This window comes from Oryza brachyantha, chromosome 7 (genome assembly GCF_000231095.2).
Source record: "Oryza brachyantha chromosome 7, ObraRS2, whole genome shotgun sequence".
Lineage (NCBI taxonomy): Eukaryota > Viridiplantae > Streptophyta > Magnoliopsida > Poales > Poaceae > Oryza > Oryza brachyantha.
In genome coordinates this window covers 10,630,753-10,683,527 of record NC_023169.2, presented here as the reverse complement: position 1 = coordinate 10,683,527, position 52,775 = coordinate 10,630,753, and the positions used below count along the sequence as shown (strand labels likewise).

The window sequence follows — 52,775 nt, the reverse complement described above, 5'->3', positions numbered from 1 at the left end:
GTACTACAATCTATGGAAGAAATTGATAAGTACAGGTAATGGATTAGGTTGGGATGAAGTTAGGAGGACCATTATTGCATCTGATGATTGGTGGGCCAAATCGAAGAAAGTATAGCGATGCTTGTTCTTCTAAAATATTTAACCACGCATTGTAAATATTTATCGTAATATTTTGTGTTCTACAGGATCTACCCATATCTCACAAGTTCAAGTTAAGAGACCTTCAAAATGCACATTTACTGCAATAAATTTTTGAAGACCTTCAAAACATAGAAAATGATCATTGGAATCCTACTAGGGGTGACCTAGCAGAAAGTTCTACCCAACCTCCTCCTACTACTAGTGTTGATGGCATAGGAGTGAATGGAGGTGATGATGATGATAATGGTGACAAAGATTTCACTCCTGCAAAGAGAGCTCGTGGTAAGGAGATGATGAAACCCAAAACTAGTGGTGAAAATTGGTTCTATGGACAAATGACCCGTTTTGTTGACAACTAGGAGAAAACAGCGGCAACTGTTGAGTCTCTTGTTAGGAGGGAGGACACTTCAGGGTGTGCAATTAAAGATATCATGGCTCTTGTTAAAGAATGTGGTGTTGTTTTTGGTACCAATGAGCATTTCATTGCTACTGAGATTTTCAAAAAAAAATCAGAGAGCGATGTTCATGACCTTGGATAATACAGAAGAAAGATTAGCATGGCTCATGATAAAACATAAAGCCAAGTTAGCGAAATAGTGTCCTAGCATGTTAGTGTGTATTAAACAAACATGTTTGGCCTATGTATGGGTGGACTAGTTTAGTTATTTTAGGAGTTTTGTAATAATGGTTTGAGTACCAACCATTCTAGTTTGCATTGACATATTTTTATAGTGAAGCATGGAAACTAATTATATTTTTATTATGTGCTGAAATACACTACTTCCATGTCACTTCTACTACGGTTGCTACGACTCTTCTATATTTCAATCTTATTAATAATATTTGATTCTGAACTAGTTGTTTTTATTATTTCAGATGTCTTCTAGGGAAACTGATGGAAGTGATGCTTCTTGTAAAATTGACTCCACTGATGTCGAGGAAGATGATAAAGTTTTCTATAGAGGTTTTACGTCACCATCAAGCTTTGCAAGCGACTGCATTCTCGGTTGCTTGCTTGCTTGGACAATACTTTATGACGTATTATGATAAAAATAAACCAAGGACATCACAGGAAATGACAGATAGTTTATGTAAAGCATGAATGGTGGCGTGACTGGGATGACCAAGGCAGGAATGCTATCATGAAGAGGAAGCACAAGGTAGCAATGAGAGGCGACGACCAGAGGAGGCATGCATGATGGACAACAAGGTGTAGATATTTGTCGACGAAGAATGATGTGTCAGGTATGGAGATCATTAATAGAGCAATCAAACTTGTCAAACCCAATACTGCATTTATTATCGTGACTAAATTGATAATCCAAAAGAAAATTGCGAACAAAGGATGGAGCAACAAGGACACGCTTAAGATTAGATTTAATAGTTCCTATGGGAATAAAGGAAGCGCGATGACAAACAATAAGATAGTATGACCGTTACCGACAATGATCAAGGTGTGGAGGGCATATGCGAAGTTGCGCCGGTGTTGCGGACCCACGGGTTAGGACTGTGAACTGTCATCTAGTTCAGAGCACCAACAAGGCTGGCCTGATCCTATCAGGCTAGGGCTGCGGTGGAGTCCACATGAAGTAGTATGGGACGAAGGATGCAGTATGGGCCCATGGAAAGGGTCCAACAAGCCCGCTGCTAGAAGTTGCTGGTTAGCCCACCCGTGCTGCTGACCGACCTAGGAGGAGAAGCAAAACCATAGCCCAAAAGGTCGTGGTGTGCTAAAGGGGGGCTAGGAGAAGTCGACACCAATACTATTGGGCTTCATGTTATCGTTCTTGTGCTTGGTGGTGGTGTTACTGTCATGGCCCTGGTTGGAGACACAACCAGTGTTGCCACTGGAGAACCAAGAGATATCAGCGCATGGCGATGCAGAAGAGGTTGCCACTAGCGTCGTTATCATCGCCACCTTGACCTCATTGGTGAGACAAAGTTCTTTGAGGATGAGGGCATTGCGTGCATCATCGAAGGAAGGGAGCACTAATGCACTTTTGCGATGTTATCCACGCCATGTAGCAGGTGGAGTACCAATTGGGACTCACAAGCTGGATAACCGACATCGCGAAGGGCATCAGTCGCCGTCTTCATCCGTTAATTGTCAGGAGTCATTGATGAACTGATCACCTTGCGTCATGTAGTGGAACTCGTGGTTGAGGAACATTGCACGAGGTTCCTTGTTCGCATCGATGGCGACCCAAAGAACAGGCGTTGTTTGCTCCGGTTCCACTGTGAGGTTGAAGATGTCGCTAGCGGTAGAGCCACAGCCGGCTGCGAACACAGCAATTGGCTTGCTCCTAGGGGGCTAGGAGTTGCAGGGTTGTGCAGAGCAGCAGCGTCGCAAGGTGGTCGAGGAGACAAAATTTCCCACACATGGAGTGGAATAACGACTTCCAATTGTTGTAGTTCGGATTTTTCAACTCTAGTGTGATGTGGATCTAATGCTCAACCGCGATCGTCGGTAACTGGTTGATGATGATGGCACCCGCAGCCTCACAGGTGGTGGTATTGAAGGCGGCGTCTACCTGAGTTGGCAACATCGTGGACATGGTGACACTGGTTGGAAGTGGGCGTGTGCGTGGGCAAGCATGGCTCATGTGAGTTTCAGAATTCGAGAGGGGAATTTTTTATTCTTTTAAATATTTTTAATAATTAATTTTATTACTAAATCTTAGAGAAAAATATTTTCACCATATGAATCTTTTAGCCACGTCAGTGTTGGTGGCATGGTAAGACAACGCTGCCACACAACTTGGTTGGCGTGACAGGGTTGTCACGCCAGTGTCAAGTGGCATGACAAGTTTGCTACGTTAAAAACTCTACATGGCAGCGTTATTTTGTCACGTTAATATTAGTGGCGTAGCCAAAAGGTTCATACGGTGAAAATAGTTTTCCTCTAAGATTTTATAATAAAATTATTTATTAGAAAGGTTTAAAAAAATAAAAAAATTCAAGCGAAGGAGGTGTGCATGGCAATCAAAGGGGTAGCGGTGGCACTATGGAAGAGGGGAGAGAGGTGTGGCCAAGGAGGGACGGTGCTATGAAGGGAGGGCAGCGGTAAGGAAACACGGGCTTTGATAAACACCTCACATCCTCGGGGTGACCATATACTCCCTCCGTTCCTAAGTGTTTGACGCTGTTGATTTTTTTTATACATGTTTGACTATTCTTCTTATTAAAAAATATAAAATAAAAATATAAAGTATGTAAAGCTATATATATGCATAAAGTATATTTAACAATAAATAAAATGATATAAAAATAATTAATAATTATGTAAATTTTTGAATAAGACGAATAGTCAAACATATATAAAAAAGCCAACGGTGTCAAACATTTAGTGACGGATGTAGTATTATATAGCTAAGTGGACATACACAAGATCCTCAATTAGAGGAATATAAAAGGAAATACATGATACAATCTTCCTATACATGTCTACTTATTATATATTCTTGATAAATTTGACTCTTGACATTATATATTCTTGATAAATTTGACTCTTGACTGTTTTATTTTGTTCAAACATGAATATGTCCTCCAAATATGTGGAACCAAATTTATCCCAGAGCAAAACTTGGAGGACCAGATTGTCTATTCAACCTTATTTTTGCAACAAATCAAGTATATAACAAATAAATATTTGTAGGCATCACACCGACCTATCATCTCTTTGAACAAGGCCAGGTAGAACACTATTTTAAACTTTTTTACACAGTGAATATACATACAGTGAATGCACAAAACCGTCAAAAACCAAACCATTATGGAGCTCATTGTAATTTCTCTATCTATCTGTCTGTTGGGTTGGCTAGTCTCATATTTCCATCTTCACTGGTCTCATTTCTCCATTTTTTATAGGAGAAAACCATCAGTCAAGAAATACAAGCAGAAGCAAGAACACAGTTGCAAAGAAGATGAAAAGGGTCTGAACGAGCCAGATTTCTCTAGTCGACCTATTCTGTAGATAGTAGGAAAGAACTTGCATAACAACCATAACCATGATAAGGTACGGAACAAGGTAGTGCCTTATTACCCGCCTCAGTGTGGATGTCCTCACAGGTACTCTAGGCACACCAATTTGAGAGGTCATCTCAACAGATTGACCAGGTGGAATGCTCGGGCCTTCGTGTGCAATTCCAGGTGCTAAAACAGCAGGTGGTTTGTTTATTTCTCCGATTCTTTGATCAACATGGAAATCAGCCGAGCTCTTTGTGTAAGTGAAGAATGGTGATTCATCAAGTAAGTTTGCATAAACTTTGTCGATGTGACGAATGATTTCCCAGTCTTCACCATTGGGAAGTAATCTATCAAGTAGCTCTGGTACGCCAACTATATTGAATGTCTGAAGCATTGACGCATGTATTGGCAACCAATCTGGTAGCTTCCTTAGCTTTTTATCTATGATGCGGACATGACTTAGATAATGAACACCAGTGACGTCCTCCAATCTGGGGCATCCACGGATTGTTAAAACTTCAAGTAATGGAAGATTAGAGATTTTCTTGAGTTCATTGCAGGATTGGAGATCCAATTCTTTGAGCACAGGTAAGTCCTGAATGACCTCAAGGCTATCGGCATGGCGTATTTGCATGCTTTTTAGGAGTCTTGAGTACTTGAGGCCATCTGGGAGGTGCTTCAACTTGGGACAACTTTCAAGACGAAATTTGACAAGGGAAGGCATATCACCAGATGCAAACCCTGCCCATGATTCTAGCTTTGGCATATCTTTGAGGTGCAATTGCTCTAATCTCAGAAATGACTGTGTAACACTTGTGCATTCCTGCTCCATGGTAAGCAACTTAGAGCACCCAGTTATGGTAAGGAACTTCAATTGATTTAGATGGCACAGGTCAGGCATATGCTCACAGAATTTGCAATCACTAAGAACAAGCCGCTGGAGATATATAAGGCGAGGAAGCCAACTGGGTAAGAGCTTTCCGTAATAGCTCACTATTTTGAGAGATTTCAGGCATTGTGGAGGAGAAAGAGAATCAAATATCTGTTTCAACATCCTAGAATCATCCTCTCGTACTTTGGCCAGTCTATCATCATTGCTACAACATATCTCAAGCTCCTTAAGTTGAGATTTCATCTCTAGCATGGCTTCTTTCACCCTTGAAAAATCTGATACCTTTTCCATCTTCAGTATCTGCAGGCTCCTCAATGCATTTAAATATTTTAGGTGTTCAAAAGGCCACCCACTAGGATCATTCTCAGGTACGGGTGTTCGATTTACTGTGAAACCATGTAGTGTAGACAGCTGTTTCAGATTTACCAAACTTGGCAGGACCTGATGCAAACTGGTTCCTCGAAGATCAAGAGTTTGTAATTTATGCAGGTTACCAATTCCCTTTGGAAGGGTGCGTAGCCAATTGCAGTACCGGAGACCCAAGAATTGTAGATTTCTGAGATACTTAATGGACTCTGGAAGTTCTGTAATTCGGGTCAATGAAAGATTTAGGAGCCTAAGGTGAATTAGAAATTCCAGTGTCCTTGGGATGTACCTAATGTCAGTACCGCCAAGGTCCAGCACATGCAAATATTTGAGTTCCTTAAGTAGCTTGTCTAAGCCTAGATTTCCCAAAGGGTTGTTGTAGAGAATAACTGTCTTCAAGCTGGTCACAGTTGCTATTTCTTCCAGGCTAGCTGTTAGACTGTTGCCACTAATCCACACATGTCTCAGTCCTTCGTTAGAAGTTCCATTGGTGCTAAGCTTCAGCTCACCAGAGCAAATTTTATCTTTAGCAAAAAACTGCAAAAAAGATCTGATTTGATCATGCATTATGCACCTAGTTATGTCGTGATTTCCAACTTCAAGCTGCAGAAGATTTCTTGATATCAACTCTTCATAATATTCCTCTGCGATCTTTTCAGAACTGCAGTTATCTCGTTGATCAATCAGACCCTCTGAAATCCACAGTTGACTAACAAACTGCTGCCTAATGGTAGAACCTTCAGGAAAGAGTGATAAATAAAGGAGACATTGTTTCAAATGTGATGGCAAATCATGGTAGCCTAAATATATGGCCCCGGTTAAGCCATGAACATCACCTGGAAGGTCATTGAAAGACCATCCTTCAGACTCATAAACTCTCAGCCAGGCCTCTTGGGTTTGCTCCTTTCTTCTTAGAATAGCTCCGATAATCTTAACAGCCATTGGAATCTTATTACACTTTTGGATAATCATTATTCCCATATTCCTTAAAGTGTTTGCATGAAGGTTTTCATTGAGGCACGCATTACAGCAAAGCAAGGACCAACAATTCTCAAAAGTCAATTCCTTTACCTGGTGGATGTAAGAAGCATTTAGTTTCGTTGCAACATTCTCATCTCGAGTGGTGATCAAAATTCTACTTCCATGGCCATAAACATGCCAATGAGCTTCTAGGGAATTTTCTTCAATTTGATGACTCCACACATTATCAAGCACCAGTAAGAATCTCTTCCCTTCAAGCATGGAAGCCAGCATTAACTCAAGCTGCATCCTATTTTTTGCTTCTTTAGGATTTCCGCCAGCAGCCGTTACAATTGCGGACAACAATCCAATATCATCAAAGCCATAGAAAAGACTAACCCATACAATCATACCAAAAGCATTTCTTGTGCGGTGATCACTATGTATCTTCCATGCCAATGTAGTCTTGCCTGTTCCACTACCCCCAACAATGGCGACAAGAGTCTTTCCACTTTTCCTGTCTGTCAATACGTCAATCAATTTGTTTGCTTCATTTTCAATGCTACCCACAGTATAATCATCAGTTAACACTTCCAAGGAAACTTCAAACCTTTCATTCAGGCTCTCCTGGTTGATTGGTACAAGACCTAGTTCAGAACCCTTCTGCAAAATACCATCCATTTTCACATTCAGACTGTTGATACTAGTTCTTAAAGCCTTGTATCGCATCCCATAGAGATTTGGTGGTATCAGAAGCCAGTGGAGAATCTGTTCACAGTAAGATTGCATTTAAAGTTAGTACAATCGAAAGAGAACTTTTTTGGGAAAGAAATCAAAAGAAAACTTGGAGACGCTAATGTTTCATATCTGTGCATTCTTGAAAGTGTTACAGTTGAAGGCTTGATGAGCACAGGAGACCAGGAGGGTGTCATCTGGAGGTATGATTTGAAAGTAACTGAAGACAAAACGTGCTAGGAGCACAAATTGGCTGGATTTTTTGATGCCACCACACTTGCATTAGTAGTTTAGTACTACCAACAAACCATTGGTACGAATTGTTTGACAAGTATTTATGCATCCAAGATATTAATTGTTCTTGCAGCAATGGTTATTTTGATTTGCACTTTTGGTATCAGCACTAACGAATTACCCCTAAAAGAATTGCATGCGTGGAGATGTGCCAATCGAGGGATATTTATTTCCCAAGACTTTCCATAGAAACATCAAGAAATTTCCAGCGTTTCAGAACCTAAAGGCTCGATCGACAGGCGTATGCGTCCACTGGATTTCGAGCAAGGAATTTCAGCCTGGGGATACAAGAGTCGAATTGGACCATACCGATCTCCGGTCGTCCTGCCGCCGCCGCCGCCTCCTCGCGGCGGCGTCCGCGGCGCGGCGGAGGTCGTCCTCGGCGTCCCCGAGCTCGTACAGCACGTCCAGCAGAGCCCGCAGCCACGCCCTGGCGCCGGCGTCGCGGGCCTCCCTCGCCTCGGCCCCCGCCGCGAGCGGCCCCGCGGCGTCGAGACTCCGAGCGAGCCGGCGCAGCTCGTCCGCCGCGGGGCCGCCGCCTCCTCCCGCCACGAGCGCCGCCACCGAGCGGGCCGCCGCGGGCAGCGCCGCCGTCGCGATCATGGCGATGGAGACGGCGTGGCGTGGGTTCCAACCAACGCCGCCGACGCCGAGCTGGTGGTCTCGGAGGCGAGCGGCGTCGGAGGAAACGAGAGAGTTTTTGGCGTCCACGTCGTTTTAAAGTCAACCGCTGACCGGAGCAAGCAAGCAAGAACTGGGTCGTGGCTGTCGTCGGCTTACGCCAGCAACTCTGTTTCGTACTAGTAGTACTTCCCATGTTCGTGGAATGTTGAGGGAAAATGATGAACTTATGATCTTTTCTTTCTTCGATCATAGTACGATCAAACATAACGATGCAGAGTGCACGAGAGAAACATAGCGGTATTTATGGGTCCTAAAGACCAATCGAAAGAGAAACATTTCGTTGTACAAGTGTCGTATAAAAATCACCATAAGTATAGCATTGTTGATCTGAATGTAAGTTATTATACTGATCTATAGATAAATATGAGGGATACAAGAAATACTTTATTTTTAGTTCAATTTAACATCGGTAAAATTTGGTATATAGTATTTAAAATTTGTGTAATTGACTATGAGACACCTTAAAGATTGTGACACTGCTGATTGACACCACAAAAATTGTGTAACCGGTTGTCGAACACCGAATTTATTGTTTAATAAGTTTTAGGAAAAAATAGAGAGGGAATTAAAAAATTATAAATTTGCCCTTGCCTACTAGGCAGTTGATGAGTATTTGAAGCCAACTGGAGGGAAGGCACGCGTTGCGCGTGGAACCTGTTGTGTTATTAGGCTCGATAAGACACATCTCTTGGCACCCTAGTTTTTTGAGAAGTAATTTATCTTTTTAACATATTGATCCTTCGCAATAGTAATTAAGACATATTTGCCTTCATGTTTTTATATGACGTTGTTGACTTTTGGATTTACGTTTGACTATTGGTGTTATTTTTTTTTCAAAAATGCAAAATTATGAGTCATACGTAAAGTTCCTTTCTGTGCATAAGTATACCTATTTTTATATGATACCATTAACTTTTATGCTTACATTTGGTTATTTGTTTTATTAAAAAATATATAATTATTAATTATTTTTTTATAATTTAATTTATTACGACATGAACTTTATGTATGATATACCTATTTGTATATCATACGTAAAGTTCATGTCGTAATAAATTAAATTATAAAAAAATAATTAATAATTATATATTTTTTAATAAAACAAATAACCAAATGTAAGCATAAAAGTTAACGGTATCATGTTCACAGAAAGGAAGGAAGAAAAACGGCGTATTCAGGCATGCATACAAAGGCATTGCATGCAGGCAAGGCACGCACCCTCTGTGGCTCTGTCCTTGCTCTGCTCATGGCAGGCAAGCAGCAGGTCGGCTGATCGTGCACGACGACGCGGCGTGCGGAGGCAAGCATAGTTCGCCCGGCTGATCACGCAGGATGACGCGGAGCGAAGGAGATGACGTGTCAACACGGGTGGATGGCCACGCCAGCGTAAAACACTGGAAGGGCTCCAATTCATGCAGGTTTTAATATAGTAGATAGATAGATAGATGTAGGTGGGAGGTGTGTAGGGACCTCGGACACAACGCAAAATCCGCCATCGTACAAGGGCAAATTTGTCTTCTTTTAATATTTCTCTTCATATTTTGCCTAAAAATTATCATATAATATTTTCAGTATCCTATAACCAATTACACAATTTCAGTGACGTCGATACGATCTTACATTGTCCCCTAGCCAATTACACAAATTTTAGGCATCCTATAGCAAATTTTGCCAATAAACTATTGCTTTGAACAAAACGACAGTAATATCAGGGAGCAATAATTTTCTTTTCACCATAAAGGCTCTTTCAAACACAAGACCATGAAAACCATTATGGTTATCATTAATCATTGTACCTGCAGTTCACTGCATAATTTGTTGCAGTTCGTTATATAGTTTACATTCAACTTACGAAGTTGTTAATTGGTATTTATAATTATTTTCACCTATTGCATTTCTTAAGAAATAATTATGTTTACGGATCTTCAAATCTATACAATTAGTTATTAAGGACGAAGTACGTACTATCCATTTAACTAAATGGGTGAGATATCTACCCTCATGTGCAACCTGTTATAGTAGCAATTAGGTTTAGAGCAAAGTGTGAATAAGAAGGCTAAGTGCCTATTTGGGGAGGTTTAGATTCTGAGAAGCAGCTGCTTGGTAGCTAGCTTCTGAGAATCTGGAGAAGCTCATAGACCCAGCTTCTCCAGATTCTAGATTCTTAGTTCATTTTTAAGAACGTGTAACTATAGATTCTCAGAAACTGTGGACCGTTTGGGACAGCTTCTGGCAGAAGCAGCTTTTGGGAAAAGCTGCAGCTGGAAGAAACTCCCCCAAACATGTCCTATATGTCTTGTTAATTTTGTGTTGTTGTATCTTATGATTAACAAAATTATCTAACATATATGTGGCCGTTTTACCTTTTATTTTAGAGCATAGTCTACACACTATACTTTACTAGGTGCAATTTGATCTTATTATTGCAGTTGCATGCGAATTGAGGCTTAGGTCAGTAGATTTTTGATAGAAGTAGATCCAAATGTCGTCTAGCTTATTTCCAGCTAGCGTGCTTGCTAATTGATTATTTATGATCCATTATGCCATTTGCTACCGTAGAATTTTTTTATTTTTTTAACTTTTTTAATAAATAATTTTATTACTAAACCTTGAAGATGAATATTTTCATCGTATGAACATTTTGGTCATGCCATCAACATTGACGTGGTAAGATAACACTGTCACACAGAGTATTGGCGTGGCAGGCCAGTGTCACCGGTGTGGTAAGGCAATGCTGCCACGCCGGTGTCTATGGCGTGGCAAGTTTGCCATGCCAAATACTTTGCGTGACAGTGTTATCTTGCCACACCATGAATATTGGCGTGGCCAAAAGTTTCATAGAGTGAAAATATTTTTCTCTGAGATTTAGTAATAAAATTATTTATTAAAAAGGTTAAAAAAATAAAAAAAAATCGCTACGGTATCACTTTGATTCTTACTTGTCTTGTACAGTTTATAGTGTCACCCTTGTTGGAATAATGCATATGGAGTTCTATCAAACTCCCGCCATATTATGTTTAATGCTCATATAATGATATTTAAGTTATTCTGCATCATTTACGTGACATGAGCTGTAGCTGACGCGAATTGTTTTCTGTTGTAACTCATAGCACTCAGTAAATTTATAAAATCTAATAAATTTAGTATGTTATTATATTATTTTTTGAAGGCAAATGTGTCCATATGTTTTCATTTTAAACTAAACATTCAAGAAACTACTAGTACTCCATCATTTCATATTATAAGTTACTTTTATTTTATCCAAAACCAAAAGTTTGACTAAGTTTACAAAATATAATAACAATTCCAAAAAAAATAAATATACTATATATATGGATTATGAAACCTGTTAGATGTTGCAGGTGTTAGTAATTTTTTATATAACCTCAATTAAATTTGAAGAGGGTTGACTTAGTATAAACTTGAAGTAACTTATAACTATAATATAAACGGAGGGAGTAATACTCAATGTTTTATAAGTTTAATAGAGTATGTTTTAAACGATAAATATTTATAATCATGTGGAGAGATATTTTTTAGCCATACTAGCCAAGGAATAGCCAGCTTAGTGATATTAGGATCGGGAGAACATAGTTTTCAATATTCATCTTGGTAGTAAGAAGTTTATATTTTTAGGTAGAAAATATACAAAACTATAGTTTTTATTTCGAACCATGAGAGATAAAATGCAACTTCTAGTAGAAGTTAGAAAAGAGAAAAAATAAACCCACCCTTAGTCTCCTTATCAGGGCACGTATAATGGGTTCTTTGTTAGTCTCCTTATAAGGGCACGTATAATGGGCTCTTTGTCATTTGTATTATTGCATGTCCACTGACGTGGAAAAAAGATGATAGAAGAGAGAAAATGGTTTGTTTTATATGTAGTTAGCAAAATATCGACTCTTGACACATAAAACACGAGGAGACAACCAGAAAAATTGTTTTATACGTGTGTTGACTTTAATTAGAAATTAATTAGTCCATAATTATGAAGAGTTAGTTTGAGAGACTGTACTTTATACGAGGAGTTTTTCTACTGATGTGGCTTGAGATAGAGCCTATAATGGGCTCTACCACTGAAAATGCCCTAAGGACACATGTATAACGTTGCTTATTAGCTAACTCTTTTAAATGTCACGTATGAAAATTTACTGATATGAACGAAAGAGAAAGAATGAAAGAAAAACAGTTGTTATGCATGGCGCCAACTTAGAGTCGAAGAGACCATACCGAACTCTACATTTGTACATACGCTTATAAATGCGTTAGTATTGCTGACGTGGATGAGGTAAAAGTCAATAGTAGACTCTACCTTTAAACATGGTCTAATAGGTTACATTTAAAACCAAATAGTGCTCCCTTTGTTACCAAATACATGTCATCCTAGCTTCTATATTAAGTATCTAGAATATGTGAGGTTAATGCTATCTTTATCAATTCTCACCTATATCCTTCCATTTTGCCATTTTCCCATATTATTTACAAGGCAAAATTTGCTACAGGGCATCGAAAAAACGTGTAATTAGCCGGTGGACACCGTAAGATCACAAATTTGCTGCAGGACACCACAAAAATGTGGTAATTAGCTATAGGGCACTCCGGCCAATTTTTTAGTATTTTTGGAGTCAAAAATTTTAAAAATGACGATATTGCCCTCGATAGCCAACCCTAGGGCTGGATAACGAGCTAGCTCGGCTCGGTTCGGTCCAGCTCGTTAAGATAACGAGCTGGCTCGGCTCGGTTCGTTATCGTAACGAGCTAAAAATCCAGCTCGGCTCGGCTCGGCTCGTTATAAAGCTCGAGCTGGCTTGTTAGGCTCGTGAGCCATACATAAAAAGTTAACCTAAATAATTTTTTAATAGGTTATACAAGCAAATTTTTATTTCAAACATGCAAATCATATGAAATTGTATTTAAATATTAAAGTTTAAACCAACAAATCACATAGTGAACATATAAAGTACTAAACACATGTATTTCAGGGTAAAATCAATGAACAAAGGTGAATCTTGTGTCTTTGATCTAGCTCGTTAGGCTCGCGAGCAGCTCACGAGCCAGCTTGAGCTGGCTCGTTATGTCTAACGAGCTAAAATACCAGCTCGGCTCGTTAGAAAAATGAAACGAGCCGAGCCGAGCCGAGTTTGTCACTAGTCGAGCAAGCTAACGAGCCACGAGCTTTCTGTCCACCCCTAGCCAACCCGTTATACGCCCTTGCCGCAGCTAGGTCGCCACCTACTCACTTGCAGGGTTCGGGTGTGGTGCGGCGCCAAGACCGATTGGATCTAGTTCGATCTAACCTAGTCAGTACCACTGAGGGCAATCTCGTCATTTTTAAATTTTTTTACTCTGAAAATAATAAAAAATTGACCGGAGTGCCCTATAGCTAATTACCATATTTTTATGATGCCCTACAGCAAATTTATGAACTTACAGTGTCCACTGGCTAATTACACATTTTTTTAATGCCCTGTAGCAAATTTTGCCTATTTACAACCGTGCAAGCCACGACCATAAGGGTTAATATGAGAAACAAACCACATAACTTACAAACGAAAATAATTTATAGATAAACTTTTTATATACATGTTTTTATAGTATGTTGAAAAAAAATCTCAAAATCAACTTCTAAGATTGAAAATTCAAATTTTTGGCTTATTAGCATAAAAGGAAGTGAAAAGATAACGGTGGGAGTGACAAGTAAAAAATCCTATAATAAAAAAGGTAATAAGAGACTTTTGGAGGTATGTCATGGAAGACCTGTACAATCCATGAGTGATGCGTTTATGACAGTTGATTACCGATCCACTGGATCCACTGGATGAATTGCCCTGTTACTGTGGTTGACAGCATCAGATTTCACATGATTGCTATACCAACAATTCCTATTTCCTTCCATCACCATTTCAAGGTTTCCAAAATAGACTTGAACAGGCAGGAAGATGAACTAACGCCAATAACTATCGGCTCAGATTATATTTGCCTGAATACCTTTTTTTTCCTAATTTAAAAGCATAATGTCATGTTCTACATCATTAATCATGTCCGTGGAATCATTTTGCCAGATTCATCCTTTTCAAATATCCTTGCAATCCACTCGTCCCAGACCATCCTTCGCCGTCCACTGTCTGGCAATATTGGAGAAGCCTCATCAGCCTCAGGAGTCAGATTTTCATTGAATGTACCATATGTCGATGGCACGTTAACATCCGCGACTCCTAGAGCAACCGCACGCCTCAGTGCTGCCTTCTGCTCCTCGTCGTGATCCCTCGTAATCGCAATTTCACTATCCATCCTTTGAAGCTCAGGTGCCTTCATGGTTCTCTCATTCTCCAGCATCAACTGAAATGACACGACTGTTAGTCTACATGTCATTTGTGCATTGTAAAGAAGGCTCATGACAAAGCCTATAGTTGAAACAAAACTGAAGAATATCTTTGTCTTAATGATTAAAAGAACTAATACTGAAAATGGTGTCACGGATGAATACGAACATTATTTGTTTCAAAGCCTTTTTAAGGTCGAACATCTGTGAAATAAATAACGACAGCCATTGTTGCAGGGTGGATGTAATAGAATTATAGTTAGTTACCATTCTTCCACGGACCAGAAGAAAATGTCCCTACTGGTTAGAATACTCGGTAAGAGACAATAAATTCAGACTTACATCTAGTCCCCTTTGGGCTTCTCTTTCTATCCAGATAATAGCATGATCAGAAATCATGTTGCAAGAGAGAACAATGTGCTCAAATCTCCCATCCACCGGAACAGCTGTTCTCACAATAGGGGGATATCTTCCACATCTGCAGTAATCAGCAAGTATTTCAATGAAATATTTATTCTATCTTGATTCTTGAGATAGATACCAAAAAAGGTAAAAATTATTTCCTCTCAGCATTAAATTGCATACTGCCGTTAGTATATTATATTATTTTATGAAGATAAATATAAGCATACAATGTGGAATGCTGTTTGTATGGTTACTCTTGTGTTAATAGACAATAAAATTACTTGTATGGTTAGGACTGACCTGCAATTTTTACATTTGGTCCTTTTGAAAAACTTATTTTACAAATAGACCCCTAAAAAAACTTATTGCATAAATAGACCTTTTTGACCGCGTCGACGTCATTGGCGCCGTCATTATATAGGAGTCCTTCAAATGACAATGTTATGTTCGTGTGTCATTGGCGCCGTCCTATACAACGACGGCGCCAATGACGTTGGCGCGGTCAAAAAAGTTCATTTATGCAATAAGTTTTTTTAGGGGTCTATTTGTAAAATAAGTTTTTCAAAAGGACCAAAATGTCAAAATTCCAGTAGGACTGACAGGAAGTTGTACCTGAATGGCTTCCTTTCCACAATATGGTAAAGGCGTCCTGGTGCATAGAGACGCCTTGGATCTCTCAACATCGCACTATCAGGTATACATGTGTCTATAAGACACCTTCCACATAAAAGGCATGGCAAGCTGTACACAAAGGACTACATCAGGTACCCTGAAAAGATAGACTAAAGAGATCATAAATCTCTACAAACATGAGTTTAGGTGTTCATTATACATAAGACAGTTCCATTACCAGACAAGTGACTTGAATACATCCTCCAAAGGAGTATCTGTGCGAGGCAGAAAATCATCCTGTTCTAATAAAATACGAATCAGAAAACAGATTTCAGTTGGACCTGTCGATCTAACAAATTATCAAAGTAGGTGTCAACAGTAGAGTGTTTCTGACAGTTTTACCTCCAAATGAAATTTAGCTAGGAAATTCCATGCATAAGCACATGCAAATAAGGTATATAATTTACAAAGGTTGGCAATATGTAATGGTGGAATTACTCTCACCTGGAGAATAACTGAGTTAATGACATCTGCATAACGGACCGCCAAATTGAGTGACATGCACCTGGCAGGTGCCATGGCAAAGCATCGTATCCTCTTCCTCTCAACACCACCCAGCCGATCCCTATTGTGCACGGCGACCAGCGCAAGCATCGCTACAACACCAGAACCAAGAGAATGGCCTGCAAAGGTGAGTGTGTAACTAGGATTCCTCTCCAGAAGATCCTTCAGCACATCACACTCAGCATCAAACAGCCATTCAGCAGCCTTGAGCAAGCCATTATGCACATAGCCGCCGTCAAACCTCCTCTGGCCGAGCGAATTGTCCAATAGCACAGCATAGTCACTCTCCTTCACCATGTTCATCCCACGAACAGCAAGCACGACATCCGAATGCTGGTGATCGACATACACCAAGTATGTTGGGGCATGTCCGCGGGTGTGCTCATATGTCCTCCGGTGCACCACCCACCGTGGCTCAATGCCATAGCCACCTGGGGGAGCCCACTGTGGGTGCTCAAGGTCCTCCTCATAGACCGCAAGAATTAACCGGCATAGCCGCGGCACCGGCTCAAACTCAATTGGTGAAGCAAGGCCCCAGGTCTCACTGTCATATCCTCCGGTGTGGAAGCAGTGCTGGCACGCCCACCGTGCGCACGCCAGGCAGTACACGCACTCGACAACCGGCAAGCAGCACGCGATTGACATCACATTAGTGGAGCTTCAGAGTTCACAAGTGAGACACTGCACAATTGAAGGCCTGCAAAAAAAAGAAAACGTTGGGTTATTCAGAGAGGTTGCAACAACAGTTAATTTTATTGAGATCAGTATCTAAGAACTAATTGAGACTGAAGTGAAACTCAATCACAAAACAAATTGGAAGAGTGAATCTTTCGGTGTTCCTATGAGAAATTCCAAGATAAGAATTGACGGTGGACAAACTCAAATACCAAGAACAGAAAGACTGAAATATATATCCCAAAAGAAAAAGATCGCAATGAAATTTCAGGGACAAAAGATCGAGTTCCTGCCCAGAAATCCAACGATTAGGCTAGGGATCCTCCAACCAACACAATCACAGCATCCAAGATCAAGAACCCCCCCAACTACCAAACCCCACCGATTTTACCGCAACTGCTCTACGCCTCTCGCAACAACCAACAACGAATTAGCCCCAACAAAAGCTTCTCTTCCAGTGAAAGATCGACACGGAGCAAGCCAAGAACCCGTAGCCTCCTTTGGGAACCAACCACCGACAGGAAGGGGGAGGAGGAAGACTGAAGAGGGAAGGCAAAAGATACGGCCTTTGTTACTAGTCCTAACTCCTACCTCCTCGGACTAGCAGTGGGGTGGAATGCATCGGAGATGACGACGACGGCGACAAGTAGGTAGGTCACCAGCCTCCGCGAAGCGAGCAGCTACTTTTCTTCGTGCCCAGGCAGCCGCGGCGCCGGCGGCAACCACAGGTCAAGGTGGAGAAAGGGCAAGGGAAAAGAAAAAAAAACACAATTTTGGAACGAAGAGAAGAGAAGAGTTCTCTAGAGTCCAGAAGAGGCGGCAGCAGATAGCCCCACGTGTAGTTGGAGATCTTTTTTCTTTTGTTTAATCTTTTCTTCCCTTTAATTTTTTTATTATTATAAAATATTTTGATCTTTTCTATATCTCAAATGTATAGATATATTGGTTAACAGATACATCAAAATATCTTATATAACTTAAAAGAGGGAGAGAGTATTGTTACATGTACTGTATATTTATATGTTGGGTAAAATAGGCAATGCCATCGAAGAAATACTTTTATCATGAAATTCTGCGACTAGTATCTATCACTCTTAAATAGGTGGCAGCGAGTTGAATAAATTTCAAAATTTTTATATGTTATCCAGTAGTGTAACGTGCCCATGATAGGTAAAACCTAATCTTACATGCCACATACTTTCTCTATCCCTAAATAAAATAAACTTTCGATTTTTTTTGTCTAGCACTTGATCATCCGTCTTATTTAAAAAAAATAAGAAATTAAAAAAAATTAATCACACGTAAAGTACTATTCATAATTTATCATCTAATAAAAATAAAAATATTAATCGTAAAACTTTTTTAATAAGACGTACGATCAAATATTATAGAAAAAAAAGTAAAAGATTGGTTTATTTTAGGACGGATGGACTACTTTAGTTTGGTAGTGATAATAAGAGAGTTGCTTAATATTTCGAGTATATAGCATGCAAAAAATACTTACATTTTTTGAGTTTTTTTCTCACAGTGAAAATTTTCACTTCTAAACTCACACATAAGTTGCAAATGAAACAGCATGTATGAGACTTTTTCATAATACTAAATGAAACAGTTCGGTCTTTATTTTTATAAAAAATATTAAGAAAGCAATCAACGAGAATCGGCGGAAAAAGGTTTACATTTCAATATTTAGTTTTCAAACATTGATTCGTTCATAGTTTGGACACCCTACATTTAGGTAGAACCGTATTGCTAAATATACTTATCACTACTCAACATGAACATGATGATATTTGCTAATTCAGATTTTAAGTAATTATATGTTTAATTTATCTATCTATAGTGCATAAACTTAATTTATTTACGGGACAAATCCAACGGCTAAAATCATTTGCATCAAACAAAGATGTCCACATTTCATCTACCCCTCCTATTTACCAACTCCTAAAATGATGCACACTTTCTAGGTATCATCCATACATCAAATCTATTCTATCCTATAATACACAAACTTGATTTACTCATATGACAAATCCAACGGCTAAAATCATTTGCATCAAATCGGACGGTCCACGTTCGATCTACCCTCCTTCTATTTACCGGCTTCTAAAATCACGCGCACTTTACATCTATCCTCCATACATCAAATCAAATTTATCTATAGTGCACAAACTTGATTTACTTATTGGACAAATCCAACGGCTGAAATCATTTGCATCAAATCGAACGGTTCATGTTCCATCTACCCTCCTTCTATTTACTGGCTTCTAAAATCACGCGTCTTTCCATCTATCCTCCATACATCAAATTTAATACATTAAACCTCGGTTAAATATAGATCCAAAATTCAACGTGTCATAAAAAGACATGAGGTTGTAATAACCATGTCAGATCTCGGTCAAATCTTCGTCTAATGGTTCATCTTTTTTAAAGTTTTTATACAAACATAGAATATTATGCGTCATTCGTAAAGTTCATTTGCTAATAATGAAACAAAATCATAAATAATATATATATCAACACGAATGGTCAACCTTACCCTAAATCAACGGCGTTAAATAAAAATAGACTGGATATTAATGTATCATTTATATGTTTATATATAATTAATATTTATATGTACGTTCGAGTTGATAATAATAAATAACAAAAGATATTTTTCACACGGTGATATTGTAATACTCACACGGTGTTTTTTAATGTATATATCAACACGAATGAATCAATACTGTCAAATAAAGTCAAATAAAAAAGAAACGAGTATAAAATAAATTTTGTAATATATACATACATATATTATTTCAATTAGAAATATGTGTGTGTTCAGATTGACTCATTAGTAATTGTGGGAGCTATTTTTGACACAGTAGTAATTTGTACTACACCGTCTAATTTTTTAGGCGCCATTAAATTTCGGACCTATAGTTGACTGTTTGTATTTTTTTTAAAATTTTATTGCAAATATACAATATCATAAGTCATTTATAAAATAAATAGACAACTTGTTCGGTCCAAATTAAATTATTTATTTAATATATGCGGATGTATCATCTAATCTACCATATAGTGATAAAATATATTAGAAACTTTCTATAAAATATAAAATATAAAATATAAATTTATACAGTATATAGCTCCTATAATTATGCTATATATATACATACTGGCAAGATTTATGACTAATTATATATAAGATTTTTTTTATTCCTATTAGATTGTGATAAAAAAATGGTGTTCACTGAGATTGCACAAATTTGCCTACATACTTTATTTTATATGAATTAGAAGATATATCCTAATTGCATTGTATTAAGGTCGACCAATGTGTATGTCTTTAAAAAGATTTATATTCAGTATATCTTTAATGTATACATACCTTAATAACATGGTAGATGATACACATATAGCCATAAAATTCATTTAGTTGAATATGAATATGGATAGATAAAATTGTGCAATGTCTGAAACATAAATTTTACTTAATACTTTGATTTTTGTTATTAAATATTTAGCACATGTATGTTCGATATATGATTTGAATCGAGTTTAGGTGTAATTAGATCTATATTGGGAAATTAGTTTAACTAATGAAATTAAATAATGTATGAACGAAAATATTATGATACTGTAGCGTTAGCACATGTATATTGCTAATACATTTATAGTCCTGTACTTAATGGTGGGTACAAATTTAGATATATCAATCTATCATATTTGTTGATCGTATTTACACAATTGAACGGCTATACAAGTTGAAAAACATGGATTGATGAGCATATTTCTCAAATAAGGTTTCTTATTAAGATTTTTGCAAATTTGCCAATGGTTCTTCATATTGCAATGAAGTCACTCGAATGACAGTCTAGTTGTAATTTTATACTTTTCTAGTACGTAGTAGCAGTTTTACAATAATGATTCAAACCGATGACAAATTTGCAATTGCTCTTTTCTTATTTTAACATCCTCAATCAATGTATTTATCAAATGTGTTGCCCATGTCAAATTTCATTTTATTATTACTGTCATTGTGTGTTTCCCCTACTGTTGCAGCAGCAGCATAATAATCAATAGGTAATTTTTTTATAGCAAACTCATCCTAGAAGCGCAACCGCGCAACTAGTCTTGGCAATATCTCCACCGAGACTGGGCACCCGTCCAATTAGGGATGGCAATTGGACCTACGGGTTCGGAGCCCCAACGGGTTTTGTATCCAATGGGTACGGGTATGAGTAAAGATTTGTACCCATGGGTTCATGGGGATGGGTACCCGTGAAGCTATGAGTTGGGTACGAGTTTTAGATTTAACCCACTGGTGTCCATTGAGGCCCCAAAAATCATAGCGACACTTTGAAATATTTGATATGAAGCATGCTTATTATTCAGTTTTATAAGCCGGGAGTATGAGAATATTGTTGATGCATAATTGATCCTTTGTGTCGATATGATTGGATGACTGAACGTTAGAATTCGTCGAGCTTAGTTTTACTTGGTTACTATTGTACCTTTTCTATTTTCTTGTTACTATATTAATCAATCAAATATATTTATTTGCTTATTCCCTGCATTTAAATATTGAATAACCTTAATATACTCATGGAGATGTCTTGATTAAGATATTTTTTGTTTGATATGGTTTCACCCGTGGGTACCCATTGAGTTTCGGGTACTCGACGGGTATAGGTACGGGTTTAGTTTTGCACACATGAAGATTGACGGGTATAGTCACAGGTTTTATGACGGGTGAGTTTTTACAAAACTCGCCCCAAATCTAACCCATTGCCATCCCTGGTCCCAATAGGGTCAGGACTCAAGTTCCCTTTATGGATTTCGAGGTGGGGACAGGTAGAAAAATCACCAGCGAAGAATCCACGGCCCTAGTTTCATGTAAACATTTAAAAATAACGAGTCATCCACGCTAATGTTTATGGGCCTTTTGGCCTATTTTGCATGTAAATGGTTAGCCCTATGCACATTACAGAGGCAGCCCATAGGCGCACAGCCAGCCACACTCAGCTGCACCCACACGGCCCTGCTCATCACTCATACAGGGAGAATTTTGATGAAGCATGGATCCTTCTTTTAAGGCCATGGCATATTGTGTTGCATTGCATGGAACTCATTCTAAAACGGAATTCAAAATGGAATAATCGAGGGTAATCGAAACAACTGCTAGCTTTAACTAAATATCAAGGCTATTAACTAAGTGCTATGCCTAGAATTGTTTTTGATTGTTAGTTACTACTACCTCCATTTTATATTATATTGTAAGACTTTTTAACCTTGTCTAAATTCATCCATTAATGAATATATATAATTTATATATATGTCTAGATTTATTAGCATCTATATGAATTTAGACAAAACTAAAAAGTCTTACATCGTGAAACGGAGGAAGTAGAAGACGAGGGCACCGAAGATGTACATAGTAACGTGCATAATAAGGCATGATTTCCATGATATGTAGTGATAAAAAGTTCACAATGATGACCAATTCACTGCAAATTGTTAGGAGTGCAAGTGGGCCGGCTCGGGAATCCGTTTATAGATCAATTAAGTGGGTAACCTGGTGAGCAATCCGCTTATAAATGGATTGGCGGGCCGGCCCACTGATACCCTTACAAATAATAAGTAAGAAAAGGTTAACAATGCATACCTAACTAAGATGGGAACAAGTAATCGACAAATTATCAATGCACACAGCATATTTTTCACAAAACATGCACTACAACAGTTTCATCTTCAAGATTGAATAAAAGAGACAATGCAAGTGTCTTCCGCACCATGATGACCGCATCCAAGGTCATTCTAGCATTTGTTTAATCTGTAGAAAATTTCTCATATAGAACAATCGCCGATATAGATCATGACATATAGATGCCCACCAAGTGTTTGGTGAAATGAAGACAAGATCACAAGAAATTAGTGCTGAATATAACCCACCTTGATGTTAATCCATGGTCACCTTGGTCAGGTGGAGTGGTTAGAGAATGGGGGATATGGCACATGCCTTCGCCTGCATTCAATTTCTCTTGGACAAGAGTATACTGGACTAATGGACTCCAACATGTCCACCGCCAATTCGAGTATAAGTCCCACTTGGTTGATGGTTACAGAAAGGCATTAGACTGAATGTTTTAAAAATACTATGACTCCGCTTGGGCAATGTGAGTGCTGGGAAATTGGAGTGACAACTAGTCTATTTGCTTGGAAGGAACAGTCGAATTTTGAAAAATCTTGGAAGCTGGACTGTCATGAGAATCTTTACACTGCATGAACTGGGCTTTGATTGTAACTGTATACTGAAAGTAAAATTGTTTTGAGTGGAAGGTTGGCAAGAAAGCAAGAACTGTGGTGCCACAGAAATTCAAGATCCAGGTATGATGAGTCAGCTGAACATCAAATCAACACTTATATGAAGGCACAATACTTTGATTGAGGCTATTGAAAATGGGCTTAATATTGATGAGAATAGCTTGGGTGTCAACAATGTTCAAGGTACCTAGGGCTGCAAGGAGGGGATGCCAATTAACCTAGATAATGGTAACATAAGGAGCAAAGCAAATTGCAATTAATCAAGAATATAATTTCAGCATGGAAGAATGTTCCATCAGATCACTCTTGCCGGTGCAAGGCAATGGGGATGAGAATGACATGATCACTCAAGAACTACAAGTGCCATGGGGGGCTCAGATGGTAAGCTATTTCCATAATTTTAGCTGCCATCGACTTGAGGACAAGTCAAAACTCAGGGAAGGGGGATTGTTGGGGACTGGGCCATTTCAAGTACCACCCATGCCGGCACCCAATCAAGCCAAGGAGAGAATACAGAGGTAGCAACAGCACTACAGCAGGACTTGGAACCTTGGCGATTGTAAAAGTAGATAAAAAAATTACAGTTTAGTTTTGCCTATATCATGGCTTGGCAACCTAACTATGTTTAATTTTTTGTTTTGTTTAGTTTAACTTTCTTTTTCGTTCCTTATTTGTACATATCTCCTGTGAATACCTTATCTTTCTGATGAAAAAGATTATAGTAGGAGCCGCTGCTGATATTTCTGGGTCAAAAAAGATCCATTCCTTAGCTGCCCTCTAGAATTGTATTCTCTTCCTTTTCCTTCTTCAAGTTCACCTCAAACATCTGGTTGTACCGAGAACATATTGTTCCAGTTGAAGTGTTACCGAGCCTGTCAGTTGCTTGTGAACAATTATCTCTAGGTCATAAAAAAAAATAATCAACTGCAGAAATCCCAGTAACAGGAAAATTATCTCCTGGTGTCCTGGTGTTGGATGGATCAGGGCCGGTCTAGATGGTCATCACCCATGGGCCATGGCTGCACATCTTCCTCTTCCCCCACCCTAGGTGTCTTCTTTGTCATTCAGGAAGATAAATTGGAAGCCCTGGAAATTATAAATGATGACCCCAGGATTGGCTCGTCAGATCGTTTGTATGCAAAGAAGCGGAAATAACTACAGGGGTGCCAGAAACTGAAGGTACTTATGATAGATTCAACCTGTTGTATTATCATCAGAGCATGCTTTTTGATACTAGGTCTGTAGGTCATGTGAAATAGCATTTGTCTTGTCCATTCAGTTGTGTGGTTCATGTTTGAATGCCAAATGCTAGAATCTTGTGATGATTTTGTTTCAGGATATTAGAGGACAAGGAGAGAAATATGATGAGCGGTCACTGGATGAGAGACTATGTTTTACAAATGGGGATAGAGGTATAATTACAGTGAGTTATATTGACTATATAACTCCTTTGTTTCCCTTGTCTCATTCAACCATGACTATCCTGTTCTGCTGAATAAAGCTAAGCAATCAGAAAGCTTTTTTGTAGTTAGTTTTAACTAATCTGACTTCAATCTTTAGGTACGGGTGCAAACATGCAATAAAAGAGATCGCTCCAATAGTATTGTTTATGTTATTGTTTTTTTTCCTGAATCGTTCTTTTCCATCGAAATTGTCAGAACTCTAAACCGCCATATTTTGCACCTTATTATTTTTTAGTGAATTACATGTTTTGCCCCTAAAAAAAATAATTCCTCACAGATATTTGTGCTGAATTCTAAGTCGGTTAGTTCAAAATTCACAGCTGAGAAACAGCATAATATAACTCGGTTGTAAATATGGGTCATTAACTTAAATACTGTTTATAATTGCAGTTGCTTCTGTTCGAGTTCTTTACTCTCCTAAGTCTGTTCAGAAAGTTCCAGGAAGCAATCGAAAAATTCTACTACTGACATGTCTGACAAGCTTTGCCTTTTAACATTCAGAGAAGTGGAGTGCCTTTGCAAGGAGGTGTAAACTCTGTTTGGCCTGAAAGAATGCATTTGGGCCATCATTCTAAGATTGCTAACCTGCTCTGTATTGCATTTTACTGTGCTGTTCATCAGAAGAATGTGAATGATGACAAGTGAGATCACGAAAATGTTGGCACGCGTCCGGCAATAGGAACGATCATATAGAGTTCGGAGAGCCGCCACATTTGCAGTCCATCGAAAAAAACCAAAATTAGTGCTCTCAATTTGATTCCTTATTTGTATAGCAAGCACCAAAGTTTCCTAACCCCAGATGTATGAGTATGACATCATCAACTTACACCTTCTGTCGTGTTGACATCATCACCTTACATCTTTTATCACCATATCAATGGCAATCGAAATTTTCTGGATGTATATATCTTAATCCAATGAAAATTGTGCAGTTCAGCAAAATATTGGTTAAGGGAATAGCTGCCTCCTTGGCCTTCATGTGCTCCTTGTAATACATCGAATTTGATCCTCCCATGCTTTTCCAGATTTCAAGTTAACATGTACTGTATTGGTACTCAGTTCAAACTGGTTGGATGCTTCTCTCTAAATGTTTGACGTCGTTAACTTTTATATATATGTTTGACCATTCGTCTTATTAAAAAAAGTTCAAAATATGTAAAGATATATATACATAAAAGTATATTTAATAATAAATAAAATAATATAAAAATAATTAATAAATATATAAATTTTTTTGAACAAGACGAATGGTCAAACGTGTATAAAAAAATCAACTACTTAGGGACGGAGGTGGTATGTTTTAATATCGTGCAGTGCGTTCCTATTTTTGCTCCTGTCATATTTACGTATCTTTAGGTGCAGTGTCCTCCCTTTTAGATAATACGGATGACACCAGTCGCCCACGGCTGATTTAGGATTGGATATAGTTTAATTAAATAAACTAAATTAATGGTAAAGATTTTGTAGGTCTTGTTGGTGCAATTTGGAAACTGGTGGGATGCTGATGTAATTTGTAAAGTTCAAGTGTTAAATATCTTGGTACATAGTATTATGAACCGAGTTTGGAACTGTGGTGATGCTTGGACAAGTCCGAAACAAGTGAATGCACAAGGCTTCAGGTAAAACTAACTGTAATTATGGTTGAATGATTGCGACGTTTATATAACTATACATGAAGCCCAACATAATCAATCAGTTGAATTCAGCATCGGAACTAGGCATATTGGTGCGGTCATTGCATTTTGTTATTTTCTGTTTGTTACCATTATCTCAATCATTACTCCCTTAGGGATTCAATATTTCATCGTACTTTTATATCATAACTCCTGATTAACACTACAAGACGAATTGACCTGGTAGCCAAAATCTCTTTACAAAAATACCCTCTCTGTTTTACAATGTTTAGTCTTACCTATATTTATATGAATGCTAATGAATCTAAACATATATATAAATTATATACATTTCTCAATTAATGAATTTAGACCAGGCTAGAAAATCTTACAGCATTAAAACGGAGGTAGTAATTCTTATGTACCTCCTGAGATTGTACGGGTAGAAGATTGTGCTTGTGAGGAGCAAATGACCGTGTTCTCTCCATGCTTTTTAGGTGTAGAAATGAGAAATATAATTTTAGTAGCTTCATACAGGTCATCCACTCCTTCCCTATTTTATGCTTGGGGATCCAGGGATTGTGATGTTCTTGTATGCCTTACGTGACAACCATTGTGTTGCCCGTTGATCATTTAAAAAAAGTGCCATGATAGACGATCATGGCAAGCACTACGTTTCACAGATAGATGTGGCTTTGCTTAGAAGTCTGAATCAATGGATATGGTCCCTGAACGTATTTGGGAAGATTGTTTAGCCACAGGATGATATTTATATGATCTACAGTCTGAATTGATATTTATATCAATGCTGGTTCAGAGACACCAAGCGGTTAGTTTCCAGCCAATTTCACACACAAATCAGTTTGGTTTTTTGGGTAAGAATTTTGGATACCTGGTTTTTGAGTTCAGATGCCCTGAAACATTTCTTTTTGGGATAACCAGTTGGGACTGGTAATTGGTAAACCGGCCGGTGCTGGTTCTGCTTGTCTGTGAACCCTGGTTACAGCCTGGATAGTAACACCTCTGTTTAGCAATATGGCCTATGGGCAGATGAAATGTGGAAAAACATCACCATATGTGCAGCTTGGGGAGATGAATGGCTCGCATGCTGACAAGCCTCCATGAGCTGGAAAAGAGTAAAGAGTGTCATTTATGCAAAAGAAAAATTAAAATGATGAAGTCAAAGAATTTGAGCTATATGTACGTCCTATAGTAATTGATCATGATGTTGTCCTCTACCATTCATTTTTAGTAACTCCCAGCCATTCATGTGTCTTCCCTGTTGCTTCTGAAGTAATTACATGCATACTCATTGTATATTTACTTTAGGTGAAAAACAGTGGTCATAGCAATGAATTTCAAAATAAATAAAGGCAATAAATACATTCCATATCTACCAGACAACCTCAGGGGCAATTACTTACATTGAAAAAATAGATGACCACCGAAAGATCTGGGTAAAACTATGGGTAGAATACTTAGAATCTGACAGCGCAAGAGCCAAAAATTCGTACCTTCCTGACAGTTAACACAGTCACCAAACTTGCAACGACCCTCTCTGCATCCACCAATCCAACCTGATTGTCCTATAGTGTGGGGGCAAATTGCCCACATGCCTCATCAGTAGCAAACCATATTGATTGCAACAGCCCATGTCAAGGAAAGATGGCCTATGCCTTTATTATTGTTCCATACGCTTGGAAGTGACAGCCATGATCACCAGAGGGACAAGAAGTCAATAACACCACCAGGTACCTATGCTCTCATCTTCTTGGCATGCCACCATTCGTGTGCCATTCACCAGCTTTCTTGCAGCTCTAGAAGAAGGAACCAAGAACAGGAGCCATGAGTGGAGGTTCAGGCTTCCCAGGCTTCCACAATCACCGATACGATCGCGACTACGCGCGCCCACTGTTCCGTGTATCATCGTTCACCGACAATGGCGGTGGCGAGGAGCAGGAGCGCCACGCATCGTCGGCCCCACCACCGGCCCCACCACGAGGGAGAAGCATGAGCCACACAACGTCCACGGTGGCAGCAGTGCAACCACACCTCTCGCCGACGGCGAGCAAGCTGAGCATGAAGAAGCTGCAACAAGTTGTGAATGAGAAGTCCCTGGAGGACGAAGGTAGGGGAATACCAGTCTGCTTTTACTTGTGCTGGTGTGTGTCCTGCAGTGTTGTTTCTCATGGTTGATGTTGATCAGAGATGGAGCTGATGAAGGAGAAGTACACCAAGCTGCTTCTTGGAGAGGACATGTCTGGTAGTGGAAAGGGTGTCTGCACTGCTGTGGCCATCTCCAACGCCATCACCAATCTATATGGTAATTCTGAAAATTACAGATAAATCTTCTGTTCAGGCAGTCTGGATGCAGGCCAGAGTGTGTTGCTTTATCTGCATGTTCTTGGCTGCAGCAACTGTGTTTGGGACCTGCCACAGATTGCAGCCACTGTCTCCTGAGAAGAAGGCGGTGTGGAACAGGGAGATGGATTGCCTCCTCTCCATCTGCGAATACATTGTTGAATTCTCACCAAAAGTCCAGGCCATGCCTGATGGAAGCACTCATGATGTAACTCCATTCTATGAATATCATATCTCACACTTTGATAAGTTTCATCTTCATGGCATGTTAAGTTTCATCTTCATGGCATGTCTGCTTAGGTACAAATTTCTGTTTTCTACAGGTGATGGCAACCTCACCAAGATCAGACATTCTAATGAACCTTCCAGCACTTGAAAAACTGGAAACTATGCTCCTAGTAAGTTGATTCACAGAATTCTGTAAGGACCCTATCAAACAACTTTTGTAGTACAGTGTATGACTAATAATTGCACAACTATTTTGCAGGATATATTGGAGAGCTTTGAGAAAACAGATTTCTGGTATATAGATCAGAGGAAGCAGTCCTTCAGTGACAGCACGAAGTCGTTTCAGCGCAACGAGGACAAGTGGTGGCTTCCTGAACCGTGTGTCCCAGAGACAGGCCTGTCTGACCGGATGCACCGCGAGCTGCAACAAAAGAGGGACCAAGCAAGCCAAATCCACAAGATGGCCATGGAGATCAACAGCGGTATCCTCTCTGAAATGCAGGTCCCACTGTCATACATAGAAATGCTACCGAAGGTAAAACAACTGTTTGATCTGATTCACTGAGATTGACTCTCTGTGTGGACCTTCAAAAAGCATAATCCCCCTCTGATACAAACATTTCTGCTACTCAATAGAGTGGGAAGGTGGGCGTAGGTGATGCCGTATACCGGTACATGTCTTCAGGGGATCAGTTCTCACCAGACCACCTCCTCAACTTCCTCAACTTGAGCTCAGAACATGAGGCTCTTGAGATCGCAGACCGTGTTGAGGCCTCGATGTATGTATGGCGGAGAAAAGCAAGTATGACCCATGTGGTCACAAAATGGGAGAATGTTACCGAGCTGAATGCTGATGGGGACAAGAATCTGATTCTTGCAAGTAGGGCTAGGGGCCTGTTGCTGTGCTTGAAGCAGAGGTTTCCAGGCTTGTCGCAGACTACCCTGGACACAAGCAAGATTCAGTACAATAAGGTAATGCTTATTTATAAGAAATTGACAAGTTACAGATAATCTCCAAGCAGAAGGAGAAAAATATCCTTTTTGGTTCTTCAACAATTTAAGATGCAAAGACATACCAAACTGTAATGCAAAACATTTGGAACTCTCATATCTGGTTTCCAGTACAAACAGAGCAACATATACATAATAAATTGTTTCAACCATCTCCTTTGCATTGAAGAGTGTTCATCATCACTAATGTTGCCATATCTCCATTTTACTTCGCTACAGGACATTGGGCAAGCAATACTTGAAAGCTACTCAAGGGTGCTGGAAAGTTTAGCCTACAATATTGTCTCATGGATAGATGATGTTCTCATTGCAGATGGAAATGCCAGGAAAGGGCATAACATCAGAATGCAGACGCAGGAGTTCAGCAAGCTTTCACCGCAACAGTACTGAACATGATGAACTAACATAGAAATGAGTTGATCCTTTTGTAATATAGGATTCTTTGTGATTGGACTCCTTGCTTCCTGCAGTGGCGTGTGCAATTTTAGTTTTTGATATGGGGCAGTGTGTGTAATTGGATTTATGACTGCTTCATCATATGTGCAGATTTAAGTGGACGAGAAGAAATGTTTGCAAGATGAAACCAAAAAAAGTACTTTTTTTATTGTCCAAACAATAAGAGTGTTGGGAATATCTCTGATATTCTATACTACTTCAAAGAAACTAGTAGTGGCACCACAACCACTGACATGTTGGTCCATAAGATGTACTACATAAGGTTAGTGTATTACATGAGTATGTGGATGTCCTCCAAAACCAGCTACCCATTTGTTTGAACTTTGAATAGGAAAGGAGCATGGGATAGGGTCAGCTCTATAATTTCTATTGATATGTGGGCTCTTGTCATCTTGATTCAAGTAACATTTAAAGCTCTTGGCTAATTATTAAGAAAATCCATTGCAATGCACGGACTCTTGGTTAGTTAAGATAGAGAATAGCAAGAAATGATTCACACAGAAAGAAATATTAACACTAGTCATTCTATTTATGAATCAATGTCAGTTCACAACTTATCCACAAGAAATTTGAGCACATAAGTTTAAAATGGAATGTGGCGATAGGAACCTTTAGATAACTAAAAGTACAGAATTAGATGAAAAGTAGAAAACTCACCATATGAATTACTATTGCAGAATAGTTTGTCTGCAACAACCAACAAGCTTCTTTGGATCTACCTCATTCTGTTGATAACTGGTCCATATTTCAGATCCATGCGACCATGCCCAGCATGCAATTGCTACTGCGTACTAGCATGTCTTTCTGAAATCTTAGGGTATTATGTATGTAGTGTCTTACAAGTTACTACAAGTTTACCATCTACCATTATACAAACTGTATTTACAAGCATGTTGATGAGTGTATCTTACAAGTAAACAATGCACCTATTCTGAAAGACTAAAAACTGAAAACAACATGACAATTTTGTCCATGAAAATATTTCAGGAATCCTAGCCTTCTCTGAAAAAGTAAGAGTGTTATTTTCTGAAGAGTTGAATCTCTGAATGTTTCATGGTGATACAAACTGGTAATTTCTACATCCCAAAAACAAAGCAGTTGGAGTAACATGGTAGGCATAGTGCACTATTATCCACTGCAATCGGTTGCCTGAAAGGATTCACCTGAATCTGGAGAGAAGATATGATAGAAAATGGTATTATTTTGATACATAACACAATCAGAGAGAAATTATGATAGAAAAGCAGAACACATACTGGGACTCTGAGGGGTTGGCCAGTTATAGAGTTAATGCAGGAGGAAGCTAAATGTGCAGCTTCTTCACAGAAGTCCGTAAAAAAAGCAGGAACTCCCACTTCATTAATTATCTCCTTGAAATGAAATTGAGCATAATTGGTAATGATCTCCAAAATAAATGGAAGCCACTTACAAGTAAGGCAGATTTGTAAATTATGTTATAGTCATAATTATCAGTTAAAGCCATGGTACTGTAGTGAATTCTTAATGCCACATCAAGGATTACGGAGAAAAATATGAGCAATTAATTGCATTATGTTTTATTCGAATATCATGAACTGAGACAAAGGGATGATTTATGACCAAACACTTGTTACATTTTATGCTTTATATTCAAACTCGCTGAAATGACACCAGTGATGCAAAGTTCGGGATAGCAATTCTGCAAGGAATTTCATAGTGAATTACATTTGTATCTAGAATGTGACGTTGTTAATTATGAAGTATATACTTACAATAGTTGGCTTCCAAGTAGGATATGCAGCTACACCAGCATTTGGGGCAATAATGAGATGAGGCTTTGAATCCTACCAAAAAGGAAAGTCTTAGTATAAAGTCAATCCTAAATGAAAATAAGTAATCCAAGCAGTACTTCCCAACTCCCATGTAAGCCGGCTAGCTAAGCCATTACTACATGTTCAGTAGAGTCAAAGGTGCTAGTGTTCATGATCACAATACACATCCCAAAACAGGACAGTTATAACTCTCAATGCTAACTTCGCTTTGTGATTTAGTGCATCATATCCACAAATGCTACTGTAGGAAGAAAACTACATATTTCAGTATGTAGTAAGTACTTCCTAAAACAGTTGAAAGTAATGAACATAAAACAAAGAAATTCAAGCTATAAATTACATAATCAAATCACTTTTAGAAGCCTAGTTAGTTAGATTTGTGAGAAGGTACATGCAAATACCTCCTACCTCACAGAATTTATTGAAGCTTATAGCTTATATTCAAATCAACAAGCATGACTCCATTCAAATTAACAAGCATGACTCTATTCACATGATGGGGACTTGACATTCTAAAGTAAGTCAAGAGTTATTGTGGAGAGAACCTTCAGAATATCACTATATCTCTCATGATAGAGCCCTTTTCGTAGTTTGAATGTCACTGAACTGCAAATCAAATCTTTGGGGCCAATAGAAGATTTACAACAGCAGCTCTCATCAGAACAATGTGCATAACTGGAAATATTTATAACCTCACCATCCCTGTCAGTGGGCATCATATAAAAACCAGGCAACAAGTAGGGACATAAAATCAACCAGATCTTTTAAATAAAATATGACGGAGAACTGAAGATGTATGATCATCATATTCAACCAAGAACATAATATTAAAGAAAAAATAAGACCAAAATACACAACGTAGGGCAGCAATATAGAGAGCAATCTAGATTTTTCTTTCTTTAAATCAGACACAAATAGATAAAATCTGATATAAAAGGTAACCAGTCAAATTGCTCTTGAACACAAGAAAACACAAACTATTGGAAAGTCTCTCCTGTAACATTACGAAGGAAAAAGTAAAAGAAGCTTCTGTGCCTAACCTAGATTTTGGAACCGCTGGCCCCACAAGTTCAATGTAAAGCCGGACACCTGGATACAGTGCACGTAGTTCCCCAAACACCGCAAGCTGAAGCAGCTCTTTCTCAGGACCTTCAGACCATTTGAGTAGAAAAATAGGCATGAGAATCAGTAGTTCATTACTTCTTATTGAAATCTTTACATGCTATCAGTTCGAATGATTTTACAAACACAATTCACTTGATATCTGACATTTGCATTGGTTAAGGATGAGATTATTATGGCTAAGGATAACATGATTAAATAAGGTTTGTTAAGCGCTTATGAGCCTCCTCATTCCTAAGCATCCAAGCAGTAAATACAAACTACAATATGAACACAAGATCCCAGGAGAACAGCTAAATTAGTTTCTGCTTGTTCTACATCAAAGACATAAAAAAGTCGCCTCATGAGGCAGTCCCTAGAACAGTCAATGTCTCAAACAATCTTCATAACCAAGTATGGAAGCTCGACAAGCAACATTCCATCTAAACAACAAGTGACTATAAACAGACAAGTTGACTTCCTGAACTGCAAGCAAGAGTGCTTACTAGTCAAGTGCATACTAGTAAATGGCTGATAATTGTGCCAGCCAAAACTATGTATATCTAAACCTAACCAAACACATTGCAACAAGAAAAGCCAAGAACTGGCTTGTTACCCAGTGTTCTCTCTTTTATTTAAGAATATATGCAGGAGAATTGGCATATTAAAGAAAGAAGTGACTTACTTCCTTAAAATGGTGAATTCAAGTGCCATAAAACTTAAAAAATCAGTTCCACCCAAAACAAAATAATGGCAGCAAAGACCACCTGGATACAACTGTCTTCCTACATCTATACAAGTACTTCAACAGAGAAGATAGCTGTGTAATACATTTTACCTAAATAGTGAATACGCAAAGTGTCTTGACCATCATATTTTGAGGTTTGGAGGCGAGATAGTTGAATACAATGGTATAGAGTAAGTGGCTGCAATTGAAAATTTGACAAATACACCAGTCAACAGAAATCAGCAGATATTAGTACAAAAAAAATGATGCAACTTTCATACTAATCAATAATCCACAATGTGCATTCATAATCCCCACCGAGTACAAAACATGAGCTATAAATGTAGCATATAGTGTACTAGGGTAACACATGACCAAGAGGATTTTTCTCTGCTTTGTTTTTTGTCATTTGTCAATGTCCTCCAAAGATATCTAATTATGTGGAATTTCTAATTTCTTAAATCTTTTTAATAAATAATTTTATTGCTAAACCTTGAAGGAAAATATTTTCACCGTATAAACCGTTTGGCCAAGCTACCAAATATTTTCCTTCGAGATTTAGTAATAAAATTATTTATTAAAAAGGTTTAAAAAATAAAAATTCTCAATTATGTGAACCTAACACTGTAAAAAAGATTAAAAAAAATCACTAAGATCATAACAGAACGAGCTGGAGATTGGTATTCCACATAACATATTAACATTAATGTTGCCAACCTGGCCTTGGCTTGCATTGAATGTATTAAGAAACATCTGTACCACATAGAAGAAGCACAGTCATGAAAGTGTTCCTTTTTTTTTCTTTTTTGCAGCAGCAGATAGCATATAGTAGCAATACATAGAAATTTTTTTATTTTTTAAACCTTTTTAAGAAATAATTTTATTACTAAACCTCCGGGGAAAAAATTTCCACCGCATAAACCTTTGGCCAAACGGCTTGCCACGCCACCAACACTGGCGTGGTCAAAAGGTTCAGTTTTGGAAATATTTTCCCTGAAGGTTTAGTAATAAAATTATTTCTTAAAAAGGTTTAAAAATAAAAAAAATCCAATACATAAAGCACACCATTCTTGGATGTGTTATCAAAATATGAACTTCCTCGATAAACTATGAAGTAAATCAAGTTACAAAATCTAAGGACTACATTGCACAAAGAATATAGAGTAAAATTATTACCCCTTTGTTATTGATACTGACAGGCCAATCTTGCATCTTGTTTCTAGATTCTCCTTTTTATACCATTACTTATTCATAATAGGATTATTTCATTGTGAAATTGTTTAGATGATATTAGACCGACGTACGTACACTAGGCGTCATCGGGCACGGGATGTGCAACGCGCGGCAGAACATGCAGAGGAAATCACGACTAGTGGCTAAGATGGAAAATAGAGATAGCTTTCTATTATTAGTTTCGGAAACTAGAGATAGCTTTCTATTATTAGTTCCTAAATTAAAGGAGCATGCCGCTCTGATTAGGTGGGCCGACGGCCATATATATTCGTGGAACCGTATGTTGAGAAATCAATCAAGAAGACTATTCCCAAATCTCTCTCTGTTAAGCCTGTGGTAGAGGGGTTTAACCTCACCGGAGAAGACGGACGGCGGCTACGAGCTACGTAGCCGGGGTCCGGCCATATATCACGAGTTCGGTGTCAAGGGCGTTAAACCCCTGACTAGCCGGACCCCGGCTACGTAGCTCGTAGCTGCCGTCCGTCTTCTCTGGTGAGGTTAAACCCCTCTACGCAGGCTTAACGGAGAGAGAGAGATTTGGGAATAGTCTTCTTGATTGATTTCTCAACATACGGTTCCACGAATATATATGGCTGTCGGCCCACCTAATCAGAGCAGCATGCTCCTTTAATTTAGGAACTAATAATAGAAAGGAACTAATAATAATAGAAAGCTATCTCTAGTTTCGGAAACTAATAATAGAAAGCTATCTCTATTTTCCATCTTAGCCACTAGCCGTGATTTCCTCCTCGGCGCGCGCTGCACGTTCTGCCGCGTGTGGCACATCCCGTGCCCGATGACGCCTAGTGTACGTACGCCCATACATGACAGTCCTACTGTTGTTAAAACAATATTTCTTATGGCAAGTTGAGCTATGCATACCCAATGAAGTAAAACAGCAGCAGGTGAATGTAAAGGAAGCGACCTCCATTGATAGTAATCTTCCCAAGTTGACAAGGATTTGGGCACAGGAGTTTCAGGCTCTGTTCGGAAGAAACAGGGATATATTTTGAGAGCAGTGAACAAGCATACAGTCAATATCCTCCTTGGAGAAAGATACCTGTACATGGGCAGAGAGAACTTCCTATATCCCATTCTGCTGATATGCTGTATAATATTTAGAGACAGATGAAAAATTGCAAATGAGATTAGCTGAGACTAAAATTTGCAAACTATGACAAAACACTAAGCCAAGAAGTTTGTTTAGAACACGATCAGACATTTATATATTTACACACAAAAGAAATGTCACAAAACTAAAATTACAAATGAGATAAAGAAGAGCAGAATCTAGCCAAGAAGGTGCAATGATGAAATGATAGCTAAAGAAGTTGATATAGAAAACAAGAAGGTGTCCTGTGTACAACTCAGACGAAATAAAAGCAAGCAGACATATGCAGCCAGGTTTCAAGTTTAAATATAAAGGCAAATATCTTGGTCGGGTGGAAATTGGCTTAAGCAGGGAATATGAAGTTGTAGTTAAGGCCTCTAAAATATCCACATAACTCCCAATCATTTATGGAGAAAGGGCTCTTTAAACCAGTTGCGTGCAGAATATTCAAAACATATATACAGATCTTGGATTTCCCTTCTCTCCATGACTATAACATTGAAAAGAGGGTCTAATCATCCAAAGATAATCATGGTGATAACGGAACAGATTATCTTTCACAAGAATAATAAATAGTAAGCAGGATGACCATGTTTCAAGAACCCATACAAGCAATAGTTAGCTGATATGTTATATATAATTCACCATTTGGCTGGGATCATGGGATTTCTAGGAAAAGCAAACCTTAAGTCCTTGACAGAAGTAATCTCTGGGCCACATATGCATTCCGACTTCCAGAATCCTTTTTGGTGAAGTTTGAGTGATTCCAAAAAAAAGCACCTCGGCTTAGAGAATGTATGATTCTGTATCAACAAAAATTGTGAAAGATAATTACATAATCATTAAGCCTAAAGGTTCGAAGCAAGGTTCACAATGTAAAGTCATTTGAGGTGGGACCAAGTCATTTCCGGAAGCAATTCATGGACAGAAGACAAATCTTACAAGCAACGAAAGAGCATGATGTGCACAACTTCAAACAAAAAAAAAAAAAAAAAACAAAGAAGCTCAACGAGACAAGTACTGAAGCTGGAGATTCCACAGAGAATGTGAAAGGAAATTGTTTGAGCAAATCATTGCGCCTCATATGGCTTGCAAGCCTTGAACACTCCTCTTGATGAACGCTCCAATGTATATCCTGCAAAGGAATCTCAAAGTTATATATAACTAATAGTATATAGTGCATTTGTGGGATAAATGGGCCACAATTCAGTGGTACGAAACCAAATTTTCTAATCCAAAAGACTAAAATATAGGACATCCCAAGAATGAAAACCCCACAACCATCCCAGACCTAAGGTCCCTTGCCTATAATATTCATATGGTATTGAACTCGCCCATTGCAAATCCCCCCCCCCCCCTTTTTTTTTGACACCGAACCGAACAGCAAACGCGATCCATCCAACTCGCACACCACTTCCCAAACAGTTCGACTCTAAAACGAAGAAAATAGATCTCCCAAGAATCCAATCCCAAAAGCGCCCGGAACTTCCTTGCAGTGGCGCCATCCCCGCCATTCCTGTAGCCCACTCGTTGGAAACCCTCGCTAGAATCTCCAACAAAAGTTGAACGGCAGTGGTGGAGGGGGGAGAAGCTAGGGCACAGTACCTGGTGGGCGCGGGAGCAGTAGGCGACGGCCCCGCAGCCGCCGCACCGCCGCTGGGCGCCGCCGCCGGCGCACGGCTCCGCCACTAGCCCCTTCGCCGCGCACTCCATCGCGAGCGAGCAGTTTCTCCTCGCTCACGCCACCGACCCCCTTCGCTTCGCGGCTCATAGAGTGGGAAACGGGCCCATAAAGCCCAAGTTCGGCCCATACAGCCCAGGCGGGCCCAGTTAATAAAAAAAAGAAAAAAAAGGGAAGGCCGTTACGCTCGAGCGAGCTTGCTTCTCCCCGGCGTCACAGCCGGCGGCGAGGGCACCATAGCCACCGCCGTGAGCTCGCACGGCCGCGGGTGGCCAGATGTATTCTTCCTCCAGCTGAGATCGCATGGACAGCTCCCGCGGCGTGTTGGAATAGTCTCGTATTGAGAATTTTAGGAAGGGTTGTACCAACGTAAAAGTGAGGAAGCAGCTCGGATAGACCAACGTCTCTCGATTTTAATCTAACAAGTGGTATCAAACCTAGGCCTACAATCTGTAGCTACACTAGTATGGAAGAAAACAAAACGGCTGAAGTCCAATAGCCTATGGTTGTATTGTTTTGTCGATGAAAGACAAAAGGTAAAAGATTATTTGATTTTTTTAAATAGCTATTTTACAGTGTAAGAGATGAAATTAACCATTGCAAAATTAAAAATTCAATTTAGAAATATAATATGGTGAACTTTTATATATAATTTTTTTTTGAAAAATACATTGTTTAGTAACTTAAAAAAATATACATGTAAAAATCTATGAAAAAATCTAAAGTGCAGCAGGCCAAACGAATGTAGCTGCCCTCTACTTCCTGCAAAGACAAGCCGCCACCAACACAGCACTCGGCCTGGTGGTTCTGCTTGAGGCTTGTCGAGATGAGCTCTAAGCAGCATCTCCTCTCACTTGAGCTTGATTCGGACAGTGCTCTGCTTCTTCTTGCTCCTTGATCTGCACTAGTGTGTCTGTGAAGAGCTGGTGGGATGGATGGTTGGGGCTTGCATGTGGAGTGGAGCTCTCTACTTATGCGCAAATTTGGATGAGATTTGAGGCATCGGCATCCTCATCCTCTAGCTGTCATGTTCATCTTCCTTGATGAAACAATGGGGTCTCCATGACTTTTGCTCCATATTTACCTTACAAGCTTCTCCATTCCTCTCCATTCTACGCTCTTCTTTGAGATGGTTAGCTAAGCTTTATGAATCCCACTGGTTAACGCTGGTTTTGAGATTGGGAAACGGCGTGACCTACGTTGTGGAGGCCTCTAGAAAGTTCTAGAAGATTATAGAACTTTGAGGAGTTCTAGAGAATTTTAGGGATCTTAATGCATAAATCTGGGCTGAGGTGAAATTTACAAATTTTGGTGGGTCTGTTTTGCAAAAAGAAGAATTTTGAAGGATTTGTGGAACTTGTTGCAACAATTGCAGTTGTTGGAGAAATTGTGGGGCTTTCGGTCGGCATACGAGGAAATATAATATTCCCTTCATGTTTTTTATATAATGTTGTTGTTTTTTAATCTACGTTTTAACAGTCCGTTTTATTCAAATATACAAAATTATAAGTCATACTTAAAGTTACTATAATAATAAATCAAATTATACAGAATAATTAATAATTATATAATACTTCATGTTTTTATATAACGTTGTTGATTTTTGGATCTACGTTTTGACCGTTCATTTTATTCAAATATGCAAAATTATAAGTCATACTTAAAGTTACTATAATAATAAATCATATTATAACAAAATAATTAATAATTATATAATACTTCATGTTTTATATAACGTTGTTGATTTTTGGATCTACGTTTTGACCGTTCATTTTATTCAAATATGCAAAATTATAAGTCATACTTAATATTCCTATAATAACAAATCAAATTATAACAAAATAATTAATAATTATTTTTTAATAAAACAAATGATCAAACGTAAAACTAAAAGTCAACGACGTCATATAAAAAAATCATTGGGGGAGTACCTTCATTTCTGCTGAAGATCCTCGAAAATGCTGGATATTGATACCCCTATTTGAGAAGGTTTCACTTTCACTCAACATTGTGATAACTTTACAAAGTGTGTACGCCGACCGAAATCATCAATAAAACGGTATGTTTCAATATTACTGAATTAATTGCCCATTCTTCCTACAGTACATTTAATTACGTTTTTTTTAATTCTCTTTTGAGATAATATCCACGGTGGGAAATAAAAATTGTATGTTTGCCATGTGTAGCGCTCGATCCTAACAATTTACAGATCATTACATATCTATCAGCTTATTCTGTAAAACAGTAAACATCACTTTTTTTAATATGTTTTTCTTTATCTAGTTTTATTACTCATACTGTTCTAGAAAATAGAATTTCTTACGCCTCAACAATTTAAACTAGGACTCCAGAATGGATCGAACTTCTCCTGCATAGAACTGTTGCTTCCTAGTTCCTATGCTTGCTTTGCGCGAAAGCACGTGGACAGGCAGCTACCGGCTCAATGAATATATTATGCTACTCCATGTTTTATGGTTATTGTTTGTCCACTCCAGTCAATTGGCATATGACATTGCTATCCTCCATTGACATATGAACAGAAATGGAAGTAACACTGGAATGGCTAATAGGAAGAGAGACCTCTTGGCATCGGATCCGATTGCCTCCGACAGGATCCAGCAGCCTAGGAAGGGATCGAGGAGCGGCGACCGGCCTCATCGGTGGTGACATCGTCGAAGTTGTAGTCCAGCGAGGGGACCGCCTGGTCAACGAGCGGACTGAACAAATGTTTGACTAGCAGATTCTCTGGAAAAACAAAAGACCCCTCTTCTTGGCGAAAGTTGTTGCGCATAGGTAGAGCAGAGTGTGGTGGAGCGGACCATGTAAGTGGCGGTAGGGCTCTACTTGGCCAATGCCCTCCTTCTTGGCCAACACTTGCAGCGTATAGAAGAAGAGGAAGAGGAGTGGATGGAGAGGGAGAGCGCATAGAGGGGTGGATTACATCCCATTTGTGCCGATTAAGACCAATACCATCACAAATGAGTCAATCAATATTTTCTTTTAGATGGAAGTCAATAGCAGGCATAAATAAAGCCCACATTTATACCAGTTAGGGCTTATACATAGTAAAAATAGGCTTACGTTTCTTTAAAATGGGAGTCAATACCGCGCACAAATAAAGCCTACATTTATACCAGTTAGGATTTATAAAGCCCACATTTAGAGCGAATACAATATGTGATGTAGAAGGACTCTTGGCTGATGCCAAGTGTTATGGTCACATGGAGGTCTACAATCTTCTCAAAGCTCGTGGTGCAAAGATCCCGGTAGCTTTCTGCATGAACTAACTAAACAATTGCCTAGTTCCTTCGGTTCATCGGTTCTAAAGAATTGATGGTTAATTTGATGATCTTTGTTCATTTCTTCAGAGAAACAGGAGGAAACCGATGATGGTGTTGAATCCCCGAGATATATCGGAGTACGAATTGAACCCCAGTGATCTCCAGTTCAAGAAAGGGGACGAGGTGGTCAAGGTAACAACATTCTGTCCTAGTTTTGTTTCAGAGGAGAAGGCTGAAGATACTGTATAGATAATCAGAAAATTAAATGTGCTAATGGGCGTACGTGCATTGAACAAGGTGTGTACCAAGTTGCCAAATGGAATGGAACGAAGGTTCACGTTAAGATACCTGATAGGGAATGCTATTGTGATCAGGAAACCATGTAAGATGCGAATCCCAAAAGCCAATTTCAAAGTGTTTAGAAAACTGGCTTGACAAGAAATTAGCACTTGCTTGATTACAGAAACTCTTTCGGGAATGAGCTGACTGTATCGGAGAAGGTCTGACACCCCAACATTGTTCAGTTCGTCGGAACCATAACTCATAACGTACCTATGATGATTATTTATGAATATCTCCCAAATGTAACAAGATCATGTTGCCTTTTACTTCTTAAAAAAACAGCTTTATGGCCAACAACAGTCTGAATAAGCCATTGTATACCTTACATATAGGGTGATTTATCAAGCTATATTCCAAGGAAAGGAAGGCAACTTGGTCAGAAGGTGCTAAAATATGACCCTTGAGGTTGTAAGTTAAATCTACCATCTGGTTCTAATAAAGAGGAGGAATTAAATTTCAAAAAAGGATGATAAATTAATTATATTTCATATAATTTTAATTATTTACATTCCACAAAATAGTAGTGTTTTATTTCATAATGTGCATCAGTACTATTTAGTATGCTACCTTGAATACCTTGTATTGTTACAATCTGCTGCTTTGAATGTTCAAGGGTATGACTTATCTCCACCAGTACAAACCAGACCCCATCATCTACTGCGACCTAAAGCCAAAGTAAGATGAGGAAATGAAGCAGTAACTAGACACTGCAGATATTAAGTGTCATTCTTGTGCTACTATACAAACCGCAGTAGAATGCTATTTTTCAAGGTTGTGAAAATTAGCAATCCAACTCTATAGCTTCATCTAAATTATCAGAACATTTCTTGCGAGAATTAACAGAACATTTCTATTCTTTTATTAGATTACTAAACATATTAATCTTTTCAGGTGTTGGACATGCAATGCTAGCTGAATTCTTATGGAATGTTCACGATCACTTTATCTGACCAGCAAAACTGCAATCACTTGTTTTGACATGTTTAGCTGGAATGTAATTAGCTTGCCTTAAGTCTCTTCTCCTAATCTGTCACACACTTGTTGTCCTCGACAAATGCCAGCTGCTTACTATTGACTACTCAATCAATTGGGTGATTACGTCCTACAGCCAGTGTATACCGATTCCTAAAAAAAATCTAGCCCCTCATTAACAATAACACATTTACTTCCCCCACATTGTCTATGCAGCTGTTGTACGCTGAAAAATAGTAAACACTAATTACTCTTATTTTAAGGCAACAACTGCAACTCATACCATGTGTACATTCAAACGTAAAACGTTAGTTGTTTCAGATCACAAATAACTTCATAACTCCGTGTATTTGTAAGAACTTCCTATCTTACTGAACGATGAAACTGTACTTGTTAAATTAGTACAAGTCAATATTCGTGTCATCTTTTCAGCCCTAAGTCGACAACTTACCTAGTAAATTTTTTTGGTAAAACAATCTTTGTTCCAATACTCAATAATTTTTGTTGCAAACAATCCGCTAGATGTTCAGTATGAACAATTAAAAGAAAATGATTAGTCATTGGACGAAACTTTGGAAAGTCAGAAGTTATAGCAGTACATATCATACATGTCCTTTTGTCTAGACAAGTTGTATCTTATTGTGATAGTCCAAACTGCAATGTCAAAATCTTTCCATGTTTATAGATTTTGAGTCATTACATGGTCAATACATTTTTTTCATTTCTCTCATCTGCATGTCATGTTAAATTAGTTAAATTTATAAAAATAACTTGGTTTATTCGCGTCCTTTAAAATATTCAAGAAAACTTACCGCAAGTCTAATTTCATTCAAGCCAGAATCTTCTGTATACATTGATCAAGGGCAAGGACCTCCGGTGTGGTACAATTGATAACCCCTACGTCCAATGTTTTGTGCACGTACATATTGGAATAAATATTTGATTAAAATTTTAATTAAATTTTATAAACTCAAAAATAATGATTCTAAATATAGAAATTGTAGCTGATATATTTACTATGTGATAATCGAGGTATTTTCTTCTAGCGATTTTATATTTGTTTAGCTCCACATCAGTAATATCGTGACCACAAAAAAAATCATATTTTATTAACATTATCATAACATATGGGTCCTCTATGTAACCATATGTATTTTTGATTTTATAAAAATTAATGGATTTAGTTTGTCCATAGTGCATCATAAATGACTTGATGAACTACGAAAATATAATACATTATTTTCTAAAGATAAAAATAGAAGAAAACAAATGCATACATTTTTCATGATGGATTTGTCATCTATTTTGCAAGGAGTGTCTCTAATGAGACCGTTTAAATTAGTCGTCGTCAAAACAACATCATCAATGTGAATAATTGGCTTTGTAGGGTGTAAAGATTTATTTTGTACTGGAACGCATTCGTCCCCCGTTGTGTACACAAAATCATAGTCTGTCTCACGGTGTACTAAAGACTTTTTGTGCAAATCAAAATACTTGTTGCTCATGATAATTCTAACTTTAGGTCCTCAGAGCTGTTTTGCAATTACAGATATATTGTAATCTTATTAGTGAACACATGATGTTTGAACAAAGTTGCACGTATTGAAGTTTGTTCCATTTTAAGCTCCGAAATTAGCTCAATGTTGTCAAATCCTTTCTAAGCGTCGGTTTTTTAATTGTTACAATTCTTTATGTAGCATAGTTACTTATTTTTTCAACTCAAATATTGCATAAGAAACCTTTCTAACTTCAAAAGAATCTGGTTTTACAATCCGAAAACCTATAAAAAATAATCAACCTATTAATTATTAATTCTATTTGCATCAAATATAACCAAGTGTTATTTGCATTTACCTCTGTTCTCTTCAGTAGGGGTGGTGATAAAAAAGAATCTTCGATTCAAGTTATAATAGGATCATCAATATTGGTTGCACGAACATTGCTATTATTTATTGTAATCATCAAAGGAGATGGTCAGTGTCCGTCGGCTTGTGACAAAGGCGATGTATGATGTTTCATGATAAATACTCAATCTGATGATTTTCAAACATGCATAGATTTCCTAGAGACGATTGGTGTCTGCTAGCTTGTGACAATTGTTAGATATTATGTTTATTTATACACTGGAAAGAGAATGATTGGAATTTGAACACACATAGATTTACTATATTACAATAGATGGAAAAAAGAGGAAATAAAAAGGAAACAAGATCACGTGATGTTTTTTTGAAATAATAAGAAAATTATAACCGAACATATACACAGATGCACGCAACACAAAGTGCCCAAGCACGTATCTGAACACAGTTGTATTATTTGGAAATTATATACATGTCTAGTGTTTAATTAAACTCGAGATCAAACAAAAGATAAAATCGGATTTGTAGGCCAATGTTGAAAATGAGTTCGTAAGACCTTGAGGTTTCATGCATAACGTTGTATTGTAAATAATTTTGTGCTCCAAATAAATTCTAAAAATAAATTATTATTATTATTATTATTATTATTATTATTATTATCATTATTATAGTAATATTAGGTTGGACTATTTCCTTCTCTAGTTTTAATCAAATAAAGAAAATACCCATTAAAATTAACGGTGATGGATACATCTACTATACTAATAACGTACACGTGCTAACGCTATTGTGTCATAATATGTTCGATAATACATTATAAAATAATAGTGTTTAAGTTATTATTTTTAAATGTAAAGAAGTACATGAGTACACCGACTAACAAGAAGAATTAACTAGGTGTGACAATAAAAAAAACATGATAACTATAGTCTTATTTGGCACTAAAAAATATATGTCATGAGATGCCGGAATTATTTATAATGTACTACAATCATTGGATTTATAACAAATGTCACTCATTTATAACATACTATAATCATCAGATTTATAACAAATATAAGAAACATGACCACATGTTTCTCATAACTCTACCTTTTCTAATTATTAAGTAAATTTAATATTTAAAATAATTCACATAAGTCATAGGTTTCACATAATTCATAGGCTTTTCTAATATCAACTTCTAATTTAAGTTCCGAACCATAAAAAAAAGTAAAGTAAGTACAGGTCGGGGAAAAGTCAATGAAATCATATTCTGAATTTGGAGTTGACTTTTACTAAATTTTGAATCAAACGCAGCACCTTAACTGTGTCATACATAAATGCGCTCAATTTTTTAGAAGAACTCAAATAACATACATATATCATTTACTATATATTCCTGGACAATCCCTGCCAGCACAATTTTTTTAGGCTCTTCCGTACTTAGCTTTAGATGAAAAAAGTGTTCCTAGATTTTAAATTTTACAAAGAAATAGCATCATTGTGATGATCACATTTGCAGGTCTTCCTGAACATTATGTGCTCTATTTTCTAATTTGTCAAGAAAAAGGGTTTAATCTTTATACCTTTGTTAGTATAGAAGTATTGATATTAATTTGCATTGATTTGACACTACAACCGAGTATTTCATTATTGAGTCCAAATAGATGGCTACACGAAAGAACCAATTGCTTGAGTAGGCAAAAAAAAAAGAAGCAACTAAATTTGATAACGTTAGAAACAAGTTGATGGTTTGATGAGGTAAGCTAATTTACCTGCTTTTAGCAACAAATCCTACTAAATCAAACCATTTTTATTAAATTAAGTATCATCTTGCAATAAAAACCTAGCTAACGGAGAGTAATATGCAAACAAGATTTATGTAGATGTCGAGTGCAAAAGTTATTAGAAATAATTTTAGCAGAACATCATTCATAGTTTACTGCAAGAGCATGGATAGTATATAAAGGAGCAAAATAATTGTTGAACACTATAAACATAATATGTCTAATGAAGAGAATAGTTTGATTCACTAGGTAACTATTTAAAAAGCTAGAACAACCAATAGCTACAACTTACAGATTATCTAGGCATGTCATGTTCTTCATCTTCTTCTAACAAAGTTTTGATTTACCATGCTATTAAGTTGAAAATGAAAATAGTATTAAATAGACTATTCATGAAATGGGCTACGGATACCTTCAATTTAGACAATAAGTTTTTAGCAAAATGACCTTTTTTCTAAATTAAAGAAATTAAAGGAGGTGCAATGACAGAGTTTTGACTATCTCTAAATGCAAACTCTAGAATAAAATCATTACTTTCTCTTTTAAAACACTTCCTGTTTGCACATTCCTATAAACTGCTCAGCATAATGCTCTACAAGGCCAAAAGTTATCCATTTCAGTGTTATAAGAAACAACTAATTCATCTCGATATAGGGTCCCTGTTTTTCTTTATCTCATTTCTTATAAAATAATCAAATATTCCTAATTTTAGCTGCTAATGCAACATCATTGCCGCTGCCAAAACCTTCGATCTTACTTTTTCCTAGGTTTATTTTGTTGTCTGAATTGTCCTAAGATTCTTTTTGTTGTCTGAATTTTATTTTTTTCTAGAACTATTGAGGGAGGAGGCAATATTACTTATTACTAAGCTAATTGCATTGTTGCATTATAGGGTTTCAGTTCTTCCTTTTAGGGGAAAAAGGAAGTTGAATCTTGCAGTTGTACAAGAGAAGAAAAAGAAAAGCGAAATGGGCTGTAGCCTAGTGGTTACGTAAGGCCTTATTAGCACCTGAGGTCCTGGGTTCGACTCCTTGTTAGAGCGAATTTTTCAGGATTCTAACGGCTTTGTGCTTTCAGTGGGAGATGACGTGCCTGTCGACAACGAGGCGCCCGTAGCGACTTCCACGGACGCCTCGGGATTTCTCTAGATTTGCCAGCTAGTCTTCGGAGCTGCTCATAGGGGGTTTGTGCGCGTCGGGATTTCTCTAGATTTGCCAGCTAGTCTTCGGAGCTGCTCATAGGGAGGGAGAGTGTGCGTGCGTTGTGAGCGTCTGCGTTATACTGTGTTCTCATCAAAAAGACGAAAAAGAAGTTTGCTCGAGCCGGATGATGAAAAATTCTCATGTCCGGTTCCTTTGGGGGCTGGATCTTAAAGAATTCACCTATCCCAATAACAAAGAAACCTGACTTAAATGATCATGTATTAAGAGCAAAATTAGCTAAAGGGATGGGCGTAAGAACCTGCCCTTGGGAGGGGAACAACAACTGGAAACGGTTGCTAATACCCCGTAGGCTGAGGAGCAAAAGGAGAAATCCGCCCAAGGAGGGGCTCGCGTCTAATTAGCTAGTTGGTGAGGGAGTCCTTCCAATTAAAATTAAGAAGTTAAGCTCGTTGCTTTTTATTTTACCAGAATTGGAGCCAGGCTCTATCCATTTATTCATTAGACCCAGAAAATCGGAATTTAATCTAATATGCCCATTGGTGTTCCAAAAGTACCTTACCGGATTCCCGGAGATGAAGAAGCGACTTGGGTTGACTTATACAATGTTATGTATCGAGAAAGGACACTTTTTTTAGGTCAAGAGATTCGTTGACGCCAAAACTCGGCGCAAAGAACCAGCCGGATTGCCCCAGTGGATAAATCAGGAATACGGAAACAAAAACAGCGATTGGGCCAGAGAATGAAATTGCATTATAAGGCCACAATTGAACAGACCGAGCAAGTTCAATTTGACGTAAACTACCCGTAATAACGAGCTTGCAAAATGGATCTGTTTATCATAAAGAGATTCGTTGTTCCTGACCCTGCTTCACCTTAATTGTTATTTGAACAAAAAGATCACAATAAACTTTTGGTAAAAGTTCTGTCTTGGTCGGAGTGGGGATAGCATTTCTCTTCTGCATATCTATGGAGTTTTGCAAAACCCAAACACCTCAGAGATAGATATAGAGGTAGGAATTTTAAACAAATAAAGAGACGGCGGTGGCTAGCCATGGTGTGGAAGAGGTGGTGGCGACGCACCCGACGTAGAGGCACTAGCGGATGACCAGGTCGTGGAAGAGGCTATGGTGGACCTAGCGTATAGCAGAATTTATTTGGTTTTGTCAAATTGTGGATTATCTTTTTCGTACAAGTACATTCTACGGTTCCAAATCCCAATCTATAGAGCTGTATTTTTATGCATGCTTACAATTATATTGGATACTGCTTGTACGTGGAGTTTAATCTCGTCTCATATGTACATGTTATTGGCAATAAAAGTATGAATATTATGTTCTTGGTTCTCGCTGCATAGGTAAAAATATTCATACGTAGTATGCTTCACTTTGCGTATTACCCTCAGAATTAAGCATGAAAGAAAATAATTGACACTTTCTTGATCAACACCTAACTTTCTTCATGTCTCCTTGTTGGTAATAGTTTCACTTTTTTCAATAGCTTATTGTCAAGTTTCTTGACAACTATCATCATTAGCAAGGTTGTTAAAAAAACACCATATACAACTCTGTGGAAAAATGCATCTATAACTCTATTACGTTGCTTCACTATGCAAATGTGACGTTCTCCGGCCAAAATATTTGCCAACGTGCAACCAAATTGTTCGAGAGCTGAACTGATTGACATGCGGAATTAGATTGACAACTTGTAGTTTGAAAACTTCAAATTGATTACAAAATTGTTTATTTGCATTTATTGCTATTTCACATTATATATATAGTAATATTCTTATTTATGAAGAAAAAATATCTCTAACCTTGAGCACAGGTTGCGGCTGCCCATGATGTAGAGGAGACGACAAATGGGGGATGGAGGCATTCGATCCGGCGGGGATGGGAGGGCGTAGGGGGGCGACGAAGAGGGTGCGGGGCATGGTAGGACAGCAGCCGACCATGTAGTCGGTGAAGTAGACGGCGGCAAGTTCGAGCCGTAGATGTGTGACGGCGACATCTATGGCTAGGGTTCGGGGATGGGTAGCAGATGTGTGATGACGATGACAGGCTGGAGTGAGGGGAGTCTCGACCGTCCAATCTGATTAATTTAGGCCGATGGATAGGGGTGTTAACGGATCGGATTCGGATGGATAGTGCTCAAACCATATCCTAAAGCATAATTTTTAAGCAGATGCGGATCTTTTTGGATACAGATGCGAATACGGATTGTTGTGGATGTCGGAAATGGTGCAGAGTCAGGTTGAAAACGGATTATTACGACCGGATGTGATATGTACATACAATCCATGCGTTTGTCATTCAATATTGGATGACAAATATTTAGGCTATTGATGGACATTTCATTTGAGTGCTTTATGGACTAAAATTTCGAATTATCCGTCAAAATGACTATCGGATTATCCGGTAAAAAATCAGATAATCCGCATCTACCAAATATTAACGATACCATATCCGTATCCGAATCCGCAACTCAATATCAGAATCCAACCATATCCGCTAGATATTTACAAACCCTCACTCCATCCTCAATTTAAGTGGATTCGGATAAGAACGGATACTCAATATCAGAATGCGACTCCATATCCGAGATATTTACAAACCTTCATTCCATCCTCAATTTAAGTGGATTCGGATTAGAACGGACATTATCTGATTCGTTAACACCCTACCGATTGATGCGTCACATGATGAACATAACTCATGTTTGTGCTGTAGGATAGACTACTACGTCGTCTGATGAGTATTGGGTACCACGAAAGCACCCAGAAAAGTAAAACGCCCTGAAAATAAAAATAGGTTTGCCCAATATACGCGATATTTTATTTGTGCCGGTTGAGCCAATACCCAACACAAATATGGAGTTTTCTTTTGGATCGCAATTATTGTCCATTTCTGTCGATTGTTAATAGCCAAAAATATGTGTATCGGTTCCCTTTAATAGTCACCACTCCCGCGTCTCTTCCTTTTGGCGCGCTCCAGTGGTGGCTATAAGTGCCGGGTTTTTTTTCGACCCGACACTGATGCCTAGTGTTTATTTTCTTGCACGAACTAATGATAGATCGACAAATTTTAAATAATACCATTGTATTTATATTTGAATTTGATTTGTATTTTCTGCTACAAACACGGTAGTATGATTTTCTAGCTACAAACATTGTAACTCTTGTGTTATTCTATACATACATATCATTGATTGACGGCTAAAACAACCCACCGCGACACACACTTATAATAAACACTACTGCCACGGCTTCCACACGCGCGGCGCTGCCTAAACCAAACAAGGTAGGAGTAGTATCCGACACAGCCGGTGCACATGGGATCACGGCGGCGCGACGGCGACGGCGGAGACCATGGAGTCGACGCCGCAGACGTTGCGGCCGCGGCAGAGGCGGTAGTAGCCCTGCTCCCCCCACGCCTTCCCCCACGAGTTCTTGATGATCCAGTAGGGCCTGTACCCGAGCCGCAGCGCCGAGAACCCGCGCTCGCCGTAGCCGACGAGGAGCACGCCGTGGTTCACCAGCGCCCGCGGGCACACCAGCGGGCACGACACCCCGCCCACGTACGTCTGCATGAACGCCGCGTTCAGCCCCACCGCCAGCGGGCCCCGCCGGACCAGCGCCGCCCTCATCTGGCCGTCGCCGCCGTCGTTGCCGCCCCCATCTGGTGGCTGCACGACGGTGAAGTTGGCCACGCGGACGGCGACCCGGTTCGCGTCGAAGCGGCAGGCCCCCTGCGCGCCCGTGTACGGGTACGCGCTCTGCTCCATCAGCCCGCCGGAGCCCATCAGGTAGGTGTAGGCGTTCGTCATCAGCCCGCCGCCGCAGCCGCTGTCGCACTCCGTCTTCTTCGCCGCGTCGCACTTCACGCCGAGTCGCCGACGACGACGATCAGTTAGAGAAGAAGAAAAGGATGTGGTTGCGGGAGAGAAGTATGTTGCGTTTAGTTACCGTGTGGTCGCAGTCGACGAGCTGCTGCTCGCTGAGGTTGAGGAGCTTGCCGGTGGCGAGGAAGTTGGCGCCCTCGACGGCGCCGGTGGTGCTGAAGGCCCAGCAGGAGCCGCACGTGCCCTGCATCTTGACGTCGGTGACGGCGCCCCTGTCGCGCCAGTCGAAGCTGGCGGGGAGGTCGGCCACCTCCTCCTCCGTGGCCGGCGCGGCGGCCGGCATCCGGCGGGCGTCGTGACGGGCGGCGAGGCCCGTGAACCGCGCCTCGAACTCCTCCCGGGTGAGGTCGGAGAACGGGGTGATGCCGTGGCGCGCGGTCGGGTCGAGCGCCTGGTGCGCCGCGGCGCGCGCCAGGTTGGCGGCGAACACGCGCAGCCGCCGCGCGTACTCCTCCGGGCCGGAGTACTCGCGCCCGTGCCGCCGCACGAACGCCGCGAACTGCGCCTCAGGGAGAAGCCCCGACGTCCATCCGTCGGTCACCTGCCGGATGACGCCACCATCGCCGGACCCGGACGCACCGGCGCGGGCGCCGCCAACGACGACCACCACGAGGAGGAGGAGGAGGCCGAGCCGTGCAGCCGCCATGGTGTGGGAGAGAGAATCTTGGCGCGGTGTGGATCCCTACTTTATAGCAGTGGGAAGGTGCAGGAGCAGGACGCGAGGTGGCAGCCATGCATGGCGGGAGGGGCGGACGCCTGTCCTCTCGACGGCGCGGCGTGGCGCGACACGTACCACTTAGCAAGTCGCACCGGAGAGCGGTCGAGCGGCGTCGCTACAGGTAGATTCGGGCGTGACGCGAGGGCAACGACACGACGCATGACGGGTTGCGCGAGCAAGAGCGGTAGTGCCGAGGACTCGGTGGCCGCAATTGGGGACGACGGCCGGGCGCGCCGCCGGGCCGGGAAACCAGTCCGGTCCGGCGTCCGCGACCGTGGATGCACACGGTGAGACCGTGAGAGTACAACGGTTCGTCGCCTCGTCCGGACCAGCTGCCGCTGCTGCTAAAAATTGTTTCGGCATTTACTCTTAGGTTTAAATGGTTGTCACGTAACTTGGCAAATGATTAACAACTCTATTTTTTCCTTGTAAGCAAAAATTTGAAATTTTAACATTTAAGTTAAAAGTAGATTTTACGATTTTTATTATAGTTTATTTTTTCAGTCCTAACTTTTAGATCACTAAGAACACATGTATAAAAATTTTATTCATAAATTATTTTTCATTTGCAAATACTTCGTTTGACATTTTTTTTCCTAAAAAAGCCAAACGGTAACTCTCTAAGTAAAAAAAAACATGGCTAACATAGATCTATATGAGATATGATTTTTACACTACATCAAAGTGGTCATCGAATAAACAAAACAACATATTTACAAATAAAAAATAATTTATTAATAAATTTTTATATACGTATTCTTAGTGATCTAAAAGTTAAGAAAAAAATAAAGTACGATAAAAAACCTCAAAACCAACCATATATTTAATGTTAAAAATTTAAATTTAGGCTTATAATCATAAACGTAGGCGAAAAATATGTTGAAGACTTAATCAAACACTAAATTCAAATATAAATCATATTCTTTGTATTAGAAGAGTGGCGTCTATTTATTTGATGTGAAAGCCATTGTTATGTAAAAAAAATATGAGATTGATCGGTTAGCGTATTCAATTTGTTTACTATTGTCATATTGTTTAAGCTAACTTGTC

At 39.0% G+C, this 52,775-nt stretch overlaps 5 protein-coding genes across 8 annotated transcripts; 1 reads left to right on the top strand and 4 right to left on the bottom strand.

The window, feature by feature from the left end:
• Window positions 1-4,018: 4,018 nt before the first annotated feature.
• On the bottom strand, window positions 4,019-7,957 carry LOC102718474 (putative disease resistance RPP13-like protein 1). The gene is made up of 2 exons (XM_040526305.1): window positions 7,760-7,957; window positions 4,019-7,093 (listed from the first exon to the last, which is right to left on the bottom strand). The coding sequence occupies exons 1-2, from the start codon at window positions 7,955-7,957 to the stop codon at window positions 4,019-4,021; spliced, it is 3,273 nt and encodes a 1,090-aa protein (XP_040382239.1).
• Window positions 7,958-13,975: 6,018 nt separating this feature from the next.
• On the bottom strand, window positions 13,976-17,393 carry LOC102709009. Of its 2 annotated transcripts, none has more exons than XM_015839947.2 (6): window positions 17,008-17,393; window positions 15,882-16,638; window positions 15,616-15,674; window positions 15,378-15,506; window positions 14,703-14,838; window positions 13,976-14,377 (listed from the first exon to the last, which is right to left on the bottom strand). In XM_015839947.2, exons 2-6 carry the CDS (start codon window positions 16,584-16,586, stop codon window positions 14,075-14,077), a joined length of 1,332 nt encoding a protein of 443 aa, XP_015695433.1. In that variant the 5' UTR covers window positions 16,587-16,638; window positions 17,008-17,393; the 3' UTR covers window positions 13,976-14,074. The 2 variants fall into 2 exon arrangements, with proteins under 2 accessions (XP_015695433.1, XP_015695432.1); XM_015839946.2 differs by having other exon boundaries at window positions 17,208-17,393.
• Window positions 17,394-26,767: 9,374 nt separating this feature from the next.
• Window positions 26,768-37,778, bottom strand: LOC102718195 (zinc finger MYND domain-containing protein 15). 3 transcript variants are annotated; one of them, XM_040525689.1, is made up of 14 exons: window positions 37,649-37,778; window positions 37,065-37,178; window positions 36,728-36,846; window positions 35,993-36,039; window positions 35,815-35,915; window positions 33,811-33,898; window positions 32,912-33,020; window positions 32,417-32,573; window positions 31,812-31,883; window positions 31,317-31,430; window positions 30,718-31,229; window positions 27,519-29,535; window positions 27,077-27,130; window positions 26,768-27,011 (listed from the first exon to the last, which is right to left on the bottom strand). In XM_040525689.1, exons 1-11 carry the CDS (start codon window positions 37,754-37,756, stop codon window positions 31,137-31,139), a joined length of 1,122 nt encoding a protein of 373 aa, XP_040381623.1. In that variant the 5' UTR covers window positions 37,757-37,778; the 3' UTR covers window positions 26,768-27,011; window positions 27,077-27,130; window positions 27,519-29,535; window positions 30,718-31,136. The 3 variants fall into 3 exon arrangements, with proteins under 3 accessions (XP_040381623.1, XP_015694633.2, XP_040381624.1); XM_015839147.2 differs by having other exon boundaries at window positions 26,768-27,130; XM_040525690.1 differs by having other exon boundaries at window positions 26,768-27,130; window positions 27,519-29,530.
• LOC102708727 (rop guanine nucleotide exchange factor 3-like) lies at window positions 27,830-30,114 on the top strand. Its single transcript, XM_040525688.1, has 7 exons — window positions 27,830-28,132; window positions 28,211-28,327; window positions 28,419-28,573; window positions 28,689-28,763; window positions 28,853-29,128; window positions 29,230-29,565; window positions 29,824-30,114. Exons 1-7 carry the CDS (start codon window positions 27,850-27,852, stop codon window positions 29,992-29,994), a joined length of 1,413 nt encoding a protein of 470 aa, XP_040381622.1. The 5' UTR covers window positions 27,830-27,849; the 3' UTR covers window positions 29,995-30,114.
• A 12,508-nt stretch (window positions 37,779-50,286) lies between the features above and the next one.
• Window positions 50,287-51,660, bottom strand: LOC102717914 (probable cysteine protease RD19D). Its single transcript, XM_006658494.3, has 2 exons — window positions 51,072-51,660; window positions 50,287-50,983 (listed from the first exon to the last, which is right to left on the bottom strand). Exons 1-2 carry the CDS (start codon window positions 51,651-51,653, stop codon window positions 50,444-50,446), a joined length of 1,122 nt encoding a protein of 373 aa, XP_006658557.2. The 5' UTR covers window positions 51,654-51,660; the 3' UTR covers window positions 50,287-50,443.
• Window positions 51,661-52,775: the final 1,115 nt, after the last annotated feature.

Excerpts from the sequence above, each read along its gene's own strand:
- LOC102709009 (XM_015839947.2), bottom strand. The coding sequence starts at position 16,586 with ATGTCAATCGCGTGCTGCTTGCCGGTTGTCGAGTGCGTGTACTGCCTG. Across the intron at positions 14,839-15,377 it reads GTGGAAAGGAAGCCATTCAG|ATGTGGAAGATATCCCCCTA; the intron begins GTACAACTTCCT and ends TGATTACTGCAG. Across the intron at positions 14,378-14,702 it reads AAGCCCAAAGGGGACTAGAT|TTGATGCTGGAGAATGAGAG; the intron begins GTAAGTCTGAAT and ends GTGTCATTTCAG.
- LOC102717914 (XM_006658494.3), bottom strand. The coding sequence starts at position 51,653 with ATGGCGGCTGCACGGCTCGGCCTCCTCCTCCTCCTCGTGGTGGTCGTC. Across the intron at positions 50,984-51,071 it reads TCGTCGACTGCGACCACACG|TGCGACGCGGCGAAGAAGAC; the intron begins GTAACTAAACGC and ends CTCGGCGTGAAG.
- LOC102718195 (XM_015839147.2), bottom strand. The coding sequence starts at position 37,756 with ATGGAGTGCGCGGCGAAGGGGCTAGTGGCGGAGCCGTGCGCCGGCGGC. Across the intron at positions 31,431-31,811 it reads CTACTTGGAAGCCAACTATT|GAGATAATTAATGAAGTGGG; the intron begins GTAAGTATATAC and ends TTTCATTTCAAG. Across the intron at positions 31,230-31,316 it reads GCCAACCCCTCAGAGTCCCA|ATTCAGGTGAATCCTTTCAG; the intron begins GTATGTGTTCTG and ends TCTTCTCTCCAG.
- LOC102718474 (XM_040526305.1), bottom strand. The coding sequence starts at position 7,957 with ATGATCGCGACGGCGGCGCTGCCCGCGGCGGCCCGCTCGGTGGCGGCG. Across the intron at positions 7,094-7,759 it reads GGCTGCGGGCTCTGCTGGAC|ATTCTCCACTGGCTTCTGAT; the intron begins GTGCTGTACGAG and ends TACTGTGAACAG.
- LOC102708727 (XM_040525688.1), top strand. The coding sequence starts at position 27,850 with ATGAGTGGAGGTTCAGGCTTCCCAGGCTTCCACAATCACCGATACGAT. Across the intron at positions 28,133-28,210 it reads GAAGTCCCTGGAGGACGAAG|AGATGGAGCTGATGAAGGAG; the intron begins GTAGGGGAATAC and ends GATGTTGATCAG. Across the intron at positions 28,764-28,852 it reads AACTGGAAACTATGCTCCTA|GATATATTGGAGAGCTTTGA; the intron begins GTAAGTTGATTC and ends ACTATTTTGCAG.